The 72089-nt window shown below is 37.1% G+C and overlaps 2 protein-coding genes across 2 annotated transcripts; one reads left to right on the top strand and one right to left on the bottom strand.

The window, feature by feature from the left end:
* Positions 1-8815: 8815 nt before the first annotated feature.
* LOC121412921 (G-protein coupled receptor GRL101-like) lies at positions 8816-11962 on the top strand. Its single transcript, XM_041605682.1, has 3 exons — positions 8816-8820; positions 10795-11304; positions 11848-11962. The coding sequence occupies exons 1-3, from the start codon at positions 8816-8818 to the stop codon at positions 11960-11962; spliced, it is 630 nt and encodes a 209-aa protein (XP_041461616.1).
* A 28575-nt stretch (positions 11963-40537) lies between these two features.
* On the bottom strand, positions 40538-70412 carry LOC121413754 (aminopeptidase Ey-like). The gene is made up of 19 exons (XM_041606691.1): positions 69525-70412; positions 63700-64245; positions 62474-62762; positions 57687-57807; positions 56993-57147; positions 56392-56505; positions 55293-55427; positions 53610-53675; positions 52158-52223; positions 50923-51104; positions 48933-49027; positions 48230-48363; positions 47095-47298; positions 46048-46124; positions 45546-45656; positions 44833-45000; positions 43855-43992; positions 41488-41569; positions 40538-40849 (listed from the first exon to the last, which is right to left on the bottom strand). The coding sequence occupies exons 1-19, from the start codon at positions 69698-69700 to the stop codon at positions 40700-40702; spliced, it is 3009 nt and encodes a 1002-aa protein (XP_041462625.1). The 5' UTR covers positions 69701-70412; the 3' UTR covers positions 40538-40699.
* Between the last annotated feature and the right edge of the window lie 1677 nt (positions 70413-72089).

The following is a 72089-nucleotide window of genomic DNA, read 5'->3' as shown; positions in this document are numbered from 1 at the left end:
TAAATAATACTTTTGATTAGTTACAATGGTATGAAGCTGCCCATTTTACCTATTATTTAAAGATGGCTTTCAAAATGAGTCTAAAAAGACTTCCATCCCCTAAACATAGTCATAATTTGGTGAACAAAATCTACACTTTTGTCGTTTGAAGGCTGAAATAATAAATCAGGACAAATAAAAAGGATGGTCAGTTTTTCTTTTCGTCGTAAAAAGTCCAAAGCGACTCCTAAAATTGCTTGAAATTCTGAATTATGGAACTTTATAGGTGAACGTGTACCTTAGTTTTCAAAGTTTGTTTTTCAGATGTTTACTTATTGTGGCACCACCATCTAATTATGTCACAAATTCTTGTAAAACGTATTTTCATGAGTCTTAAGGCAACCGCACACCTTACGACTGTTCGCGATCCGATTTTGGATCAAATCGCATTTTGCTCATTTTCTGAAAATGTGAATGGAACATATAATTTTACTTGAGGTTGAAATTCATTGAGAGAATACAAATATAACCATTTTGAAAGATTGCTAGCCTTTATTTTGGAGTAACGGCCAAATTAGTTTCAAATCGTAGCCAATCGTACGACTGCTATGACGTCGTTACGACTAGATATTAAATTTGCTTTTATTCTGAGAAGAACGATAGGATAATAACAGATTTGTACGTAGGTATTCGTACGATGATTTCGCACATTACACAGTAAGATATTTCAAGGTCTCAATATCAGCAACAAATTTTACTAGGTTTTATCCCAAAATTGGGTCGCAGACAAATCGTAAGGTGAGCGGTGGCCTTTAAAATCAGAGACACCAAAATAGTGGTAGTGTCCGACTCTCAATAACCAGCGACGTGTGTAGACTCTTCACTAGTCGCTTTTTAGCTATTTTTGCGGAGAATGCCTTCGCCAGGGTGTAAACGGAAACGCGCTACCCGCCCCATCATATTTTTTTCTGTTGATACCGGTATCGTATGGTGGCCATGAAGGGACATTGCAAATAGACCAAATCGCGAATATTTACGACGAAATTCACGACGTCGCCAATTTGAATATTCACGACGAAATTCACGACGTCGTGAATTTGTTTTTGCTTGCCTGGGTGGTATGCATGTTGAAACCGATTCGTCTGCTGCTAATTCCTTCACACACAACAGGGTCTACATTCATTTAGTCTAATGCAATTATGTCCATTAACTTTTCGCCTAACAACCATATGGCCCAATAACCATTTGGTCCAGTCATCACTTCGTCTAATCACAAGTTCGTATATGACAATTTTGTCTCATAAACACTTAGTTCCATTAGACCACATGGCAATTGGACCAACTTGGTTATTAGACGAAATGGCAGATCATGTTGTTACATATAAGAATAATTTTAGAAGAATTGTAAAAGCAATTACATTCATCTATTAGTTATTTCCCTTTAAGGTTAGCCAAGAATTGTAAAGAACATTCAAGAATGTCTTTTTATTATGCAGGCCTTGCCTATTTTTAAAGGCCAAGGAGTTTTATTGTTGAATAAGGAAAAGCCAAACAATAGAATTGTATTGGTAGTGGAAATGAATAGGCTTAGGTATTTTGTTTACACTCTTGATTTCAATGAGGTCATTCAAGAGTGTTCTGGATTTTGACTGCTCCATTATAGGAGAATGTTCTTTTGGAAGGTGTTAGAACCTTCTATGGTGGTGACATTTTTTTAGAAGCTTCTAGATTAGTTGAAACTTAGTATATATAGCTGCAGTTTCTTTAAGGACATCATCACATCATATTAGATCACACCATCACATCATATGAGAGCAGGAGATCACATCACATCATATGAGATCACTTCACCAGATCAGAGCAGTTTATGCATCAATGAACTGTTTGCAGTTATTTTGAGAGAGAAATTATCAGTTCTCATCGAGATCATCAACATCATCAACCTGTTCAATGAACACGCTTCAACCCATGGATTGCTGAAATTGACTGTTAATCATCATCAACATCGTCTTCACGGACATTTCAACTCGTTGCAGTGACTCTTATTATTCATCGGACTTCAACATCAGTTTCATTATCGCCATCATTGTGAATTTTCGCCAGTCAACTGGGATTTTATCATTTGGACTATTACTTGGATATAGCATCATCACTTCGGGATTTTACATCGGACACTTCAAGAGATTTATGTAAGATCATTATTTGTTTTATTTTATGTATAATTATTTCCTGTAATAAAAAAAAGGAAAATTAAAAATCAGATTTACTTGTTATTTGTTGCAGTATCGTAACAAATAATTTTGGGGGCTTGTCCGGGAAACGAAAACCAAATTTAAATCCAATTTGAAATTAAAACCAGTTGTCGGGAAACGGAAACCAAATTTGTACAAGCCAAGGCAATTTGAAACGAAAACCAAATTTGTATAAGCCAAGTTTTTCAGGAAACGAAAGCCAATTTGAATTGGAAACATTTTTGGAAAGTTCTAGAATATACTGTACTGTGTTATTACGTGCTTGTATTTGTGTATATTCACTATGGCTACATTTGATGTTGAAGAATTTCTTGCAAAGACAGAATTGTCATATGATCATTTGAAGTCACTGAAGAAAGATGATTTGATAACAGTTTGTGATCATTTGGGTGTATCTCTAGCCCCAGGTTTAAAGAAGGCAGAGATAATTGACTTGTTAGCTAGTCACATGAAGCTTACAGAGGAGCCTGAAACTTCTATCAATATGTCAGAGGATGCTCAGATCCAACTGGCAAACATTGAATTGGAATGAAAAATGCACCAGCAACCTTCCAAAGGTTGACAAATCAAGTGATTGCCGGACTTGACAATTGTGTCGTATACATAGACGACATCCTAGTATACAGTGATACTTCGAATGATCATCTGAATCATTTGCGAGCACTGTTTGACAGGCTGGACAAAGCCAATCTAGTAGTGAATCTGATGAAGAGTGAATTTGCCAAGGCAAAGGTCACATATCTTGGTCATGTGGTTGGTCAAGGGCAAGTGCTACCAAGAGAAGCCAAGATACAAGCTATCTTAGACTTCCCAATTCCCACAACTAAGAAAGAATTGCTCAGATTCTTAGGTATGAGTGGCTTCTACAGGAAATTTGTTCCAAATTTCAGTACAGTGGTTAGTCCTCTGACAAACCTGCTGAAGGCAAAAGTGAAGTATGTTTGGTCTGACGAATGTCAAAGATCGTTTGAGAAATTAAAGGCCATTTTGGTGAATGAGCCTGTTTTGGCAGCTCCAAACTTCACAAAGCCATTCAAAGTAGCTATTGATGCATGTGATGTTGGAGTAGGAGCAGTATTGCTCCAAGAAGACGAAGAAGGCATCGAAAAACCAGTGTGCTACTTCTCTAAGAAACTCAATCGGTTTCAAAAGAAATACTCAACTATTGAAAAAGAGGCCCTGAGTCTCGTACTAGCCCTTCAGCAGTTTGAGGTGTATCTAACCAATGGAGAGATTACAGTCTATACAGATCACAATCCTCTTGTGTTTTTGGAGAAATTCAAAACAAAGAATCAAAGACTGTACAGATGGAGCCTAATGCTCCAACCATTCCCTTTGAAAATTGTACACATAAAGGGAAAGAATAATGTAATTGCTGATGCTCTATCAAGAGTATAAAAAGTGAAATTATTCATGATTTTGACCAAGTGTGTCATTTGAAGAAAACATCTTTGATGTTCATTTATTTTAACATGTTCATTAAGTACTATATCTTTGTACACGATAACTGTAAACAATTTATCAAGATGAGTTTGAACAGTTAAAAGAAAAAAAAGTAATCTTAAAGAAACCTTTACTACGGTAAAGCTTTCTTTTTCCCGGTGGGGGAGGTGTTACATATAAGAATAATTTTAGAAGAATTGTAAAAGCAATTACATTCATCTATTAGTTATTTCCCTTTAAGGATAGCCAAGAATTGTAAAGAACATTCAAGAATGTCTTTTTATTATGCAGGCCTTGCCTATTTTTAAAGGCCAAGGAGTTTTATTGTTGAATAAGGAAAAGCCAAACAATAGAATTGTATTGGTAGTGGAAATGAATAGGCTTAGGTATTTTGTTTACACTCTTGATTTCAATGAGGTCATTCAAGAGTGTTCTGGATTTTGACTGCTCCATTATAGGAGAATGTTCTTTTGGAAGGTGTTAGAACCTTCTATGGTGGTGACATTTTTTTAGAAGCTTCTAGATTAGTTGAAACTTAGTATATATAGCTGCAGTTTCTTTAAGGACATCATCACATCATATTAGATCACACCATCACATCATATGAGAGCAGGAGATCACATCACATCATATGAGATCACTTCACCAGATCAGAGCAGTTTATGCATCAATGAACTGTTTGCAGTTATTTTGAGAGAGAAATTATCAGTTCTCATCGAGATCATCAACATCATCAACCTGTTCAATGAACACGCTTCAACCCATGGATTGCTGAAATTGACTGTTAATCATCATCAACATCGTCTTCACGGACATTTCAACTCGTTGCAGTGACTCTTATTATTCATCGGACTTCAACATCAGTTTCATTATCGCCATCATTGTGAATTTTCGCCAGTCAACTGGGATTTTATCATTTGGACTATTACTTGGATATAGCATCATCACTTTGGGATTTTACATCGGACACTTCAAGAGATTTATGTAAGATCATTATTTGTTTTATTTTATGTATAATTATTTCCTGTAATAAAAAAAAGGAAAATTCAAAATCAGATCTCCGTGTTATTTGTTGCAGTATCGTAACAATGTGGATAGTGGACGAACTGATGGTAAACCAAATGATAGCAGACGAGTTGGCATTAGAACAATTGAAAATAAACCATTGAAACGACAGAACGATGTCCACTGCTATCCATATGCATAGACGGATCGTGGGGAGGGGACCGAGGGGCCTGCCCCCCCCCCCCACTGGCGGAGCAAAAAAAGGAAAAAAGACAGAAAGAAAAAAAGGAAGGAAAAGAGAGTAGAAAAAAGAATAGGAGGATACGAGTGAATAAAGTAAGATGAGGGGGAGACATGGAAATAAAAAGAATCTTTAATGTCACTATATAAAATTTTCGCTCGCGCTTCGCGCTTACATTGCCTGTTAGATGATTTTCATATCTTGTTCAATATGGAGTTTAAATATCATATTTCATCTCGAAAATCAAACTTTCATTCTTTTTGCGTGATTTACAAATTGATTTTTAAAAAGTGCTCTGTAAATATGACAGTTTTATGGTCTGAATATTAACATTTTCCGCTCGCGCTGCGCGCTCGCAAACTTCGATTTATCAGGTACCTATTATTTTCGTGTATTCCATAAAGTTTTCAAAATATCCCTTTTCAGGTCTAATTGTCAAAACGTATCAGCTAGCGCTGCACGCTCGCATTTGTATGTCTCAATAGTGATTATACAATCCCCTTTTCATGACAATGTATAGACCAATTTCACGGCCGGTTTATGTATTTGGCCCTCTATCGGCGACGCCATTGCTGCGGTGGGCAAGTGCGCTGACCGCGATTGGCTCTGTGTACAAATTCAATGAAAGATTACAGATAAGCTCTGATATTGTGTCATTAACTTCATCATAAATCAATAAAATAAAGCATGGACACCTGGGTAGACGATGTAAGACAATGGCCATATCTGACCGATGAAGGTATGATGAATTTTTGCACTTTGGCTACTTTTTCCCTTAGTTTTGTCAGTAAAAGTGAGTTGATGATGACCAAGAATCGCTGTTGGTTTTCATCAGGGAGCTCACTTCTTGTTGCTAGTAAATTGTGTTAGAGTAGCGGGAGAGTGAACGAGACATAGAGTGAGAGAGAGAGGATGAGAGAGGGGAGAGGGGGGAGAGAGTATGTGTGAGAGGAGGGGGATAGTGAGAGGGGAGAGGGGAATAGTGAGAAAGGGGGGGTAGTGAAAGAGAGAGAGGGGGGCTAGCGAGAGAGTGTGTGGGAGAGAGAGGGATAGTGTAATACAGACAAGGGGATAGTGAGAGGGAGAGAGAGAGAGAGAGGGATAGTGTGAGATAGAGAGAGAGAGGGACTGATATTTCCATCTAAGCATGATCAAATAAATCCCCCCTCCCTCCCCCACAAAAAACCCACCACCACCACATTTTATGCAGGCCTATAAGTATCCAAAAGGAGGGGACAAGGCAAGAGAATAAAACAGAGAGGAAGGAGAAAGGAGGAAGGGGAAGAGAGGGCCACTGGCGACGCATTCCTTCATCACGGCCTGGAAACCTATGCAGGGAGTACGGCTTCACACACAAACAGGCTTCATGAGTCCAAGGCGAGTGAATTTCACATTCACTTTGCTTCCAATTCTGAAGCTTTCTCCAATTGTTGTGGCAATTGAACGCAGCACAGCTGCCACCTGAACTTCTCCGATTAATGCTCATTGTGAATCTTACAAGAAATCTGCTCAATTGGTCCAAAATAAAAAAAAATCGAACGAATGTACCAAATACCCTATTGACTTGTGTACTATAAAAGTTCATGCGCCCACCGCAGCATGGCGACCAGTCTGCTGCCCTCTCACGTTGTGAAATTGGTCTATAGAAAGATTTAGGCTCGATTTTGCGCTCGCATTAATTGTTAAAAATATAATTACAAAAGTGCTTGAAATGTCCAATTTTCAGGCCATAATATCATCAGGCTTCGCGCCCTCATTAGGTATTAATGAATAAGATACTAATTTAGTAATTGAATTGTCCCTTTTGTTTCATCTCGCGCTTAGCAAGAGAAATAGGAAAACAGTCATCATTTTCATATGATGACATGTCCTAAGGATGTACCGGTCCTATTTCAAAACTCTAAGTAATTATAATGAAAAAAAAATCAGCTCTGTGCGATCCATATCCACCTTACAATTTTCTTACGAAGTGAAATATAGAGCTGAAATTGACTCTTTTTTCAGATCGGAATATCAAATAGTTTAAGCTCGCGCTTCACGCTCGCTTTGATTTTCATGATAAAAGATGTATTTAGAATGCCTAGATTCTAGGTCTAAATATGAATCACGCGCGCGCATGTTTATTCAGATATTCAACTTATTCTCGATTTAAATCATTATCCAGTTTCAGATCACAATATAAACAATTTTCTGCTCGCGCTTCGTGCTCGCTCATTAACGTAGGAATTATTCATTATTTTCAAAATTCATGCTTTTACAAAGCATGAATAGGGTGTCCCGTATTTAGGTCTAAATCTCGATTTTTTTTCCGCTCGCGCTCCGCGCTCGCATCAGTTGTTTAGTTATATAGCTCTCCTGTTCACGATTACAAAAATTGATTAAAAATTTTCCATTCTATATGTAGAAATGTCAAAGTTTTTCAGCTCGTGCTCCCATCAATTGTTTATTATATACCTATTCTGTTTAAGTTACAAAAGGTCCTTAGAATTTCCATTGATAAGGTAAAGGATCGTGGAGCGTTGTGGCCCAGTGGATTAGTCTCCGGACTTTGAAACAGAGCCATGGCGTAATTTCCTTCAGCAAGAAATTCATCCACTGTGTGCTGCACTCGACCCAGATGATGTAAATGGGTACCGGTAGGAAGCAATTCCTCAAAAATCTGTGTGCGCCTTAATCGGTTGCCTAGCTTAGCCGGGGTAATAATAATAGCAGTGCCTTTTTAAAAGCGCCATGAGCACCGAAAGGTGGACCTGTGCGCTATATAAGTAGCCACCATTATTATTATTAAAAATGAAAAAAAAGCTCACGCATCGCGCTCGCATTATTTGATTTTTAGAATATATAACGTCTTCATGACTAATTGTATAAAGTCTTTAACAGGTACCTTTTCTATCAATTTATTTCTGCTCGCGTTTTGCGTTCGTAGTAATTATTTATTTGCATACGCATCTTTTTTTAAGAAAACAAACCCTGCCCAGAATGTTCAAATTTTAGGAAAAAATGCATAAGATTTCGAAAAAAAAATTGCTCGTGCTTCGCGCTCACATTATATAAATAAGGATTATGATATTATATATTTAATTTAATTTATAAGAATAAAGCTAAGAAGACTACCCCTTTATAGAAACCAAAAAATAATCTTCGAGCGGCCGATCGGGGAATGTAAGGCTGTAAAATAATTCCGCCCCGCCCCCCCATTGGCGAAGGCTGGATCCGCCCCTGGAACACCTAACAGACGATGCGAGTGCGAGCGAAAATTTTATATAGTGACATGAAAGATTTTTTTTATTTCCATGTCGTCCCCTCATCTCATTTTTTTCACTCGTCTTCCTCCTCTTCTTTTTTCCCTCTCTTTTCCCATCCTTCTTTTTCTTTCTTCCCTTTTTTCCTTTTTTTGCTCCGCCAATGGGGGGGGGCGGGCCCCTCGATCCCCCTCCCCCTGGATCCGCCTATGCATATGGATAGCAGTGGACATCGTTCTGTCGTTTTAATGGTTTATTTTCAGTTGGTCTAATGCCAACTCGTCTGCTATCATTTGGTTTACCATCAGTTCGTCCACTATCCACATGGTCTAACTGTCATTTCGTCTAATAACCAAGTTGGTCCAATTGCCATTCATTCCATATGCCATTTGGTCTAATTGAACTAAGTGTTAATTGGGAAAAATTAAGGAAAATATAAGTTATGAGACGAAAGGGTCATAGACGAACTGGTGATTAGACGAAGTGATGACTGGACCAAATGGTTATTGGACCATATGGTTGTTAGGCGAAAAGTTAATGGACAGAATTGCATTAGATTAAATTAATGTAGACTCTGTTGTGAGTGGATGAATTAGCAGCAGACGAATTGGTTTCAACCCGCATACCGCTCAGGCAAGCAAAATAAATTCACGATGTCGTGAATTTCGTCGTCAATATTCAAATTGGCGACGAAATTGGCGACGTCGTGAATTTCGTCGTGAATATTCAAATTGACGACGAAATTCACGACAAAATTGGCGACGTCGTGAATTTCGTCGTGAATATTCGTGATTTGGTCTATTTGCGATGTCCCTTCAGGGCCACCATAGTATCGGGTCTAGAGCTGACTTCGCGATCGAATTTGATCATTATTAATATTGCAAAATGAACCAGACTTCAGTGAGTTTATGTTTGCATGAATGCATATACAAAATTGTATGAGCGTGAATATCAAGCAACCGTGTAGCCAGGATTCAATTTTGGAGGGGGCGGTGATTTGATAGCAAAAATTTATTCACATTACATTTGCAAAGCAGAGAAGAGGACACGTATGCAGGGAGGGAATAATCCTTTCACGAATTTTCAAAATTTCTCTGAAAATTATCCTGCTTTAATTTGGATATTTCTTAGATTATATAACTTCATTACGAAGAAAAATTAGCTCAAAATGTGTAAGGGATGATGCAAGCTTAAAAGGAAATGTTCCTTTTCCATGCACGGGAAGCACGGAAACCTGACTCTGTGATTTATTTTGGAAGAAAAATTATCAAGCGCTTCCTTTTTGAGTGATTAAGAAACTTCAGAAATATTAATAGCTTCAAATATTGGCGCAAAACAAGACAGGACAGCGATGTGTATAGCGATGCAGGATAAAGTTTCATCGTATATACATTTGCATATAGCACGGCGCGAATTTGAAAGTGGGAAAAGAGGGTACTTTTTCTTTAAAAACAAAGAAAAATGACTCATCTACAGTAGCGTAATGAGGCGAAAATTTCAAGGGGGCTAGATATGTCGTATCACGTAAATTTATAAGAAGCTGTGAACAAGCGAAGCGAGCAAGCAATTTTTAAAATACTTTTATAAAGAAAATCCAATTTTGTGTTAGATTTTGACAATCAATATTCGGAAATAATGTCATATTTCACCCTTTTCTCTCTTTTTATTGGTCGTGAAAAACTTTGGGAGCGGGCAAGAGCCCAACATCTGTATGCCTCTGCGTATGTTCCCCACTCACAATACTCATTAAGCTTAAGGCACGTAGGATTATCCTTACAAGTTGTGTAGTAACATATAAAAATGAGAAATTGTTTTCTTGTTTCAAAGGGGCGCTCGTCAACTCGTAAAATGGGTCCTCAGTTCTCGGATGAAAGGGGCACAGAACACGTTCGTGAGGGGCATCTTTCTTGGGTAAAAGGGGGGCACTGATTCGGGAAATGGTACTTACAAGAGGGCACTTGCTCACACATAAAACGGGTCCTCAGGTGAAAGGAGCACAGGACACATTCGAGAGGGTGCATTTTTGCTTTAAATAAATGGCACTTATACGAGAAAGGCCAAAGGGCACTTGGTAACACCTAAAACGGGTCCCACTCAGGTGAAAGGGCCACAGTACACGTTCGTGGGGGGGGGGCATTTTCCTTGCGTTAAAAGGCACTGCTTCAGTGCTTCAAAAGTGGGGACACTGTGCCCCCCCCGGGATCGCCGCCCCTGCACGAGTCCCATAGCCGGCTGGGGAAAACAGAGTAGAAACAATAGGTGTTGGAAACAAAGGGGAAAGGCATTTGCGATATTTATCCCGCGCGGAGTGCGAAAGCGTAATTTTCCATGAGACAGAAGAACGTCTCGTTTAGGTTTTTTTCAATAATTTTTTATGATAATAAAAATCAATGATAATAATAATTAATGATATTAATAGTCGTAGTAGTAGTACATGTAGTAGTAGTAGTAGTAGTACTAGCAGTGGTAGAAGTATATAGTAGTAGCAGTGGTAGTAGTAATAAAAGTAGTAGTATCATTATTTTGTAGTATCGTTATTCTTAAGTTTATTTTATTGTTCGGATTATTACGGTTATTTTCATTTTATTTTAATGAGTAACATTACTTATCAATTTTATCTTTATTTGTTCAGATATAGTTCCGATAAGAGAATATGCTGTTTACTAACGGAGATCCCAAACACAACGTGTCACAGCACAAGCGTTCCTGATCCTCTTGATACATGTGGTGCTCTGTTTCCAAACACTGTGCTTCGAGTTGCGAGCTGGCTTATTGGGCTCTCTGCTCTCGTTGGTAATTTTGCAGTTATCATCCTGCGTTTGAGGGACGGGAATTTACGGAGCACGGTTGTCCAAAATAATTTCATGATCGGCTTGGCAGTTGCCGATGGACTGATGGGATTGTACATGTTGATTATTTCTTCAGCAGACATATATTACGGTGGAATTTATTTCTTGAGCGCGCAGCAGTGGCGTGAATCTCCTATTTGTAATTTTGCTGGGTTTTTAGGGTTCGTATCAAGCGAATCATCCGTTTTTATGTTAATGCTTATTACAGTAGACAGATTGATATGTATCCTAAATCCATTTTCGCATATTAAAATCAAGAAATCTTCATCTTTCTGCCTAATCTGTGCAACATGGTTCATTGTAATTGTAACTGGAATAACCATGATGGTTTTGCAAAAACACATTGAAGGATTCTATGGCTTGTCGCATGTATGCATGGGATTGCCATTACATATCGAATCCGCAGAGAAAACCGTTAACATTAAACATACAGGATCTTTTATCCGTGGCGATTTAGATGTAAACGCCACATTCTCTTTTTCCAAATCTAGACCTGTTTGGTGGTTTTCGCTATTCATTTTTATTGTTGTTAATCTTTTATCATTTATCTTCATATTTGTGAGCTATATCATTATGTTTATTAAAATTCTGCACAGCTCCAATGCTGTGCGAAACACAGCATCTCATGAACGTGAACTCACTGTGGCGCGCCGAATGGCTGCAATCGTCTTCACTGATTTTTGTTGTTGGTTGCCAGTAATAACAATGGGCATCCTGACACAAACAGGTCTTGTGAAATTACCGTCATCAGTCTATGCTTGGACTGTCATTTTCGTTATCCCTATCAACTCCAGCCTTAATCCATTTATTTACACATTTATGATTTACATGGACAGTAAAAAGAATGTCACCAATGAGCAACAACAGCAAGCGCGTATGCTCAAACTACAACCGTTACAAAAATGTGTGAAACAGAACGAAGACATGCCTGGGGAAGGTCCACAGCGATAAGTCAAGCTGATACACTATTCATTCAAAATGTTTGATAACTATGAGGGTCCAATATTTAGCCTTTAACGATTTTGATTAACCCAGGATATTCATTATATTGGGAAGCCTATTAGCACTGTCCATTCATATAGCACAAGACAGTCATCGAACATGCATTTGGTTAATCCCCGCACCGCATTAGCTCATAAATCAATCAGACACCGTGGTTCAGATGTTTGGAATTCTCTTCCACATAATATTCGAAATTTGAAAACCTCACATTCTTTTCAATTGGCTGTAAAGCACAATCTCCTTTCAAAATTACAGAATCTGTAAAGTGCTAGCAGGTAATTTTGTTTTCTATCTTTATTTTCTTTGTAACTGAAGGTTAAGAATTTAACTTTGTTGAATTACTGTACCATATATTCATAATAATTTGAAACTTAATTGCTAAATCTCGGCAGTCTTTCACATTCTTCTCTTTCTTTCCTCTCTTCCTTATTCTTATATTTTTATTTTGTTTGCTTGGATGCAAAACAAGTTTAAAGGTGCTTCATCCAATCAAGCTTTTAGCTTATGTTGCAACACCTTTCTATGTTCATTATTTACTTGTGTTTCGTATATATTTATATATTATCTATGCATTCTTTTACATTGTAAATTGTGAACATGCATGAATTAAATAAATAAATAAGTGTCGGTTAAGAATATAACTCTCGTAAAGATTCAATGATAAATTGGGTTAAATTTGATTGAAGTGGAATATTATTCTCATATTGATATACATGTACTTCAAAATTTGTTGTGACTAGTTATCTTTTGTATTTAACTATTCTTGAGAAAATGTTGAACTTTCCCAATGAATCAGATGTTGCACTAGTAATCTATATTTCGGGGTATCATTTCTTCTAATAACGCGCGGCTCTGATTGCATTGGGTCAAATAAGCGCATTCAAATAAATAACTCTATTAAGACCTACTCTAGATCTACTCTAATATCAGTAGTTCTAAAATCATATGAGGCGTTGATTGGTCAGAGTGAATCTTTAAGTATAATCATTAATATTGATAAAGGTGTTTGAATAGAATCACAAGTCTTTTGATTCAGATTATCCCGAGATAATCTCCTGAAAATGACGGTAGTGGAAATTGGATCCATTGCAGATTATGACATGTATTAGATATACAATGTAGGCTGGAGAGTTTCCATCAATAACTTTCAAATGAAGTCGCATTCTCCACAATGCCACTAAACTCCTAGGAAAAAGATAAAAGTTTTAACAATGAAATTTAAACCAACACCAGTACGAATAACAATTAAACTTGAACAAATCGAAATGAACGTGCTTTGGCGTCTTGTCCATGACTTAATGTTGACATGGATATTCGGATATTAACATTGCGTCCATGAAACTTGAATATACAGGGCGTATCAAAATAAGTTTATGCTTAGAAAAATCCTGTAAAATTATTTATTTGTAATATCCTGAATATATTTTCACATTTTAACATTGGTACAGGTCCAATTAAGCAAATGACGATATAACTGTCGAAAAATATTTCCGCATGGGTGAGCACCACTTACTTTTGAAAAGTTAGTGAAAAATTATTTTCGCAGAACTTTGAAATAGTTATGCGAATAAAAGTAAACCTTAATCATGAAGAACCCGTTGAACTTAGTAAAATTGATTTGTGAAGATATTTTTTACCTTTTTAAACTTGTTTCCTTGCCCGAAACACTTCAAAGAGTGCATTACGCCCACCCCACTCCCCAACACACCGAGGCCATCGTAACGATATTAGCTGTGATTTACATGAAATGGCTTAGGCTCGACTTTCATTTTGTTAATCGTTGTCAAGCTTGGTAAAAGTGTGGAAAACCAAGTATTAATGAAAAATGAAATGTAAACCTACTTTAAAATGTTAAAAACTTAGTGAAAAATTGCTGAGATGTCTGATATAAACTTTTGTTCAGATTCAGTTATGTCCTCAGATACAGCTGGCAAAAAAGGGTGAAGGTTGTGCTCAATAATAAGTGTTGAAATTTCAATTTGGGTGGCAAAAATGTTACAAAACCTTGTATGTATCCATTTTATTTCAACTGACCAAAAGTGCAAGGGAAATGTATGAGAAATGTTTCGCAGGGTAAGTTTGATTTCGCCATTTCCCCTTGACACAGCGTGAAAATGAGCATTTCTGCGCAGTTTTCTGCAAGCTTTACAAAAATGGACAGTGCTCACTCAAGTGTAACATTCTGTCAAAACTTTTACTTTCATTTAACCCTATCCAGGCCGGGGTATTTTGGGAGTTCATATGGCCGGGGGGGGGGCCTCCCAGGCCCCCCCCCCCCTAAGATCTCGGACCCGTCGACCGCGCGATCGCGCCGAAAATTGGCACGCGGGTTGCCTTGGACATAATCTACAAGATTGTATAGTAATTTATTTCATGCGAATCGCTATGAAGTGATTATGCTAATTTATGCGTAATTAGTATGCGAAATCATACTTTTTCCTCTAACTCCCTAAATAAAGCTCCAAATGTACTAATTTTTGGTATAGAAACTCTTTGTGAGGTTCTTAGCAAGTATACATGAAAAAATTGCGATACCAAATCATTTTCTTATGTATTTTATTGTTTTTTGCAATTTCTTATGTATTTCATTGTTTTTTTACCTTTTGTTTTTCATTGTTTTTTCAATGAAATTTGTTGGGGACTCTTCTGTGATCAAGCATAAAATAAATACATTTAGACCAGCAAAACTAAAAATAATCATACATTTATGAATTTTGGTTGAAAACACAATTTGCATTGACTTTGTACACGAAATCACGTTTTTGAGCAATTTTCGGTCTGACATGCACTTACATAATGTTGCGTAATTTCCGAACCACATACCCGGGTGACGCAATGTTGGTCTCAAAAGTTGCGCAAGACTTGAAAGTAAAAAGTCAGCGAGCGGCGCGGCAAAAAAATTTTGCGCAGCGAAAATATTGCGCGATTCGTTGAGGGGGGGGGGCCTCCGAGGCCCCCCCCCCCGGCCTAGATAGGGTTAATAGATGAGACCCATACCCATGATTATATGTGAAAAAATGACCCACATGTTGAATATTTTTTTATTCCCATGGCTTAGTTTTTCAAAGTGTAAACTTTTTTTGATACGCACTGTATAATGTGTTACTTGCTCGAATAGTCATGATGCAAGAGATCATCCTGTGTCAATGGCACCTTGTGCACGATGTGTCATACGCTTGAAATCTGTTGTTAGGTCTATATACAGTGCGTATCAAAAAAAAGTTTGCACTTAGAAAAAGTCCTGTAAAATTATACATTTGTAAAATCCTGAGGATTTTTCCACATTTTCACATTGGTACAGATCCATTTAAGCAAATGACGCTATAACTGTCGAAAAATATTTCCGCTTGAGTGAGCACCACTTACTTTTGAAAAGTTAGTGAAAAATGATTTGCGCAGAACTTTGAAATAGTTATGCGAATAAAAGTAGACCTTAATCATGAAGAACACATGGAATTTGGCTAGTAAAATTGATTTGAAGATATATTTTACCTTTTCAACATGTTTCCTCACCCAAAACTCTTCGAAGTGTGCATTGCGCCCCATCCCACTCCCCCACCACACACCGAGGGCCATCGTGACGATATTTGCTTTACACTGAGCTGTGATTTACATGAAATGGCTCAGGCTTGATTTTCATTTTTTTAATCATTGTCAAGCTTGGGAAAAGTGTGGAGAAACAAGTATTAAATGAAAAATGAAGTGTAAACCCACTTTAAATGATAAAAACTTTGTGAAAAAATGCTGGAGACGTCTGATATAAATTTTTTTTCAGATTCAGTTATGTCCCCAGATCCAGCTGGCACAAAAAGGGTAAAGGTTGTGCTTACTAAGTATTGAAATTTCAATTTGGGTGGCAAAACTGTTACAAAATGTTTGAATGTATCCGTTTAATTTCAATTGACTAAAAGTGCAAGGGAAATGTGTGAGAAATGTTTTGCAGGGTCAGTTTGATTTCACCCTTTCTCCTAAACACAGCGTGAAAACAAGCCTTTCTGCGCAAACAGATTTCTACGAGCTTTACAAAAATGGTCAGTGCTCACTCAAGTGTAACATTCTGTCAAAACTTTTACTTTCATTGGATAGATGAGACCCAAACCCAAGATTATATGTGAAAAAATTACCCACATGTTGTATATATCTTTTGATTCCCAGAGCTTTTTCAAAGTGTAAACTTTTTTTTGATACGCACTGTAGAATAGGATGATGACAAAATCTGACAATATTTAAAAAAATTGTAAGTTTGATTTGATCAAACTCAATTCTGCTTTGATTTTTTTTTCAACATTTTCCCCCCAAAAAAAACTTTTCGTTTGAGTTAGATACTGTTGGGTTACATTAGTAAAATGACACATGATCTGCCTGTGGCGTAGATTACAATTTCCCAATTTACATAACTCAGTGCATGTGTAAGTAAAATTTATGAAATTGATATATTGATCCTAATTAATGATTAATTGATTGATTGATTGAGAAAGCATCACGTGACACACATCGTTTCTACTGTTATGTCAAGTTGTCAACCGCGTGTATTTTTTCCAAGCAAGGGTAATTTTTTCCAAGCAATCGCTTGATTAGGGAGCTGATTTACATACGTGTGCTTCAATTGAACGCTAATTAATTGAAATTAAACGGCACGTAGTGATTGATTAAATCAGCACTTAGAAGTGTTTCTCGCCCCTGGATGTGCAGAGCTGCACTACGCGCTTCACAGCTTTAGTAGATCCATCCATCATTTGTGTCATTAAAACTCTACAAATTTTTAAGATCTTCAAGAGAAAATGCAAAAAGATATTGAATGAAACTGCATGATGCACATGTTAATGACCACATGGTCATTAACATTTCCAAAGTCAAGGAATATGCCTTAATTCAAAACATTAATCTTGCGGACAGATTAATTTCAGAACTAGACCACTTTTTGCGTTTGTTTTTGATCCGTGCATCTCTCATATGGGACTATAAACATCGAGAAAACTCTTCAGAAGATTCGATATGGAGTGCAGTAGCATTAACTTGACATTTGTTCTAAAACTCGGTTTTAAAGAGCGTGAAGCTATTTAAAGCTGTAAGGAAGGGATTGTTTACCACAAAAAGCTGTTTCAAATCAAGATATGGAGAAATAATTAGACTCTTGTCTACATCTTGTGACACCAATGTTCAAGCGGGCCTTCAGAATAAGGTCTTCATAGATTATTATTATAATTAATATCATTATTATTATTATCATTGTTGATGTTATTACTATTATTAACAGTAACTTAATCAGAAGTCTATATCCGCTCTCAGTGGCGGACCGTGACCCAGAGGAGACAAAGCATTGGGGGGCACAGCATTGTTCACAAACAATACAGTGCCCCTCCAATCATTGTCTCCTCAGGGACACGGTCCGCCACTGTCCACTTTACAGCAGCTAGTCCAGATACTGCCGGCCGTTCGAGAATTTTCCCCTCTCACTGCGCTTCATCCACTGCACATTTTCCCTCCACACTGCACTTACCAACTTATCACGCGACCCTCGATTTTACCCCACTCCTGAATGTCCAGACGTAACTAACATCATGCTACACCCGAATTCAATGGAAATTACCTTCCTCCAGTTTGCCAGAGTGTTCACTCCGTGTGGGGCGTTGTAATACTACGATACTTTTTAATTGTTTAGCAATGTCTGCTTATAGGTTTCTGCCAGAAACACGAACATGTACACCATATTGAATTTAGACTTGAGAACTTGAGTAAAGACATGACCAGACACATTTTACTGGTAGGTACTTTATTTTGAATCTTATGTTAGAAAATACCTAATGATAATAATGATGATAGTAATGATAAAAGTAATAATAATAACAATAATAAGGATAATGATAAATCATAATGATACTAACATTGTACTTCACGCAACAGTCAACCCAGGGGATTTATAATTCTGTGCAGTGGATTGGATTTTTAAAAATCGTTTAGATATTGTCAATATTGTCAGATTTTTTGTCATCAATAGACTTAGTCTTGTGAGAGCTCCTGATAACAAAACAATGTGATGAAGGGGCATGGCATACTCATTTGTTTGATATCAAATTTTTCATGTTAGCACAAATATTTTATAACATATAGTAAATTTTATGTTTGGCAAGTGTCAACTTTTCTTTGAATTTCCTGGGTGTATGTAAACTTCTGGCCTCAATTATATATATATATATATATATATATATATATATATATATATAATATTTATACATAATATACCTACATATACATGCATATACATATATATTTGCTCTGACAGGTATAAATCATCCTTTTGTAAATAATATATTTGTAAATATTAATGGTATCATGTGTGGGTGTAAGTGTGCGTGTGTTAGTGTGTGTTATTCTTAATACTTGCTTACTTTGGTCAAAGGTACGTGTCAGTAGTACAATTAGCATTATTAAAAATTCAACTTAATTTGTAGCGATAGATTTAGTTCATTTTGATTTGAAGGAATATGTTTGTAAATGATTATACTTTTTTGATGTTTGATGATACGTATTTAAACATTGTAAATCATGAAAAGTAAATCATGAAAAATCCAATTTCCATCTTCAGTGATAGATTAAGTTCATTTTGATTTGAAGGAATATGTTTGTAAATATTTATGCTTTTTCATGTCAAAAGTAAATCATGAAAAAATCTACTTCATCTGTAGCGACAGATTTAGTTCATTTTGATTTGAAGCGATATGTTTGTAAATATTTATGCTTTTTCATGTTTGATGATGTGTTTTTAAGCATGGTCAAAGTATTATTATGACTAACATTATGAGAAATTCAACTTCATCTGTAGAGATAGATTCAGTTCATTTTGATTTAAAGGGATGTGATTTTAAAATTATCAGGCTTTTTCATTTTTTGATGATACGTATTTAAATATGGTCAAGGAGCGTTTTTGTAAATGATTTGGATTTAAATTTAAAGTGATTTTGAATTTATTATGGTTATAGAGATAGCATTAATATATGAAGAGATTGCTTGCAAAAGGGATTAGATCCACTTTAGACAATTCCGAGAAATCATGTTTTTTTTTAATTATTATTATTATTTGGCCATAAAAAACATACAAAAATTGTACAATGTAATTACATAAATACAATTTGAAATTGAATAATTAAATATCGATAAAGTAGAAATGAAAAGAAGAAGAAAAGGTAAAGAAACGGTTTTTCTATGGGCCAGGGCTCGCAAAAGTAAAATTCAGTACTATTGCCCAGAGGCATGCGAGCCCTCATGGAAAAACCGTTGAGAGAATATTGCACATTCAATATATAAAATTGCACATTATTAAAATTCACATAAAACACATTGACAAACATTATTCTAAAAAGTATGTAACACCAGGCAAGATACAGTAAAAGAAATAAAGACGGGTATTGGGAAGAATTTGAATACCCATGCCGGACTGATTAAGGAATGTGTGTAATGCTTAACATAATATAGCACAAAAATAACCAATAATAATTCTCCCATATTGTAATATCCTTATGCAAAACTAAATTGTCACGACTATACCACCCCACCATGTTAACGTAAAATTTGGTATCAAACAAATCTTTATATTTGTGGAATATTTTTTTCAAGAAAATAGCTTTGTGGATATAGGCCTTTCTGCAAACAAACTGAACTGAATCCAACCCCTTTTGAATAAAAAAGGGATTTATCTTTGCCATTTTTATTCACGTTAATCATGTTAATATGAGAATGTTAACGTTTTTAGGGTATCATCAGAGCGAATAAAGTCTTTACATTCAGACAAAAAAAAACTTTATGGAAAATGGATCTAACTCCTTTTGTAAATGAACTATTCAGAAAACTTTCTTTTCAAAAGGGGTTTGATCCACTTTTGACAATTCCAAGAAAATAATTTTTATCGTCCCACATTACATTATTCTTTTGCGAACGTAAATTTTCATGATACTCGACCAAGTGAACCTAAGATTGGGTATAATCGTATAGAAGAAACCTGCCCGTCTTTTCTTTTGCAAACAAACTAAAATGGATCTAATCCCTTTTGAAACAAAAGTAATTTTACTTTGCCATTTTTGTTGTCTCACCTGCGAAGCAAAGTGAGACTATAGGCGCCGCTTTTCCGACGGCGGCGGCGGCGTCAACATCAAATCTTAACCTGAGGTTAAGTTTTTGAAATGACGTCATAACTTAGAAAGTATATGGACCTAGGTAATAAAACTTGGCCATAACAAATAAGGTTAATCAAGTATTACTGAACATCCTATAAGAGTTTCATGTCACATGACCAAGGTCAAAAGTCATTTAGGGTCAATGAACTTAGACCATGTTGGAGGAATCAACATCGAAATCTTAACCTGAGGTTAAGTTTTTGAAATGTCATCATAACTTAGAAAATATATGGACCTAGTTCATGAAACTTGGACATAAGGTTAATCAAGTATCACTGAACATCCTGCATGAGTTTCACGTCACATGACCAAGGTCAAAGGTCATTTAGGGTAAATGAACTTTGGCCGAATTTGGGATATTTGTTGAATTCCCATCATAACTTTGAATGTTTATGGATCTGATTCATGAAACTTGGACATATTAGTAATCAAGCATCACTGATCATTTTGTGCAAGTTTCAGGTCTCATAATTAAGGTCATTTAGGGTCAATGAACTTTGGCCGAATCGGGGGTATCTGTTGAATTACCATCATAACTTTAAAAGTTTATTGGTCTAGTTCATTAAAGTTGGACATTAGAGTAATCATGTATCACTGAACATCCTGTGCGCGTTTCAGGTCACATGACCAAGGTCAAAGGTCAATGAACTTTGGCCGAGTTGGGTGTATCTGTTGAATTACCGTCATAACTTTGAAAGTTTATTGATCTGATTCATGAAACTTGTACATAAGAGTAATCAAGTATCACTAAACATCCTGTGCGAGTTTCAGGTCACATGATCAAGGTCAAAGGTCATGTAAGGTCAATGAACTTTGGCCATGTTAGGGGTTTTTTTTGTTGAATAACCATCATATCTCTGTAAGTTTATTGGTCTAGTTCATAAAAAGTGGACATAAGAGTAACCATGTATCACTGAACATCTTGTGCGAGTTAGAGTAGTATTCAAAGTCACCACTGCTGCTATATTGAACCGCGTGATGCAGGTGAGACGGCCAGAGGCATTCCACTTGATTACTTTTTAATTGGAATTTCAACTTTTCTTTGATATCGTCTTATGGAGCTACTAAAAATCTTTATATTGAGACAAAAAAAAATCAGATTTTATGAAAATTGATCTATCCCCTTTTGCAAATGAGCCCTTCATATGTACATATATATGTGGGGAGGGAGGGGTGTGTGTGTGTGAAGGGATTTTTTGTGTGTATTATTCGTGAAAAACAGTGTCTCCTTTGGAAGACGCTTGTACAATATCTTACCATCCTGAATAGCAGCAATTAGAAACTGGATGGTTAGAAAGATAGAACGGATGTATGTACCCTCTAAATGCAAAAGACGAATCTAGTCACTAATCAGACTCCTCTTGGAGTGATATTCGGGATCAATCCCTTTTGCATGTTTTGAGTTAAGTATACATCCTTTTAGAGTGCATTGTGACTCCTTTTAGAGTGAACTGTAGGAACAGGCACACGCAGTTCACTCCAAACGAGTCATAACGCAATTTAAAATGATGTACATTTCACTCAAAAGGGAATGGTCCCTAGTATCACTCCAAGAAGAGAGTGAATAGGGACTAGATTTGTTCCGGGAATTTGCTCTTTTAGAGTACGTGAGTCTGTGTTCGTTATTGTGGGTGTGGGCGTGTATTCGTAGAGGAGTGTACATTTAGTACCGATTATTGGCTTGTTTATGGTCAAAGATAAAACAATTTAATCCATATTATGCACGTAATGGTGACCGATTCGATTTCAAGGCATATAAGAACGTACTTGTAATTTTAAGCTTTCTTACTACTATAAATATTGATATCTTTTGCATTATCCAACAGCTATAAACTGAATGAATTAAATAATGAAATAATGATAGCATTGTTGTGAATTAATTTTGCTGTTCTCTTGATACACAGGACTTATCTTTATTATATCTGCAGTGTTTCTGCAACGTATCGTTTCACAAGGAAGGGTTGGGTGACTGTGTGTTATTTTCAATGGGTGGTTCCATTCTAACAGCCATGGTTAATCTGAACGCAAGAGATAACTCTGATCTGGCGAAGACGAGGCATTTGTGGCAGCCACAAATGCCCAGTCTTCGCCAGGTCCGACATATCTCTTGCGTTCAGCATAACAGCAAAGACAATAACTGTAGCCTCCGCCTCGATTATAGGCTATGGTTTGGTTAAAACATGGTTATTCACCATTTCTTTAAATTCTTGTTCAATAGCAAAGACTGATAAAAAAGAGTCATGAAATGGGAAGAATACGAAAATACAAAACTAGAATGAATTGTTATGGATTCGTACATTATTATATTGAAGCTTATTGAATTTTACATAATCATTGCCACGGATATATGGAACACACAATATGAAGTCGATATTGCATAGAACTGTAGTTTAAAATTCTAGTTTAGGGTATAGTTAAACCTCGCTTTCATTTTCAGAATACCAACCTTTGTGTTTACTAGCGTTGTAATTTTGCTTTGCATTATAATATACATCAATGAATATTAATGAACAATAAAGTAACGATAATTTATGCACGTGGGGCCGTTGAAGAAAGAGTTGCCTTTAAACGCAAGTAGAAATATCAAGCACAAGTCCCGAAAATGGGTGGTTCATTGGCCCGCCCCCCCCCCCCACCCCACATAGTGTTACTTAGGGTATACGCCTATATGCTCGTTCCCTCCTTTTGATAGCACTCCCTATCTCATGTCTGCCAAAATTTCTAAACCCCCGTTCATCTCAGGTAAACTCATAATAATTATAGAGGTTCCCTGATTTCGTGATGTAGGACAAAACTATGAAAACAATTATTTTTCATAGTCTGACGCACAGATTTTTATTTTTTGTCCTGCTTGTGGGAACCCTCTTTTGCTTTTAGGAAAGATTGTTTAAATTTATCAGGAGTCCAAAGAGAAAGAGAGAAAAAAAACGGGGGGCCACTTACATTGACGAGTGGATACCATGCGCGACCAAAAAAACACGTAAAAAGGATGTCTTTTTCACGATAGGGCACGTTACGTACGTAACGTGATAAGGGTGTCAAAAACACAAAAATAATGAAAAAAGGGTATCTAATTCGCTAGGAAAATTACGTGTTTAGGGTCGAATTTGAGGGGATGATAAAACAAAATTAAAATGTTTTATAAAGGATGTCCTTTTTGCCCCAACACTTCGTGTTTAGAGTCCGATTTGCGCGAGGTGTAGAAGGTGGGGTCGTACTAAACCAAATAAGGTAAAGCCGACGACCGAAGGACCCGTAACAAAACATTCCTGTACTTGTTTAGGGGTTCATTTCAGGGAATATTTGCCAAGAGTATCGTTTTGTTTCCAATACTTGTTAAGGGTAGGGTTTCACACGCCAATACTTGTTAAGGGGTGCATTTTCAGAATATAGAAATTACATGTTTAGGGTGCTTTTTGATACCCCATGGTCGCGCATGGTATCCACTCGTGAATGGAAGTGCCACCCTTTTAAGGAAACCTCCGGGTGAAAAGTCAAATACACGCCCTTTTTACAATTTACTATCTCATGTCTGCCAAAATTTCTAAACCCCCCTTCATCTCAGGTAAACTGTCATAATTATAGAGGTTTCGTGATGTAGGACAAACTATGAAAACAATTACTTTTCATAGTCTGACGCACACATTTTTATTTTTTGTCCTGCTTGTGGGAACCCTCTTGGGAAAGATTGTTTAAATTTATCAGGAGTCCAAAGAGAAAGAGAGAAAAAACACCCCTATTAAGGAAACCTCCGGGTGAAAAGTCAAATACACGCCCTTTTTACAATTTACGGGCCGGACTTGTCCCGCGAAAAAGTACCCCTTTACCAAACATTTGGGGAACTCGCATGCGGTCTCTCCGACCACGGAGTTGGGGGGGGGGGGGTCATTGGCTGAAAATCATATTGCGCAAGATTTTTCGAGTTGCGTTCGATCTCAACTCTTTCTGCAACGGTCCTCTGGTCTTGACTCTTGGAAATTAAGTTTATTTGTGTAATGACAATTATGGATCACCACTCCATTTAAAGTGTGCATTTGTAAATATTTTGTGCCTATTTCTTATTTTAAAAAAATGGTTGGTGAAAGTGTACATTGATTTCTATTTATTATGAATATTGATTTGCTTTGGTCAGAGATAGCATTAGTAAAAAATGAAACATTTATAAGTTTGGTTATATATTTGATTGAATAAATGAGCGCTGCATCAAGGCAATTCTCACTGCGACGAAGGAGAATGACCATGACGAAGATGGTCCCTGATGTGGCGCAGTGAAATCGTTGACACAACTTCACCGATGCTGTGCAATCTGCATGATATCTGGAGATCCATTTTCATTTACATCGAATTTGAACTTAACCGAACGTTGCGACGGTATCGTCTGCACGGTACTGATGACGCTTCTCAGGACCTATTAACAGTTCCAGCATATATGTATCAGACACAGAGAGAACCCCATTCATGTTTGCTACACTCCCATTGCGCGCACACCACGCAGTATTCACATCTAAATGGGCGTAGATACAGGAATCTGCGAGGGCATAGCGGGAACGTAACGCGAACTGTTCGGTGCTGTGCGAATCAGTTATATGCAACAAATTATTAACGATTTAAGTGGCAATACCCCCAAGGGTAACATGACTCCAGCACAAAGACGTGACACGGCCTTGGCATGGATGATCCACATGGCGAAATTGTTTCTTCGAACCAATGATGTTGGCACTTCGTCTTATAGAGACGAGGCATCAAGAAAGTCGCACCAAATGGCCTGTGACAATCGTCTGCGTTCGCGGAGCGGACACGGAGCGGGAGTGGCCGCACCCTTTTGAAAAATCCGGGATTTTTTAAAAGGGTGGGTTATGGGAGGGGAATCAAATCAACTCGAGAGCTTTTCATGAAAGGCCGTGTGTAGTAATTTTCTGAACAAGTCGTTGCATTGGAAATTATTTATCAAATAAAAACCAATATAATATCAAAAGAATAGAAAAGAATAGAATAGAAAAGATGAGAGCTTCTTGATTTTGAATAAAATTGCATAATTAATGAACGATTGAATTAAGAGATATAACGTGTTTTCTGAATAAAATTTTCGAAACCAGTACTTTGCAGAAAATATTGTCTTATGCGGCCTTTATCCCGGGGGAGTTTGGAAGTAGCGCAAACTTGATATTTCGACAAATGAGAACACTTCTGTGCAACATCCTTCTAAAATTCATCTTCCATTCGTGACGATCGAAATGTATGTATTTTTCTCATCATGAGCCGGTCCATACGGCGTCGAAACCGTTCCCATTACGTCGATTTAGCTGCGTCTGAGCAGTTTGTGAGATGGTATATCTACCTCTGTTTGGACGTAGCGGGGGACGTAGTTATAACTTGATATGTGCATTGACCGCGTAGTAAATACGAATGGGGCTCTTGCTGTGCCCGTATGTTCGTTTCATCTATGTTACGTTGATGGAGCTGTTATGAGGCCCAATGAAAGTCCGTGTCAACTATGGTTACTGCGTCATTTATACACATTCTTTTCAGACTGGACAATTCTACTTTGACTTTTTCTATGCAGCAGAAAATGGGTCTCCAATGATGATGCACGCAATGACGACTCGCATGCGCGCTGTAAGCTGCAGAAGTGGCCATTGTATCATGGCAATTAATTTCGCAGTGAGAACTGTCTTGAGAAAGTCGTGGGATAGTCGGGGTTTGAGGACATTTAGAAAATTTTAGACGTTTTGAACACGTTTTGTGAATGTTTTTACCGTTACTTGTTTGATGTGGTATTGTAAATAGCTTTAATATATATATTAATGAAATTGTGAACTGAATGAAGTACATGTAGCAGACAAGTGTTCATCAGCTAGCACTTTTAAAAATTCATTATTTTGTATTCTTGATACAAGGCCAGCTTTTACCGTACACGCTGCACCGGCTCGCGGTGCACACTGCGATATTGCTCCGCCAAAATAGTAGGATCAGAACCGCAAGTCGGTGAAGACATGGAAATTTTTTCTCCGTGTAAACACAAAGTTATATCTGCCCCGGCAATTAGCGGGGGTTTCATGTCGTAAATTTCATCCACTGGTCTGTGTTTTTGCCCCACGAGCCGAGTCTGATCCGCGAGCTGGGACAGCGTGTAAACGCGACGCAGATAACCCGCGAAATTTTTTTCCCACCGCAGTTCCAGACACCAAGTCTTCATGATTTGAATTTTCATGACCTGCGTCTTCGGAATTAGAGGACTTCTTATAATAGAGGAAAATTATCGAGATTCGGCAATTTCGTGCGGCTCTCCGCAAACCTGTACTTCATTGACTTGTACACACTGCGATAGATTATGTAAACTATGACGAAAATAAAACGATGGGACTATTTTATCGGAAAGGCGAGAATTGATCAGAATACGCGAACCTGTGCGATATTGGTAAGGAATCAGATCGTCCGAAAATGCCTTTCATTACTCAAATACAATATGCTAAACTGAAATTATATATTGATTTTGTTTCGAGGTAATAGAGAATTGTTTGAATTGTTTTGACGCCATGTTGTGCTGGGATCTGGGAGCCTCTTTTCCTCGCCGCAATAGTGCAAGTCCACGCGCATGAGTAGTTATATTCCGAAGACGCAAGTCATGAATATTCATATCATGTAGACTTGGGTTCCTAACTGCGGTGGGAAAAACGGTAAAAATGATAGTCTGGGGCCCGTTTGAAAAAGTCTTACGACTGTCATAGCATTTACCATAGTTGTAACTCGATGAAAAGGGCCTCGGAGTGTATATCCTTTAGGTGGTAGTGGTATAGTTAAAGGTCAAGTCCACCTCAGAAAAATGTTGATTTGAATCAATAGAGAAAAATCAGACAAGCACAATGCTGAAAATTTCATCAAAATCGGATATAAAATAAGAAAGTTATGACATTTCAAAGTTTCCCCTTTTTTCGACAAAATAGTTATATGAACGAGCCAGTTACATCCAAATGAGAGAGTCGATGATGTCACCCACTCACTATTTCTTTTGTTTTTTATTGTTTGAATAAACAATATTTCAATTTTTACAAATTTGACAGTTCGGACCTCCTTGCCTGAAGCACAAAATGTTAAAATAATGGAATTCCACATGTTCAGGAAGGAATGAAACTTCATTTCAAATGACAATAACGAGAAAATCAAAATATTTCATATAATAAAATACAAAAGAAATAGTGAGTGAGTGATGTCATCAACTCTCTCATTTGGATGTAACTGGCTCGTTCATATAACAATTTTGTTGAAAATAAGCGAAACTTTAAAATGCTATAACTTTCTTATTTTACATCCGATTTTGATGAAATTTTCAGTGTTATGCTTCTTGAATTTTTCTCTTTTTATTCAAATCAAGTTTTTGTTGGGGTGGACTTGTCCTTTAAGCATTCGTTTAACTAGAATAGTTGGTCTATCATTTTCAGAAGTTTATATCATTACACAATGGACTGAGTTTAATATTTAGTTTGTAACAATAAATCAATGTTCATCATTCAAATCGTCGTAAAATCTTTATACATAAAGGGTTTTTTACGTTTAAGGGTTTTTCAAGTCTTGATATTGACTACGTATGACATTGTTAAAATGGTATTTTATGGAATTTGATTTCGTGATATGAATGATATCATTGTTATATAAGAAATAGGATTGGGTGATTAAACGGCTTGGCATACGTACGTCAATATAATATGGCTAAATGGGACATTACTCTATAACGGGTAAGGCAATTGAGACCCGTTTAGAAATGGAGCGACTGGCCGGGAAACAAAATTTCGCAAAAAGTCCGCAACCAGTTAATGAGAGGTGTCGGTTGAGGCAATAGCTGCAGATTCATTGACTTCTAAAATCTTTTAATATTAGCTCAACTTTTTTCTGGCTGGCATTGGCAGACATAGATACAGCATCATGACCTCAGAATATAAGACATCGCATTCAGAGGTCATGATATGACAAAATGATTTTAATTTCCTGAGTTTGTTTATGCAACTTGGGATATTACCTGGTGGGTGTTTCATAAAGCTGTTCGTAAGTTAAGAGCGACTTTAAGAACGACTGGTGAACCTTTCTAATTAATCACCAATGAACATATCGTTTACCACAAGAAAGGGTCACCAGTCGTTCTTAAAGTCGCTCTTAACTTACGAACAGCTTTATGAAACGGCCCCTGTTCAGATACATTTTTCTCTCAATTTGCGAATATTGTAGAATATTGCTTAGCCCTGTAGTATTATCTGAACGGGTCTCGACGTGATCAATATTGAATAACATATATGCAGGGCCTGCTTGGAGATCAGGGGGCGTTTCATGAAAGGACTTGTCAGTCGTTTTATCCGACAAGTCCCATTTTATCCGACGGTTACCATAGGAAAAGCGCCTCTCAGCCAATCAAAATCATGGAAAGATGTCAGATCTGACAACTTGTCGGATGAAAATATTGATGAAACGCTCCCCAGCTTACAGCTGAAGTGGATACCCTGGGTGTATATGAGTTATTACCATTATTACTATTAATGTCTCTTATTGCATTGTTGGTTGTATGGGTTATAATACAATAACTTATGTGGTGAGCATGGATTACAATATGTGGAATATTTGGAATAAACTTTTCTTCATTATTTCTATCATTCAAAGAGATTGCTTCATTAATCATTCCATTTACCTCGTAAAAACAGTAAAATGGCGAGAGAGATAAGGTACAATTTGTTTGCCTACATACGTAAAGTGGGTTAAATTCGTTTGTTGTATTCAAGACGCGGCCGCTTTCTATAACACATCAATTCCTTTGGAAATGCAAGTCAAATCACAACGGAGAGCTGAGAGGCTTTTTGTGGAAAGTTGGTGGACTGGAATTGCAGATCATCTAAAGATTTGCACCAGACAAACAATTGCAAATATGTCATCGTCCATTGTCACCAGAGGGTACTGCTGTCCCAGCTTGAACAATCTTGAATAATGGTTACAATGGGATTGATGTCGGATTCAAGTACACTGCAAATACTCTGGTGTTGATTTAACACCAGCCTGGAATCTATTATGTCCACACCAGAGAAGTGTTAAACAACACCAGTTTGGTTTTAGTCTAACACCAGACAGGTGTTTTGTACAACACCAAATTGTATTAAAACACCATTGGATTGATTCCATACTGGTGTTGTTTCAATGGTGCCGGGTAAAAATGGCAGAGGTAAAAATGGCAAAGGTAAAAATGGCAGAGGTAAAAATGGCAGAGGTAAAAATGGCAGAGGTATAAATGGCAAAGGTAAAAATGGCAGAGGTAAAAATGGCAGAGGTAAAAATGGCAGAGGTAAAAATGGCAAAGGTAAAAATGGCAGAGGTAAAAATGGCAGAGGCAAAAATGACAGAGGTAAAGATCATGACATGCTAGATCAGCAAGGACAAAAATAGAGCCTTTCCAGTTAATATCAGTCATAATTATTGACCTTGAATGGACTCCTATCGACAAAATAAGTATTATGAACTGATGAGATTTTTTTTTATTTTTTTCATCACTTTAGGTCTATACTTTATATCGTTGATATTATTAAACATTTTCATGCCAAAATAATTTCCATAGTGAGTGAAAGGATTTATCTCGGCCAGTTCGTATAGTAGAACAGCACTCAATCACACATACCAAACGAATTGAAATGTAAACACCAATGTGCGCTATCATTAACATACTGAAATAGACGAGTTCGAGATTTCTTTGAACCACTTGCATAACTTTGATAACAGAAAAATAGCAAAACGTTCTGTAATAAAAGTAATTTTACATATTTCAACATCATAACCGATCCGAATAAATATTGATGTGATACGTATTTTAGTTTAATGTAAATTATGTAATAATAACAACTAGTGCTCATTTTTCAGAGTAATACCTCATTGCAGCTAGTCCAAGTGGATGTCAGGTTCCTTAACTAGTTTCTATGGTAACGGGTACCGCATGACTTTTGAAATGTGTAGCGAATCAGGGATTTAAATTTCTAGGTATTTCTTAGTACCATTCTATCGACCTGTTTTAAAGGGGAAATTCACCCTGACAAATGGTTTACTGTAACAAGTGGAATGCCTCTGGCCGTCTCACCTGCATCACGCGGTTCAATATACAGTGCCGGCCGCGGGAAACGTCACAGTGCCCCCTAGGGCGGACGCGGTAGCCCGTAGCGGGCATTTGAGGGGAGCGGACGCGGGAAGACGCCCGCGTCCGCTCCTCTAGAAAATGAGTGCCCTAGGGAACCGCCTGCGTCTATCCCAGGGGCACTGTGACGTTTCCCGCGGCCGGCACTGCAACACTAAAACTTTTCGAAAACTATCTTTCAAATCGGAAGCAAAAGGTAATAAGAGGCTGATAAAAGAAATAGAAAACTGGGAGCCCGGACTGAGAGAAGGGGAAAGGGGAGAAAGAGAATAGAGGGGGGGGGGGGTGAAGAAGAGAAAGAGGGAAAAGGTAAAATGGAGAAGGGGGAAATTAAAACAAGAAGAAGAACCTAGAGAGAAAGAAAACAGAGGTGATAAAAAAAACCGAAGGTGAGATAGAAAGAAAAGAGGGAAGGTGGAAGGCAAATAAAAGAAAGAAGGATAAAGAGAAGGAATAAGGGGTGAGAAATTAAAAAGGAAGGGAAAATTGAGAAAGATGAAATAGCGGGGATAAAAGTTACTGATGGCGAGAAAGAGAGAGGGAAAGGGACTAAGAAAAGAAACAAGGAAAAGTAAAAGGAAATGATACGACTATTCTTATCAAAATACTGGAACCCCTCTCTAATTTTCATCATTTTTTATCCCCTTCCTGATTTACCTTTATCTATCTCAACCACTAGCTCTCATCTTTTCCCGATGTTTATCTGTGGACATCATTTTCATATGCACCTCTCATCATCAAATTTATTTTCATTTATCGTTTAGTTCTTTCTCAATCCCTCTCTAAAACTACTCTTTCTCTCTTACCAACATATAATGCGATGTTAAATTAAGCTACTTATACATTTCTATAGAATACAAGAAACTGTTGTTTCGCAATATAACGGAGAGGGTATTACAAAAGAAGGGGAAGGGAAAGCAATAGAAAATAAAGCGGAGAAACAAATCAAGGAGTGAAAGGGGGCACAGAAAAGGAAGGGGGGAGGGAACAGAAGGGATAAAGGAAAGGGAAAAAATATATAGAGGGGCGGCAGAAGGAGGGAAAAAGAGAAAAATATGAAGGGGAGCAAGAAGGAAAGAGTGAATAAATGGGGGAGGGGGGTAAAAGGAGAGGAAAGGGAGAGAAAGAGAAAATATAGCGGGGGATATCGAGCGTGATGATTAAAGGGATTATAGAGGTGAACCCGGACGGGCTTTTATTCTTCAACTTGGCTCGACTAACTCCTTTGTTCCCCGAAAAGAAGTTAGGTTTGATAGTTAGCGTTTGCGTGAGCACCCGCTAAAATTCTTAATAAAAGAAAAGAAGGGTTTGTATAGCTCCATTCTTGCTTTGTTGGCAAGTGATAATTAAGTCGTTAAGTACCCATTCCATACAACACGTCATAGTAGCTTTCAAAAACATACTTTTGCTTGGGTTTAAGCATTTAAGCTAAATGCGTTAGGAAAGTTTTTAATAGTTACATATATGCAAATAGTTTTGTTGTTCTGCTCTGGAGCACATTGAGCATCTAATCAAGATGGAAAGTGCGATTTACAAATCTCATGTATTATTATTTTTATCTTCCATATAACACTGAATTATGTATTGTACCAAGCTGTGGTTTGGTTTTGTGATTTCGTTTTATCATTTCCAATTCATATAACAAAATATATTCGAAGGATAATATTGTTTTACTGAAATGAAATAATTGAAACAATGTCTAGACCCTAAATGATATCCAACTAATCTATCAATATAAAACCGCAGTTCGTAAAAATGATAGGTTAATCTTTACTTCGAAGATCATCATATAAGTGTATCAAGGATATTAATATTCGTTTTAAACCCATCTATAACTTTTTATAAAATTGCGCTTAATAAATGCGTTGGACAAGTAATCTTTACTTTGATTAAGTTAATTATTATTATCTTCCCAATCCGAATATCTACCGATGTAACTAACACCGCAATCGAGAGCAGATAATGTAATCAGATGTTTTAGCAAAAAGACAAACTTGTTAAATCTGCAACATTGGGGTAAATTTATACTTTTTACAGGGTGGGGGTTTTAAAGACCCGATTTGAACCGAATTGAAAAGAATATCCTTATTCATTGTTGTTGACGCATCAGATAATTAATACCCCCCCCCCCTATTTCTAAGAACATCCTGTCATAAATTGGGAAGCGGATGTGATCAAAGGAGAGGGGTCGGCGTGGACGGGGAGCAAGACTCTCCCAGACTGCACAATAACAAAAGAACCAAATAAAAAAAAATCGATGAGCACAACCAGTTTTGCTGGGGTTCGCTTTTTGCGCGTCTACTTTTTATGATGTGAGAAAGAACAATTGTCCCCGATATGAGAGGGTTTTTTTGCTCTCCCCCCTTCCGGCCCCCTATATACCCCGCTTATTATGATAAAGGTTTATAAAATATCAATACCGAAATGAGATAAAATGAAAATAAGTGGGGCTCTTGCCTTCCGTGCATGATGTGATGTCGAAAGAACACACCAACGTCGGATCGTAATCGACAACCCCCTTTAAAGAAATCAAAGAAAGATCGTGGCACAAAAAGGAGGCGGTGAAATATCATGAGTCGACCTCGCGCATGACCGATGTCATAAACACGTCGTAACGTTGTATCGTAATCAACGATCATTGTGACTATTCCAGCGAAAGGAAATGATAAATGAGCACTGAAAAAATGTCAAGACTCGGGGAAGGCCTTCGTCCGAGAGTATATGCATGTATCTATATGTCGAAAAGTTTAGATTCATTGCGATAATAGCTTCGACGTTCCAGCCGGGGTGACCGGATTTCACAAAATTAAATACGGGACAATCGGCAAAGCACTACATAGGATCGACCGAGCCAGGCCCCCCCCCAAAAAAAAGGCCACACAATGTTAGACTTGTTAACAAAATATATCAAGAAAGGGAAGGGAGGGCTAGTGGAAGAAAGAAGGAAGCAAGAAATGAATTGAGAGGAAAGAAAGAAAAAATTAAGGAAAATTAAAAGGAAAAAGTATGATTAAAACGTTGAAAGAAAAAATAAAGGACAGATAACGGTTTCTGTCATTACTTGAAATGAATAAAGAAAGAAATAATTAAAATAAAGGAAGGGAAGATGAATGAATGTGTGAAAGAAAAAATATATTGAGAGAAAAGAGAAAAGTAAGAAAAAAGAGAAAGAAAGAAGGGAAGAACGAAAGAAAAATAATTCCTTCATTATTTGAAAGAAACAGACAGAAGAAAAATGGAAAGGAAACAGGGGAGGAAAGAAGGGAAAGAAATAATAAGGGAAAATAATTAAAAGGGAAACAGAAATTAAAGAATAAAAGAAAAGAAAACAAATAACATCTTAAATCAAAAATTCAACCTACAATAGATCCCGATCACGCTAGTTTAAAAACATAATGGTCTATCACAAGATAATCGAAGTACACGTAAACATAGTGCAATGTACGTAACCGTAACCTAGGATTTCCGAGGGTAAGTGCGGGCACGGCCAATATTATATAGCACGCGGGAAACCGCGGGCCCGTCTAAACGCCCTAGTCTGCTCCCCTTGAATACCCTCGGTTAGACGCGAAAGCCCCCTAGGCTGTTTGCGTGCTCGGGCGTGACGTTTCCCGCGGCCGGCACTGTACTTGCAGCAGTGCTGACTTTGAATACTACTCTAACTCGCACAAGATGTTCAGTGATACATGGTTACTCTTATGTCCACTTTTTATGAACTAGACCAATAACTTACAGAGATATGATGGTTATTCAACAAAAAACCCCAACATGGCCAAAGTTCATTGACCTTACATGACCTTTGACCTTGATCATGTGACCTGAAACTCGCACAGGATGTTTAGTGATACTTGATTACTCTTATGTACAAGTTTCATGAATCAGATCCATAAACTTTCAAAGTTTTGATGGTAATTCAACTGATACACCCAATTCGGCCAAAGTTCATTGACCTTTGACCTTGGTCATGTGACATGAAACGCGCACAGGATGTTCAGTGATATTTGATTACTCATATGTCCAAGTTTAATGAAGTAGACTAATAAACTTTCAAAGTTATGATGGTAATTCAACAGATACCCCCGATTCGGCCAAAGTTCATTGACCCTAAATGACCTTTGACCTTAATCATGAGACCTGAAACTTGCACAAAATGTTCAGTGATGCTTGATTACTATTATGTCCAAGTTTCATGAATCAGATCCATAAACTTTCAAAGTTATGATGGGAATTCAACAGATATCCCCAATTCGGCCACAGTTCATTGACCCTAAATGACCTTTGACCTTGGTCATGTGACGTGAAACTCATGCAGGATGTTCAGTGATACTTGATTAACCTTATGTCCAAGTTTCATGAACTAGGTCCATATATTTTCTAAGTTATGATGACATTTCAAAAACTTAACCTCAGGTTAAGATTTCGATGTTGATTCCTCCAACATGGTCTAAGTTCATTGACCCTAAATGACCTTTGACCTTGGTCATGTGACATGAAACTTTAATAGGATGTTCAGTAATACTTGATTAACCTTATGGCCAAGTTTCATGAACTAGGTCCATATACTTTCTAAGTTATGATGTCATTTCAAAAACTTAACCTCAGGTTAAGATTTGATGTTGACGCCGCCGCCGCCGCCGTCGCCGCCGCCGTCGGAAAAGCGGCGCCTATAGTCTCACTCTGCTTCGCAGGTGAGACAAAAATAGCAGAAAAAATATTTTGGTGAAGGTTTGCAGTAAACCCATCAAAGATTAAGAAAGTTAGGCTATTAGAAGCTTGAGTTTTTTATCTGTGACGTCATATACCAGTAACTAACCCGTATTTTATGCACCAAAATGTATACTTATCAATTTCTTAATCAGTGGTTCATGGTTGCTAAAAAGATCTTTCAGGAGCGGATGCAAATTATTTTATGTTAATATACTTAAGGTACAGTTAAAACCATTTTAATTTTTTTTTAGAAAATGACATTTCATTGATATTTTTATTACACCATATATGGGGAAAACTGCTCGCAGATGACGTCCCCATTAACATCTATAATTTAGTAGCTTTTTAAATCTTTGATGGATTCCCTAAAACCCTCACCAATATCATTTTAATAAACCTTATGTCAGTGTGAATTTCCCTTGTAATGGATTAAGTACAATATTTGGGATTCAAAGTGTTCTTAAATTTGAATATTAGAAGAACGATTTGGCATGAGAAGGTCGTGTATGTAAGTCCAGGAAAAAAGGAAATACCAACTCAAGTGTTATCCTTTTTACCTCTGCCATTTTTACCTCTGCCATTTTTACCTTTGCCATTTTTACCTCTGCCATTTTTACCTCTGCCATTTTTACCTCTGCCATTTTTACCTCTGCCATTTTTACCTCTGCCATTTTTACCTCTGCCATTTTTACCTCTGCCATTTTTATCTTTGCCATTTTTACCTTTGCCATTTTTACCTCTGCCATTTTTACCTCTGCCATTTTTACCTTTGCCATTTTTACCTCTGCCATTTTTACCTCTGCCATTTTTACACCGAGCCGTTTCAATACTTCCATGGTGCGGGCATATATAGATTCCGTGCTGGTGTTATATCAACACCGGAGTTTTTGCAGTGTAGTTTTAATGATATCAAGACACCGCCCCTCCTCCCTCCCCATTCTCAAGATCGTGTTCCTCTCTATACCTACATGATCTCTACTACACACAAACGCCATTCACTCTCACATACATGTAACGTTGATATGGTTTGATACTTGTTTGATATTCCTTTATTACTTAAACCAACTTTTTGTTTAATAGGATGGACCTGCCCTTTGATATTCACATGGTCTACGTACTCTATTTATCAGATAGTCTTATATACCACAAGGGCTACACACATTTAGTCTACTATCAAGTTTGGCTTACACTACACCTGGACCCCGTTTCACAAAGCATAGCGATTGATGTAAGACTTATTTCTATGATTGGTTACATTGATAATTGTGTATGATGAATCGTAAAAATCAGCTCCACGATCGATCGCTAGGCTTCGTGTTACGGGGCACTGGTCTGATGCCCATTTCATCTAATTCTCATTTAAGTTACTTCCCAGTTGATCTAATTTCATCTTTGTTTCCAGATTGTTTTTTTTTTTCGTCAATGATAACCTGGTTCATAAACGGTTGATCTGTTTCTGTTTATGGTAACTCGTAGGAACTCGACAGAGGAGCTTTTGCTGGTAAAAGCCAAGCTGGTAGATAACCAATTACCAAGGAAACGTACGTCTATTTTAATCAGGTATAATAATGGCAGACCTTATAGACGACAGATATTACTCTCGGGTCTTTTTATCAAAGTGGAGACAAGGGCAGAATATGGATTCGAACTGACATCCTTGAGATTATATGGGTCCAATGATACAACCACTGGACCACACGACCCGTGTGGTCTGATCACAGCATGTCAGACCAAGTGGATGTTAGATAAAATGTGAATAGTCTGATTGTATTTTAGGCAAAATGTTAAAATGGGGTAAAATGAAATAGGACCAATGCATAGCAAACCAGGGGCCTGTTGCAGACAGAGTTTCGTTTAAACGCAAGTCAAAATATCAAGCGCAAGTCCCGAATACGGGTGCTTCATTGGCTGAAAATCAAGTTGCGAAAGATTTTTTGAGTTGCGTTTGATTGCAACTCTTCCTGCAACAGGCCCCAGGTAGTTGAAGATGGAGTATAGGATTAGAGAAAGTGGGACGAGTAGACGAAACTAGACAGGTACAGACCAACTGACAATACCCCGTCCATAATTATATAGGCCTATTGCCTACCTAGAGTTTGAATATAACATTTTCTCTCCCCGACGGAGTTATGCGCGCTTCGGGCAAAATATAAATCCCTTGGGAAAAATATAGCTTCGGAGGGGAGTTGAAATGTTGTGTATTAAGACGATAGACCAGGCAATATCTGTTATATTATATAGTCTATGTGGAATCGCCATCGGAAATTGCATTCATCATCTGGCTCAAACCCGAAATTCTTGCTACAGCTCTGATCCATCTACGTCATAATAGATTTTTTTTAATACATCAAGCGCGTTCTTCATGCAATCGACGCGTCAAGATATAACAAATGCGATCCTCGCAGCTATAGTCACGTGATGGCGTATTGACCTATCACTGATTCGAATCTACATAACCTGTGTAAAATATACAATTATAAAAACAAACAACTCATTCTGATTACAACAATTTAGAGTTTAGCCATTGCGCGTTTCTTAAATAAATGTATACATTTTGTCAAATGCATTCTTATAAGAAGCTAAACAATCATATACCGTAGTTTTTAATGATAAAACAGTAGTTTCCATTGCTCATCAGATACAGACCTCTTCATACGAAATCATTCAGAGGCAAAAAATTTTTTTAAAAAGAATGCAAACCCCCCCCCCCCGTCTTCCTTAGTAAAAAAAAGTGTATGTCACTCCCAAACACATTATCAACCCCCTTAAATACACACCTCTACACACACAGCCTCGCCTATCCAAGCATACAACTCAATAACCAACAGTTACGTTATGATCTCATGCAAAGTATGTATAATTCATTTATCAATTTTTAGTACTCGCATAAAATTTTCATGAAAATATATATAGCAACCTCTTCATGAATTTCAAGCTTTCATATTCATACATTTGAAAAGGATTATCAGTCGTAAGCAAATTATACATTTCATTCAGAAACTAAGGACGGAATAATGAAGATATTTACACAAAACAATACAAATATACCTTTGATATGAGCCGACGTTGATTTGTGGCAGATCGCTTGATGGTAATAGACTTTGATACAGATGACTTTTATCTGCACATGCTCCGAATTTTTGTTTGATGGCTGAGATTACAACCCTCTGATTCAAGGTGTAAGTTAAACCACTCGACCACGATCGACACTCTCTGAGCATTGCTTTTAAACTCTGGAAATTTCAAGCAATTACGCAATGTCGGGGATTTCCCATGGGTTCAGCGTATGATTTTCGGAGTTGCGTTTGACGTCAAACTTGCCTGCCCATCATGTCATAATGATTTCAATACGAATCCCTTTCCAGGAGCGGATCACCCAACATAAATTTATTACACAGCTGACTGGTTTGGGAAATAATATTTTGGTGATGCTTGTGGAGCGTTGTGGCCCAGTGAATTCGTCTCCGGACTTTGAAACAGAGGGTCGTGGGTTCGAATCCCAGCCATGGTATTTCCTTAATTCGGCATGAAATTTATCGTGCTGTACTCGACCCAGGTATGGTGAATGGGTACCCGGTAGGATTTATTCCTTGAATACTTTAGCGCCTGATATGGCGGCTCAGCTGCTGCCGGGGTAATAATATGATATCAGGTATCAAAGCGCAGTTGAGTATGCATATAGTATATTATCATTATACACTTAAATCAATAGACTACACAAGAAACTATCCTGACATATTTTTCAACTGAAGCTGTATATTTTAAAATGTCATGGTGCACAACGCAATCTAAACAAAAATAAATGTAATTTGGAAAAGAGTGATTTTGATCAAAAATCTGGATTGCAGGCATAAATAGTAACAGTACAACCAAGACTAAAAGAACTCTCCTTGTCTACATCAAATAACGCGTGCTTTATTGAGATGCATTACACAAGATACATTTATTTTAATGACATCCATATTCTTCAAGATATTTACATGGACATATAAAAACAGATAACATTCATGTCATCAAGTACCTATAGAGGACGGTTGGAAGGATAATACATTTGATCATTACATTTATACAAACAATGGCAAGTGTTTAGTGGTAATTTGGATCGGATTGCAAGATAAACATTAGATGTCACACAAGTTCTCCGAATTCGGGGAAGACTTTTGACTCTCTACCATCCTTTTTGTTATGATACAGCGTTCCATCAGTTTCATTCCCACGCAAACGACACAAAGAATCTCGAAATGTTTAGTCCCTTCAATGATATCCCCAGGGTGACCAGACGTCCCGTATTTCCCTGGATTGTCCCGTATTTTGCTTCTTTGTCCCGGCGTCCCGACAAACCCTCCCCGGGACGCCTAATTGTCCCGTATTTCAGAATATTGAACAAAATGTATTTAAAAGTGACGAATTTTCAAAATAACCAACAGATGACGAAGCTGAGACAACAATAAAATCGAAATAAACTTTTGCAAGTTCTGCGGTAATTTTCTTGCTAACCCAGTACATCGCAAACGAACTGGCCTCCTGCCACTGTGTGGCAAGCTGTACTAGCTATAGGCATGTAGGATCGGAGCAGATTCTCTTCACCAAACATGCCAAAATAATCACAAAATCGGCGGGAAATTTGTATAATTATATTATGGGTTCTCAGATTCCTCTTTCTTTCTTTTCTATCATTCTTTCTTCATCCTTCTATATCCTTCCTGCTTACCCGTTTTTTGTTCCATCTATCTTTCTTTCCTATTTGTAAATTTCCTGATCCTTTCTCTCTGACTCTCTGTGTTCATTTTCCTTTCTTTCCTCCTTTTATTACCCGTCTTCTTTATCAAATTTCCCTTTTTTATTTCCTTCATTCTTTCTTTAAACTTTTTCTTCTCCCCCCCCTCCCTCTCCTTGTTCTTTCAATTCTTTCTCTTCTTCCATTATGTTATCACTCCCTCCTTACTTCATTCTTCCTCCCTCTTTCCTCCTTTCTTTCATTCTTTATTTTATTTTTCCTTCTAATTCTTTCCCTTACTCTTTCTCTCCCCCTCCCTGAATTTCTTCCTTCCTTCCCTCCTCCCTTACTGTTTTCCTTCTTTCTTTGTTTCTTTCTTTCAAAGAATGAAGGAAACATTTTTCTTTCCTTCATTCTTTCTTTCCTCCTCCTTTTTCTTACTTTTTTTTCTTTCTCTCCTTTATTTTGTCTTTAACACATGTATTTTTCTTCAATTCCTTTATTTCTTTATTCAATTCAAAGAATGACGGAAACTTTTTTTCTCTCTTTTATTCCTTCTTTCATCCTTTTATTCTAATTTTCTTTATATTTTTATATTTTCCCTCATTTTCCCCTTAATTTTTTCTTTCTTTCTTCTCAATTCATCTCTTTTCTTTCGTCTTTTCTTTCTCTCCTTTATTTTTTCCTTCACGGCCTCGATCCCTTCCAATTCTTTATAATTGTTCACAGGTGTAACATTGTGTAGCCTTCTTTGTTGATTTTTTTGTCGATTGTCCCGTATTTCATTTTGTGAAATCTGGTCACCCTGGATATCCCTACGGGAACTTCCCATGACGGACCGAAGCCAGATCAACATCTAAAAAGATCTGAAATGCCTGCCACAAAGAAACGAAAAAGCAAGTGCACATTGGTGTTGGTGAAACAACTCCCAAGACTCAACCTTCATTTTCCTGTTGAAGCCATGCATGCACTTTCTCCCGATAGCGTCGTACCCATCTGATGTTAGCTTTGGTCTGCTGTACGGCCTGGACAAACGCTCTGGCACCCGTTCCCTGGTCAGGATGCTGCAATATAAAGTCCTCAAGCTGAAAAAATAAATTCAGTATACAGATTGTTTAATCATAGGTAGAAAGGAGAAGGCAATAATTGACAAGCAACATGGACTGCCAGGGATTAGTTTCCATTGAAATTTCTATCTAATTGCATTTGGATGCGGTTTCCAAGACCGTAAGGGAATATATCGTCAGCTTTTGCACAGGTTTATTTTTCCGTTGCACATGAATTTCAGTCAAAATTGGAAAACAAAGAGGAAGAGCTAATTGGACTATCTACCCCTCCCCCAGAAAAAGTGACTAAACAATAATCATGATAATATGGCCTAACAATGATAGTAATAATACTAATAATTTTGGTGATAATAATAGTGATAATAATAACAATAATAATTATAATAATTATAATTGTAATAGACATAATTTTTCAAAGATGCGTTCGGGATATGAGCAGAATTCGGCTTTGCAGAGCCGAGTTATACATTGGTAAAATCAAATGGAATTTAGCACGCAGTATTTTCAAATGCTGAACATTTATCAGCATTTGAAAAAATAATAAAGTTTTTAAAAACAGAATTGCTTTTAGATTTTCTACTTTTAAATAAATGGTTTGATTTTAAAGAGGCCAAACCCTGAAGTGAACTCCGAAAATGAAGTAAGAAAAGAATTACCTCTCTGAGTTGTAACTCCGTGTTGAAATAGGCAGTGACCTTTTTGATAAGATCGGCAAAATGAAATAAAGTACTGCCGTAGCTGTAAATAATAAAAGAAATAAACCATTATTCTTCACCCTCGAACGCAAAATGCGATAGAAATATTTTTTCATATATTCACTTGATAGTTATACTTTTCCCAATTATTCACGTCCCTTATTTAATTCAATTCCTTATTTTTTACTCCTATTATTTTTTGTTCTTTACATGTTTCTTTTCACTCATTTATTCTCGCCATGCGCCGTCAATAAGGGAACCGCAGTCGTTTCGGCTCCCTTGGATCTCCTGCATGTGACCATGTGGTTACGAAAAAGGTGCAGATGAGTTATTTGTGCCTTCCCAAGGGCACTGAAAGGTGGCCCTTTTGGCCACGCAATGTGCCTCTTCGTTGTGCAATGTGTTCTCTTAATATCTTTAACGCGTGCCAGAGACCAAAAAACCCACACAGAATAAACAATAACACAAAAGAAAAATCACCATCAGTGACGAATGTGGAGATATTTCAAATCAGGTTTCAATTCACTCAGTCGGGGGACAAGTAAAATATCATTATTTGTGTTTCATTACATTTCAGAAAATCAAACATTTTTGGCTACCACCTTACGCTTGCATTTTGTGAGATACATGTATCAAATCCTTGATTCACTACAAAAAGTCATTAACAAGTCCCTTTTTACGTTATTTTGCAAAAAAAATAGAATAGATATATCCTACATCATGTACATATACAGAGTGAGTCACAAAACATGTCCCATCAATTCGAAATTGTCTTGTATAAAGTATGAGCATTTAATGGGTATGCATGTGTGTGGAGAGCGAATGTTTTTAGTATCTTGATATATTCACATCTACCTTAGATTACATCAAGTGCGGCAGAATGTATTTTTGTGGGGGGGGCACTTAGTAAAAATAGGTCAAGGTGCAAACAGTTATTTTCACCATTAGATTACGTTCCTGCCTGAAGCATAGATATATCCTGATATATTTATTCCCCCATCTCATTTTGGTACCATTTCCATACGGATCTTTGCAAGCATGACTGACTTCGAGGCAGTCTCCAGAAGGTCGTAAAATCTCAGTTGCGCCAATTCACTGGGTGAAGAATCAAATAAAGTGTGGAAAATGGTAACTTGTGCCCACGAAAATGAAACCTAACCATCATTCGTTACAGACACAACCACCCCTACCACCACACATTTTGTGAAGGGTCCAAAACAAGTAACTGCTTCCCAAATCAGGCAAGCAAATTTAGAAGTTAATTCATGAGACAGTTGGCCACTGGTAATCAACGAAAGACATAACCAATGAGATAAGGAGATGAGGAATTGTAAACACTACTTCATGAGGGATTACGAAGTTTTATTTTTTAACAAGCGTGTGTGAGGGTGAAGGTGGGTGTTTTTGTGGGTATGTGTGTCCGAGAAAGGTGACGTGTTAATGTGGAGGTGTGAATGTGTGTATGTAGGTGTCTTTTTGTGTGCACACAATTTCAGTTTTCTCACTTTGTTTGATTCTTCTCCCAGCAACTTGGCGCAACTGAGATTTTACGACCTTCTAGAGATTGCCTCGTAGTCAGTCGTGGATGCCAAATTCCGTATGAGCATGGTATCAAAAGGGCCAGGGGGGATAACTCTATCAGGACATAATCTATAAATCTATGATCTATGCTTCAGGCAGGGACGTAATCTGATGGTGAAAATATCTGTTTGCACCTATTTTGACTAAGTGCCCTTTCTTGCCGCATCTGATGTAATCTGAGGTAGATGTGAATACATCAAGATACAAAAAAAAATTCGCCCTCTCGAAAAGAACACCCCACACACACACTTTTGCGATGCGCATGCCGTTTCATAGATGATAGTTGTAATTGAAACTGGCATACTTTTAGCCGAACAGACTCTTAACAGTTGAAGGAATTGGAAGCTAATATCCAGCCGATAATGGAAAACAGAGAGAGCCTGATGCTATTGATGATGGTAATAATGATGACAAAGATGTGAATGGTGATGAAAAATTGATGATGAAACTACATTTATGCTTTAGGTGATGATTATAAGGAATTAATAGGAAGACGACGAATGTGACGGCAATGATGGCTACAATGATGATGATGTTGATTGGTGATGTTATGGTGATGATGTTGATGATGATGATGATGTTGTTGATGATGTTGATTATGATGATGATGATGATGATATGGTTATGATGGGGATGACTACGATGAGGGTGATGATGTTGATGATGATGATGATGTCGATTATGATGATGATGATGATGACCATGGTAGGATAGAATTCATGAGGTGATGGTGATGAAAATACTTACGTTTTTCTAAAGAAATCCCAATTATTCTGGAAAAAGCGCCAAGCTAGATCGTATCCTATCGGGTTTTTTGCTACATACTCTAAAACAGAGTCGGCATCCTGGGATCTAATCACTCCATCAGTTATCATCCCTAGATATCTGTAAATAAATGAGTGCAAACGGGTTTGTTTGAGTCAATATGTTAAAATGCACGAGATTCCTGGAGGGTGTTTCAAAGGGCAGTTCGTAAAGATATGGACAACTTCACGCTCGACTGGAACGTGTTCTTAGTTAAGTACATAGGGATATATCTTTTAACACAAGAAATGGTAATAATCCCTGTGTAAAACTCATTTGTAACTCACAATGAGCTTAATACAATGCGCTCCTTGCCGAAAATCATAAAAAGCAATGGAGGAATGCAAACTCAAACATCGTCATACAGTAATAACGAGCTATAGAAATGTAACAGATAGCAATGGAAGTTTAATACAATATGATAGAATTATAAGAACAACGGGCCAATCAATACAAAATAGATTATCTTCATATTGTGATTTTTTTCATCTCTGTGTCAATTATCAAGTCGGCATGCCTGGTTTTCTTTTGCATAAACTTCACACATATCCCTGGCTATTTAGCAGTGTCATTTGATTTGATTAGATTTGATTTATTCATTTCCAATAAAAACGTATATACAAGTGTAATCATTTTTTTATCAGCATATTAACATGATAAGCAAATGACATAATGAATAACATATGCACACATACATTCTTATATTCTAATTGAAATATGATTTTACGTGATAAATTTCTTCTTTGTTTTTTAATTATTGAAACATATAGCAGAAAAAAATATATATATACACATATATCGACATAATACATTTTAAATTTCACATAGGAAATCACAGAATGTATTAATCGTCGACGTATCCGTCTTTCTGCCACCAAGGAGTTGACGCATGATCACGTGATGAAGTGGTAAAGAACGTACTTGCTGAGTATCCAGGGCTGTTTGGCACACGCCAGGGATTGCAGTAGTAAGGCTCGTTCACTGGCAACGAGGGTTGATTCATACTTATCGAACGCAAAGGACCACTCTGTCTCCCCACCCATTGCGATTGCAGTACAATACACGTGCTTCTTCTGATCTGGTGGAATACTGTGATTTTTAATAGAGCCGTAATGAATTTGGTATTCTTAAATTCTAATTTCCAACAATAGTTCAATAAATAAAGTCATAAATCGCAGACTTAAATCACTACAGAGTAAAAATTAATGTTAGCATGTTGTCACTTGAACAAATTGTTAAACGTACTTTAGAAATTGTTTAAATTGTTTTGAAATTATCTAAACTGTCTACAAAAAATAAAACACTTGAAACAACTTGTCATACATCCCTCATAATAGTTTGGATCAGGAGTACAAGTGCTTCCTCATTGTGAATGAAGACTTAAATACCCCCAAAAATAATAATGATAAATAGTATTTCCCGTCCCCCTTCTTGGTTCAAACTTTGAAAAAAATAGTACAAGATCATTGGTCCCCCTTAACCCCCCCCCCCCCGGAATGAGGGGATCCTTATAAATCATATTTATCTGAATTGCATTTCGTCAGAAGTTTAAAGACAGGACATGCACGCTTACGATGTCATATTTTGTCCATTCCTTAAAAGATACTCATGAAATAATGAAATGTTCAACTTACGTATTATACGAGTCATTCCTCATCCAACTTGCAAACATGGATGTTGCTCTCGTGATGCAATCACGGTTGCCATAGTTACAAGCTTCCTGTTCAGCGACAACACGAGCTAATCTGTACATGATTACATATAATTTTCATTGAGCTCTATAAATGGATTAATAACTATTTCAACATTAAGACCTGAAAATAGTATCAATCAAAATAACAACTATAAATAAAAATATAGTATCCGGGAAGCCAGATAAACATGATGAAGGTAATTTTAAGGCCAATTAGAAGGCCAGTTATAAGATTCCGTGAATGTTAGTTGATACAAATAACTGATTTTATTGGGGATTTGATATTAGTGGAAAACAGCTCCATTTTGAGCGATAACATGATTATATGAAGAATAAATTTCCAACTTTTATTTGTGGTAATGCAATTCATGTTGTGGCTTAAAGAGGTCCGAATAGAAATCCTGTTATTCGACAGTGAAAAACATTACTGATGGTTTTCTTACTGTTGAAGATGATTGCTTTCCGAGTTATATAATCCAGCATCCCTGTAGAAAGGTTCAACAAGCCTTGACATGTATCTCTAATATGAAAAGGTAGACAAGAAAGACAATAATGACACCAATAAAATCTTTAATAAATATACATATTTACATATAATGTGATTTAACTCAGCATTCGCAAATTTCAGAGCTAGAAAAAACAGTCTCTCAACTGCCCTTTAGTGAAACAACTCTTCCATAATTTACAGCAGTTTTACACCAAGAATTCTTGACTATAAAAGCAACAGAATGAACAAAACTCATTCGATGATTACACCCATTAGAATATTATAGGTCATTCCAATGTCGCATATATATTTTGGAGTCGCATATATAAAATAGCAAAGACAAGTGGCATATTGGCGACGGGACTTTTGCCATTTTCGAATAGGAGTCGCGTTTATGAGACTGGGAAATTAAAACTCGAAACTCGGCAAAACTTGAACTGTCACGTTTATCCGATTATGCATTCGATTCAATTTTTTCATTTCATTATTGAAAAGAAAGAACTGGTAAAACAGGGAATGTATTCATTCTGCATAATTATTCAAATGAGCAAAACGCCACTTGAAATCAAACTTGGGACCCGTCTCATAAAACTTTGTATGACAACAAATTTGCAAAAATAGTTAAAAGCTACTGAATTCCTTTAATCTGATTGGCTGAGAGTAAATTTGCTAAACATAAATTGTGTTGTCAAAACAATTCTTTGTGAATCGGGACCCAGTTCACAATTTTCTACTCTATAACAGTGAAGGAATTTTACTATTTGTTGAACAATGGATACAGAAATGAAATAAACTAATGAATTCAATTAAAGAAAAATTCTTTCTTATCTTCATTTCTTTCTCTTTTCTTTTATTTTTCCTGCTTTCATTGCCGTTGTTTCTGTTCTACGTTTTCCTCTTTTTCTTTCTTTTCCGCCCTTCATTAGCTCTTTTCTCTCTTTTATTTGGGGGGTGCAAATAGGTGTCCTCATTCCCCTGATCCTCTTATGGTCAAGCGACTCACCTGGAAAGCCCCAAAGGCTGAAGCTCTAGACAGCATGAGATTGATGTACCCGAGGACCTTGGTTGCGGTCAACCAGGGGACGTACTCCCTCTCATCGGATAGATAGCGGGTGAGGTTGAGGGCTATGGTATAATCCAAGTCACCAGCTCTCGCTAGATTCAGGGCGTCGCCGATAAGTTCTGCACGATTTGATATAGGTATCGCCTGTATGTCAATAGGAGCAGAATTCATTCAAATCAGGTATTAATAATATGCCTTATAACGCTTAATACAAATGTAAGCGCTGCATAGTATAATCACGGCTTGAGTACGCTACCCTGATTGGACGCTCGAGCATTCAAGTAATTCCTTCCTAGTTGGTACCCATCATTTACTACACCTTTGCCAAAGGATGCGAGTTTTGAACCCTAGACCTTGTGGTTCAAACTCCGGACACTTATCCACTGACCCAGCATTATCATTTCATATTAGATCTATGTCACCCTCAATTAGTATAATAGTATAAGATGGTTTTGGAGTATACTAAGTATACTCCAAAACCATCTTATACCATTATACCAAGTCTTGGATGACGACTTTGTCGTAAAGTTGATGAATTTTCATTTGAAGTAGATATTATCAAGTAAATGTCATGAGTATGGAGATTGCTCGGTAATACGTCATGTTTATCGATGCATATGAAAAATACTGTCGCGAAACTGAGAAAATTGACAATTTTGCGGCCAATTTTGGTGAATCACTTTTAGCATGTTTAGCAGATCTCGCCTGTCCCGCAATTGCCAATGTGCCATAATTCTTTCTTCACCAGGATTAAGTTCGTGCAGTGCAGTGCATATTCACAGTGATAATGAAGATCTGTCCGAATCAAACACACACTTGACGTTCACAACCAGTGCCCCTGGGAACGATGTTTTCATCGATGTGCTGGCTAGCTGGTATCCTTCATCCCCGAATGCAGATTTTATGTCAAGAAAAATTGACAAACAAAAAAGAGCAACCCACACCCTGCTTCCCCAGCGCCATGTTCACAAATCACATTCTATTGAGCTCTGCAGAAAGTTCCCTGTCAAGAGCGTTGATGGCGATTATGAAAATGTCTTAGTAAGCATGAGAAATGTGAAGCATGCATCCCTACCTCACGATTCGATAGAAGCTGTGATATCAGCAACTGCCAGTTATGCTCATCATAGTTAACCCGGTAATATCCATAGGCGTTGATATTTACTAAAAGCCACTCATCTGCCGAGGATCCCAAGATAGGCGTTGTAACTGAATAAAAACCAAGAAAATGATGAACAAAGGGACATAACCAGGATGAAGAGCTACAATACTAACGAGTATGGTGACCCAGTGATCATTTTCAATGAGCACCTTGTCACCTTTTTTTCTCTAATTATTACCGTCGAATTAGCTGGCCAGTTAGAATCAAGTATGGCAGTAGGCCTATGTGGTTAACTGTCTGACTGTAGTGGCATGGACGCTTCTAGGTAATGCCCAAGCATTATCACGAAGCCGCATGCTTTAAGGAGGGTGCATGGTTCGAGGAGAAACGACAGGTAAAGAAGAGGCAGGTAAAGGAGGAGGTCGAGTAGGAGGATTTTTATGAGGATTGAAGATGACGTGAATCTGGCAAAGTGGATCGAGGGGGTTTTGCTGCGAGTGTGATGGGGAATCCGCCCCCCCCCCCCCCCCCCCCCCCTTCATGGGGACAGAAACAAAACCGGACTTAAAACTTTGGATTTGTGATGATGATGATGATGATGATGATGATGATGAACGTGAGATGAGACACAGATTCTTTTGTTGTTGTTGTTGTTAATATATGATTATGATCTTACCACCAGATGAGTTTGGGGTTAGCCACTGAAGAGGAGGACTGTCGAAGTTCGCCTCTCCCTTAGTCGTATACCTAATCGGTATGTACCATGTATAGCTGGAAGAAATGGTCAGATTGTTAGAGGATGAACTGAAAACGGGTATTGATGCATTGATGGATAATAACATTGTAGGTTTACCAATTATATTCTAAGGCTAGATTTCCAATTCGTGTCTGATTTTCGGTTCGCGGGTGTTTGATAAAGCTGTTTACACAAGACTTTTAATCATTTCTTGTGCTTTCTTTTCGTACAAACAGCTTTACGAAACACCTATACCAAGAGGTGACATCTCCTCGCCTATACCCAGAAATATAAAGATTCTCTTTGGAAAGATATGACATAAATTATATGATGAAATCTCTGAAGACTCATTGGGTCATTTCAAGATCCCAACTACTGTTGAGTCAACACAACCTGAGGCCACAACGTTGAACTTAACATGAAAAAAATCTGTTAATGTTACGTCACCTGATTGAAATCACTTTTATACAAACGGCAATCCATTTTTTTTATAACATAAACATAAAACATGCAGGAAGAAGAAATCAATCTTTGACAACCAATGCCTATAACCCTGGACCAGACGGGAAGAGCTTCTCGTATGTAGGATAGGGGTCGGGTGTCCGGGCACTTTAAAATTTTAAGACTTCAATAGTTGTAATCATCTTCTATTTTGTTCTCTATAATAATGCTTAACATTTTGTATTAAAATTGATTAAACGCTTGTTAATATTTCCAAATGGCTGTTTAAAACTGCTTTTCCGGTCGCACAACTGGTCTTGATGCTATAATATGCCATTTTATCCCTATATCAGTGGATCACGGTGTCCCAAGTCTCCTCCCAAATGGAAGGAGACGAACGTGTTCGATATCTTGACGTTATTTTTCAGTCTACATGAAAATTTTGGTGAAGTCTTTAGCAAGAGTTCATATTTTGGTGAGATTAATTTAGCGAGGAAAAATCTGAATAATTTCCGTAGGAAATTCATGAACGAAGACAGAAAGTGTGTCCCCTTTTAGATTGTTCTTTGGGTCTGATGTTGCCATCAAAAAAATGATGAAAAGTGGCCACGTAACTTGACATTAACCTTATTAATAGGTCGCTTGACTGCATTGATTTAAATAAAATGCAAGTAGGATAGAAATTCATTTAGAACGCACATAAGCGGTTATCTTGAATGAGGGCCGACATTTAAGTAGATTTTAACAAAATCATGGATTGCTCTGGATTTTCTCAAAAATTAAGCATAAATAGCAAAAATAAATGTGAATATTTGTGCTTTGTACTGTATTGCCTCAAATTGTTTCCAATTGAATAATAAAATATATAGATCGTAAAAGTTACTGAAAAAGCTTTTTTTCGGACAAACAATCCGTCCGGGTATACATCAACCGGGTATAGGCCTACATATAGTCCATGTAGGCCTGTACCCGGTTGTTATATGCAGACGTATTACACCGTTGCATACTTTAGGCACCTCATACCGATAGTCTGCACCGCGTCTTTAATGAATCCCACTAGAGCGGCTATCTTGCATTCCCCATGGTTTATCTATGATGAAACCGGGCATGGTGGCTCAGCGGTAGAGCGTCCGCCTCATGAACGGGAGGTCTTGGGTTCAATCCTCAGCCGAGTCATACCAAAGACTTATAAAAATGGGACCTTCTGCCTTCTTGCTAGGCGCTCAGCATTTAGATTGGAGAAGGGTAATAATAACATGTTATGTTATGCAGGGCCCGCTGGTATAGCAGTTTCCTAACTGAAGTGGCTACCCTTGGTAAATAAAACATTATTATTAGTACTAGTATTAAATGTGAGGATTTGAGATGAAATGTGGCGGCTCGGACTACAGATAAGATGCCTTATTGGCATAAAGGATGCATTCAATAAACGTGCAACAAATTAACACGATTTTTCTGTTTTAGAAAAGAATTGGAGTAGATGTTATACCCAAGATCATCGTATTGTGTTGTAGTATTCGCTTCCGGGTCAATGAGGAAACGACTCTGTTTGGCTGAGAAGGCCGGATTAACTAATGAATAATCACGAGTGACGTAGACAGTAGGATAACCCATCTGTAATGTCCAAGTATCCATGACCTCCTTGACATCAATCGTCGACCCATTTAAGGCCTAAATGAGAAAAATATGATTAAGGTTGCGATTATTTATGACGGGGTAGTAAAATCCCATAAAATGCCAAATACATCTTACTAGCTCCCCAAATAATAAATTTTGTATACAATTCAAAAGACTACTCGCAACATTCAAATCTCTTCATGGACATGCTTTAAATATCTCTCTGAATTAATCAAGGCATACATTCCCAGTAGGTCCCTTCGTTCTGCAAATCAAAATTTCCCAACGGTCCAGAAAAGCAAAAATTAAACATACTGGTGATAGATGAAAGGTCCTTGCATAAAACTTTTTACCTGAGAAAACTCAGGATGTTTTTACCAGAGTTTTTGCCCTGTGTTAAAGTCAATGGCAGAAATCAGACTAACCTTAGTTTTCAGTTTTTACCAGAGTTTTCTCAGGTAAAAATTTTTATGCGACAGGCCCCAGCTTTCATTAATTGTATTCCAAATATCACATCGTTTGCATCAGATTTAAAGGCGTATCTCATGAAGAAAGAATATTCAACATAGTCCCATTTACAGTCCTTGATACTTTGATTTTTTTTTCGAATTCACTTTTGTTTGTATATTTCTTTATGTTCTACAATGTACAGCGCTTTGATATGGATTTCATGAAAAGCTTTATATAATAATTATTTAATATTATTATTATTATTATATTAAAGTTGTCTATATTCATTATTCATTTACTTGTGAATTGTATTTTCCTGAGTTACCCTTTTTGTGTCATTGAAAATCAGCAGTTTGAATCCGAAATATGGTAAAGACCTACAACAAAGCATTCTAGTGAAGGGATATAATTATGTGTGAGAGGGGGAAAATCCCAACAACAGTCGCTAGCGAGGGAGCAAAAAAAAAACATTTTCTAAATATGAAAATCGAATTTTAGGACATGATTTGAACACACTAACCAGTCCATATTTTACCCTTTTCCTTTCGTTTCCTTGCATATTATTCTCTCTTTTCTCGGTCAAGGAACTTTTTCTGGGGGGCGGTACTCCCACCAAGACATCTATATATAGTGTTTGGAAATAAAGGGTATACTTACATCTGTGAAACAATTCCACAGATCAGTGTTAACTGCATTACCGTACTGATATCTCTCAACATAGAGCTGCAAAAAATCACATGAATATTTGAAACGCCATCAAAGACGATAAAAAGGCAAACATATCTCTAAAACGTATATCCCTTTGGACTTATTGGAAACACATATTACATTACATTTCCTATTACAAAGAAATTATCGGTTAGTATCTCCATTATGGCCTTCATATATATATATATATACTATAACCCATAGTTCTATTTGTTTAGAAAGTAAAGGTATATTAATGATAAAATATTATTTAAAGGGTGTATTTCCCCGGGTAAGTCACATACACTATATTTGCATTATTGTACAGTAGTCTTGGTACACATATACCGGTAGTTTTTTGTTTTGTATAAAACAACTGATAGTCTCTATTTTCCATTTTGGCGTGAATTACAATGAATTTCGTTAAAAATTGAAAATAGAATTTCAGATATTGAAAGTGCACCTTAGTCTATGAGGCATCAACTTTTGTAAAATATTATATTTTTTAAGCTGACGACTTTCATCATCCTACTGGGTAACTTTAATAAGACTGATTTTTTTTCAATGATCTGGGGCCCGTTGCAGAAAGAGTTGCAATCAATCGCAACTCTAAAAATCATGCGCAACTCGATTTTCAACCAATCAACAGCGCGCATTTGGGACTTGCGATTGATTTTTTGACTTGCGTTTAAACGCAACTCTTTCTGCAACGGACCCCAGTTCTATATAGAAAATCAAGCTTAGCCCATAGAGGTCCGTGGCTGTAAATGATGCTCTTGAAATTTACTGTTGTGTTCTGCCTTTTAAAGGAGAGTGAAACATTTGGAACAAGATAGCTTGTGTGAAAACAGAAAAATCAAAGAAAGGGATCAACGAAAGATTGAGAAAAAATTAGACAATTAATGAGAACGTTACGAACATTTGAATATTGCGATCACTAATGCTATGGAGATCCTCTCTTTGGCAATGTGACAAAGATGTGTGATGTCACTTGTGAACAACTCTCCCCATTACTTAAGTATATATTTCACTTAAACTGCCTCTTTTGTCACATGTATCAGTAGATCATGTGTTTTACTATAGTCTGAGGGCATGTAATACAGATAAAAAATAATACTTCTTGGATAAAGATTTTGCATCACCTAAGAAAAAGCAAAAGGAGACATTTTGGGGTATTTTATAGTCCATCAAATGGAAAGTTGTTCACATGTGACATCACACATCCTTGTCGCATTGCCAATGGGAGGATCTCCATAGCATTAGTGATCGCGATATTCAAATGCTCATAACTTTCTGATTATTTGTCTAATTTTCCTAAAACTTTCTTTGATCTTATTCTTTGATTTTTCTCTTTCCACACAAGCCCACTTGTTCCAAAGGTTTCATTCTCCTTTAAATCAAAAGCTGATAAATTATACACACCTGCAACCCTCTCCTAAATGTTTCTTCGCCAAGGAAATCGTGTATCATCCTAATGATAGAAGCTGCCTGTTGGATTAAACAAACTAATTGGTTACTACAACCCATATTAGACATGACAGCAAAACCGAATGAGGGAGGATGACGTTGGTTACTATTCTAGTATCATGTATTGTTGATATCATGGCTCTTTGAAAAAGAGGGAATATAATGTACATGATTATATAAAGATCCGATAGACTTCTTGATTTATTGATTCACAATTATCTGTATAAAATGCTTTTTAGACAATCACAAGTTCCTAGAGTTTGAATTACTTATCACATGGACTAATGGAGTAAACTCCATTTTGTTACACTATTATTCCGCTCTTATTGCCGTTTGACCTAGCTACACGAAACTATATTACCGACTTAAATTGAACCTAAGTCTCACGCAACGTCTCATTGGTCAACGCATACAAGTACATGAATGACCGTCGGTAATGCATTCTGTGACCCTGTTGCAGAAAGAAGTGCAATCGAACGCAAGTAAGATTTAAAAAAAAGCAATAACTCGCTTTTAAATCAAATAAATGCGCACATGGGGGATTTGCGATAGATTTGTTTTAAAGTTGCATTTAACAGAACTCTTTCCGCAGCAGACCCTGGAGAAACACCTACACGAAGGCTATACAACCTGGGACCCGTTTCACAAAGGACTTGCAACTGCTGTAACTTTGCCATAATGGCAACTAACATGGTAACAGGGCTCAGCAGCCAATCAAAATCAAGGTTACCATAGTAGATGTCATAATGGCATGCAAAGCTACAACAGTTGCAAGTCCTTATGAACATGATGAAACGGGCTCTTGGTATGCAATTAATATCTTTTTGTCCATGACAAGCTAGGGGCTCTGTCAGTAGTAGATGGACACCCCGGTCGAACCTGGATCACTTTGAAAGAAATAAGTCATCACGTTTTCATCATCTTAAACTCAAAGTACCCCAAACCAATTTGTTTTCACGTAGGCCTACCTCTCTAAATAATTGCTCACAATGTTACTTTCTTGATATGGAGAAAATGTTAGGCCTGATGCTGATACCCTTTCTACCATGTTCACTGTACGCGTGTACACTCTAAAAAATGAAGTGCTAATTCAGCTCTTAAAGAGCTTGTATAGTGACTGCACTTCGGAGTGCTCATTTTTCTCGTTCAAATTTGAACTAGACAAATCAGCACTCCGAAGTGCAGTCACTATATACACGCTCTTTAAGAGCTAAATTAGCACTTCATTTTTAGAGTGTATATTGCCCGGCGTGTAAACAATTTTACTTGCTTTTATTTACGAGCATAGTCTCAACTTTATAATTAAAATGCCTGCCCCCCCCCCGATTATTGTTAGAGCGTTAACGCGAGAGCATAAAGATTAAAGAGTTTTCGCAACAGCTACAAAGACGCTTTCTTGAACGTAGAGAATCTATTGTCAAATGCCATCTTGAATCGTAAAAAAACAGTTTCGTCGGTGACTCTGGACTGCAAACGACCTATTTGCGATATTTCGTCAGCTCTCGAATGTCGGACGAAACTGTTGTTCCGATTCGCCGACACTCGACAAAGACTTAATTGTGATTTGACTTGCATTTTCATTGCGTTTGCTGCGTTTGAGGGTTCATTCTGCGTCGCTGAGTGAAAACTCGCTATTACCTTATCATAGACGATCACATCGTATTGTTGGTTAATGTCGTCTGCAGTGAAGACGTCCACGATGATAGGGCGGGAAGAAGGAGAGGCGTCTTCCTGGAGGGATTTGAACATCTCTTTCGCAGTGAACTGATCTGTCTGTACCAAGAATTATATTTCCAGTGGTATAATTGAATGGAAATTAAACGGACCAACTCTGATGACATTCGAACAAAGAAATTTGTCAAAGACAGGTGCGTAGATTAGATATCGTAATTTAAATCCGTCTTTTTAAAGAGATGTGGAATGACTTTCAATTGAACGATTTGATTATGATTTTGCTATGTGAAAGCTAAATCTCAGTTACTTGTGTGTAGGTGTGGTTGTGTGTCTACATGGAGTTTCACCGATGGTCGATTTTTCATCAAGGGATGTTGGTATGGCACAGGGAGAACTTTCTCTGTCTGTCACTCTCTTCACCGTGTTCACATACATATTACAAAGTAATCAGCAAAAACAAAATGCAAAAAATAACACAACCAAGATGTACATATCGTACAGTACCTGCCTCGAGATTCAATGTAACATCTTTCTTTAAAGAAAATATTTCTTCCCGATGGATTGTATTTTGGGCGAAGTGCACAGCGCTGAGGGTAAATATTTTCCAGAGTAACATATTGACATATATAATATGAAAGATAAAACCTATAACCGACACACATGTTCCACGAACTTCCAGCAGAAACGGCGGAACCGTTGGTCGGCGGGGGCTTCACCACCCCATCCCCTTCCATAGACATACACACTCTTTCACCAAGTGTGTAGAAAAGCTTGAAATGGCTAACTTATTGTGATTTATTATGTGTGTTGAGCCGCCCCAACGTATTTTTAAAAGGTTATCGCAGCCTGTTCTATAATCATTTCTCTTCCTAAATAGACCGCCCCACGATAATTTTTCTTAGCCTTTTAAATCCCCCAAGTCGCGGTAACTCCCTGTTATTTATTCATTCATTCATTTATCTATCTATTCATTTATTCAATTATTTATTCATTTATTTATTACACATGTTGCACATGTTTGAAAAGAGTGTAACTTACATATTTAAAAATGACCGTAACTTACCATACCCCAGTCTGGCTGAACTACGTCGCAGCCGATATTCCCGGCGTAGGTTGCAAAGCCTTCTTTCAACCAGAGGTCGTTCCACCACTCGAATGAAACCAAGTTACCAAACCACTGTAAAATCAAAGCACAACACAATAATTGTTGTCAAGTCAAAAGCTCAACTCAGGGTCTCGGGAATCCCCAGTATACAATAATACTACTTACTTTACTAACTTTACTGTTCCTATACATGTCTCTAGTCATGCTAGTCGAGCACCCTTACAATGGTGTTTTGCACTAATCGTATGTGGATTATATATATATATATATATATATATATATATACTGTGTATGTGTAAAGTAAGCTCGTCTGCTTTGCTCAATCGCTTGAATTACAGGTAATGTAGGCCCATCTTGAACATTAAACAAGTCCTTAAGTATTATCATCTACCAAATAGGTAAAATTAAGAATATGTGTAGAGGAGAAAGGATCTGGCCTGAGTTGCCTATATGGCAATATTATCCGAAATTGTGACTTTGAAGTTTTACAATTATTATTATTTATTGTGACTTTTCTGGAAAATTATAGGGAATTTTACTGCTCAAAGTTCTGACTAACCTGATGAGCTAGCTCGTGAGCCATGACGTAGGTGATATGCTGAAGGTCGGATCGAGATGACGTACCAGGTGTGTATAGAAGATAATATTCACGAAACGTCAGGAGGCCCCAATTTTCCATGGCACCAACACCATAGTCGGGGATGGCAACAGTATCTTCGAGAGACAAGTAGAATATCAATTAAATCAGATATAATTTTGCTAGATCAATGGAAAAGAAAAAATGAAAATCATACGGACAAATCAAAATGTTACATATACAATGATCATTTTAGAAAAATTCCTGTGGTACAATTCCTATTCGCTCATCATTTTCCGTAAGAATATTTGTCTTCGCACTATAATTTTTACATTTCATTGTTCTTCAATGAATGCTAATTTGAAATAATCGAGTAGTATAATTAAGCATTTCTTGAACAGACAAGCTCTTAATGATTTCGAACCACAGAAATAACTGATATTTGATGCTAAAAATATTTAACGTTCGAGAGAGTAGTATGGCAAGGATTATTTTACCACTATTTACGGTGGTCATCATCGTAATGCGCACTGGCGTACAGAGGGGGGGGGGGGGCTTGGAACCACAAAAACTTTCCTAACCAAGATAAAAAGGGGGAAGAAAACGACGGGAAAAGGAATGAGATGTGATATCGTTTTCAGAATATTATTTCAAAAAAAAATCGAAATATTCATACCCATTTTTGGAAGCGGATATTCGGTACTGAAGTAGAAATTATAGTAATCCAATATATTGCCTCCTTTATCTAAAGCATAGTGCACGGAAGACATCGCTTCTTTTCTTGCCCAGATAGTAAACTGTATAAGGGAAGAGAATTAACAGGATTTTATATATCAGGTTATCATTGATTATATATATTATTGATATATGTATACACACGCCTCACACACACACCCTCATATTATATATATATATATATATATATATATATGTATGTATATGTGTGTGTGTAATATAGTGAAAAAGATTGGGATAGAGAATATTGGTAGGCGAAGCTTAAATCAAGTTTCCCACAGCTATCATCACTTTCTTTGAAAATGATCCTTCCAAAGGGAGGACAACTGTCTGAAACTTTCACCGTATTTTTCTAAAAAACAAAAATGAAAACATAATAATTCAAAGAAATGAAAATGGGGGACGAAAAAAGTAAGAGAGAGAAAATTATGGATAAAACAAATCTAGATAATAAAGTAAAAGACAGAAAACGAAGACAGAAATTTGAAAAACAAGGGAACAGAGAAGAAAGAGACGTTTGGGTGCATGGTTAGATGGTGTCGTTAATTTGAGAGCATGTTTTGTTTTCCTAGCTATACTACTTCTCTTGATATTTCTTTTAATATAATCTTCTATGGCTTTACTTGATCTCCAAAATATATTTTGGTCATTCCTGGATTTCTTATTTCCGTTGCAGAATAATCTGCAGGTGCATTCGACCTATTGTTTTTTAGAAGCAGTACACATTGTTTTAGTGCGCAATAATGATGAAATTTACCATTGAATTTTGCAAATTATCTTGTTCGGTCGCTTTCATATATTCATATAGCTATGACCATGATGGCACAGAATCCATGCACGGCAATACTCAATGGTAGGTTATGAGAAATAATAATTACAATAATTATATTACTATACATAATATATATAATAATAATGAATAATAAAATGAAATGCAAACTAAGATAAGAACTTCAACAATTTCTGAAAAAAAATTCTGACGAGCAAAAATTAATATATTAAATTCGGTCAGGGACACTTTGCCACCCTCCAGGTACCCGACTGCCTTTTTTCAAATGACAAGTTCACGCCAACAAAATGTTGATTTCAATAAAAAGAAAAAATCCAAGAAGCATAATGCCAAAAATTTCATCAAAATCGGATGTGAAATAAGAAAGTTGTGATATTTTGAAGTTTTGCTTTTATTTCACAAAACAGTTATATGCGCTTCCTGGTTGTTATACAATTTTTTTTTTGTATTTTGCTATATGAAATATGAAATATTCTAATTTTCTCCTCATTTTCCTGGGAAGCAAAGTCTTTGTTCCTCCCTGAACATGACGAATTACAGTTGTTTAACATCTTATGGTTCAGACAAGTTGGTTCTTATTGTCACATCGCTAAAAAATGAAATATTGTATAATTCAAACGATAAGAAACAAAAGAAATAGTGAGTGAGGGACATCATTGACTCTGATTTACCATGTTTACATATCACTGAGTTGTGTATGTAAGCATAAGCGAAACTTTGAAATGTCATAACTTCCTTATTTATCATCCGATTTTATTCTATTTATTCAAATCAACATTTCTGGAGTGGACTTGACCTTTAAGTACGGAATGATCTACCAGCGATTCATCCAACATCTCTCCCCCACCCCTCTCTTTCTCTTTCTCTCTTTCTTTCTTTCTCTCGCTCCCTTACTTTCCTTCCATTCCTGTTTTTACTATCCCTCTCATAAAGTTCATCATGCTAGTTTCTCAGAGAGTTCAGACATTCAAAAGGTCAGAGAGAATTATTCTGCCACACCATCTGTGATTGTTATTTCGGCTATTTTGTTTTCTCAAACCATCTAAAAATAGATCTTTGGAGACTATGGTACACCATTTCATTCCTATTAAAAAATACCTCAGTGTCAAAACATTTACCTTTTCCACAATTTTCATATTTGTTGAATTTATAGCAACAATTACTACTTCGAATTCAAATTATTTAGTCCTTTTTAACTGTGTGATATAATTTTTTTTCCCTTATCATTTTTAAGCTCTTTTCATTCTTGACCTTTTTATCAACTTCATTTATATTACTTCATGTAAACAAATCAATCAGTTATCAATCGTAAACGTCGATACAAATAGTGTAGAATGTAAAGATGTAATTCTAAGCTTGTGTAGATAAACCATAGAGTTAAATACGTACTCTATGAGATAAACTCGCAATGCGGACACCTCGACTGAGTGAGTATACTCGTGTGTTCACATACGAATATAATTACTGAAACATAGTGAGATATGTTTTCGTACTTGACCAAGGATTGTACATGTATAGTGTGAGATTTCTATAAGAATTTCTTGATAGACGGTGCAGAGTTATTCCAGATGATTACAGAATGGTGTCATTTTACATGTACACACACACACACACCCAAACCCAACCCTCATCCAAACGCGCACACACACATTTCTAAAGAGAGTGAAATTTCGTTGTACAGCAGACACCAGGGGCCCGTTGCAGAAAGAGTTGTAATCAATCGCAACTCTAAAAATCATGCGCAACTTGATTTTCAACCAATCAACAGCGCGCATTTGGGACTTGCGATGGATTTTTGGTTTGCGTTTAAACGCAACTCATTTTGCAACGGGCCCCAGGAACCACGCCGAGGGACATTTTGGATGAAAGGCGAAACGATGACTATTGATGCCATGGCCGCGACGTACGCGCGTATTTTACTTCATGGCATGAATGGTCCAATATATATATATATATGTGTATATATATATATATATATACAACAAAATAACAAAATATGCTGAAGATAATGCTTTCATTGCCAATATAGTCTTTACTCGAATTTTCGACGGTCCTCCGTCTTCTTCAGGAGTACAATGTGTGGTATCAATCAGAGAGCGCATCCTCAGACAGATGTTGTTATCATGACTGGCTGAGGATGCGCACCCTTCACAGAAACAAATATAGTAACGCTTGTTTGTAATTATCTAATTGTTACGTAACAGTAAATATTGCGCAATAACATTTCTTGTTACGTAACATCAAGAAATTTAAGAGATGAGATGAGAACGAAGATCAAATTGGTTCGGAGAAAATGGCTCTCCCGAAAAGTATTTACGAATAGGTATTATTGAGCAAGAAGAGAAATTCCTGTGTGATACGATAACAAACATCGCGGCGCTTGTCAAAGTATTTTTTTCAAAACTAACGAAACTAACGAAAGAATGAATATCCGCTTAGGAATCCCCGTTTATCCCAGAGTCGAGTAAAGAATAAAAACTATATTGGCAATGAAAGCATTAACTTCAGCATATTTTGTTTTATATATATATATATATATATATATATATATATATATACCTTACAGAAGTGAAACTTTAGGATATATATATATATATATATATATATATGACACCATTCTGTAATCATATATATATATATATATATATATATATATATAAAATCAAGGGAGCGAGGCGCACGAGCTGATTACAAAGGCGTTAATGGGATTAAGGATGAGGTGCACATCTTTGCTGGAAGGGCTTTTGTGAAAATTTACAGTAAAAGATAGGTAGGCTATTGTAGTCCACCCCCCCCCCCACCTCTCTCTCTCTCCTCTGCGTAAGACCCTTCATGATATCAATTCTCTTTATTCTTTATTATCTTAACGTGGTGAAATAATCGCTCGTATCTCTGACTTACTCCCCAAGCAATAAGAGGAAAATGTCAAACAAATCGCTATTGACAGAATGGGAATTCGGATAAGCACACAAACATGCATACATCCTTATATTTTTCGTGAAACGAATGCGAAACAACACATGCAAAATTGGCGATAAAACACAAACACAAGATTTTGGAATAATTTCATTGACAAGCTTAAGGTGATATCGTACCAACGGAGAGTCTTCAATTTCTGTGGTCAATCAATAGGACAAAAAGACGTCTCTTCGACCCCGCCCCAAATATCTATATATATGTGTGGGGGGTGTATATCAACCTCCAGGAGTTTAATCGGAGACATCAGATTCTCCAGGCCAGACGCTGTGATATTCGTGAGGTCGAGGGTTCGAATCCCTCAGGGCCTGGCTGTCTAGATGATATTTTTTTCTCGACAGTCGTTTCTCATACAGCGGTTGCATTTTCGTGCACAATGGAGAGGATGATTAGCATATGCATTTCTCTCTTTACAATTATTAATGAAGCAACTTTCATGATTTTTTTTCTACATCTACCTTTGATATCGCAATTTAATTTCTAGGCATGAATGTGGTTTTAAAAGAGGTACACATTATTTGATATAATTATATTAAAGGCCTTAAATATTATTCGATACAGAGCATCGATCAAGTTACATTAAAAATGGAATGTGTTGCCGTCGGTGGTGGGCAGAAAGGGTGATCGCATGGCCCCCTTTGAGTTTGAAATCATTAAAAAAAAAACAAGGGAAAAGTGGAGAAAGGAGGGAGAGAAGGAAACAAATAAGAAAGAACAGTATAAGAGTGATCTGGGTCGTGCCAATCTATAATACTCCTTATAATTAAATTGAGAAAACATTACGTCACCGTTTGGCTTCTCGCTCCCATACCCCTTCACTCCCAACGCAACCCCCCCCCCCCCCCCCCATAACCAAAATATCCTAGTGCTGGTTGAGGTATAAAAAAGAGAATGAAATTAATATGCCATTGAATGGAAGAGGGAGTGAACATTTTTGATTAAGATTAAAATTATGAGGTAACCTCTATGTTGCCGGCTGTCACACCAGTTTCTTTTTCGAAGTCGCAGACGACGTAACAGATGGTGTAGCTGGACATCGGTTTCGTTCTCTGGAAGGTGGACATCAGCCAAGGTCTCTCACCATCTTCGACAGTCACATTCTCCACTTCCATCACAGGCATGTTGCTAATGGCCACGTAGTCGGGTTGGTGAACGATGGCGATGTCGTATGTTGCCTTCATTGCCGGTTCGTCGAAGCAAGGGAAGGCCATGCGGGCGTTGGTGGGCGCGAAAAATGTTGTGGCAAGGTATCTAGCAACGGACGATATCAGATACATTTAAATATTATCAGGCGAGTGATCGATGAAGGTGTTCGTGAGTTACTTTACGAACGACTGGTGATCCTTTCTTGTGGTAAATTAGATTTTCATTGATGTTGATTTTCATCATTCGTTTTTAAAGTCGCTCTCATCTTACGAATGGCTTTATAAAACACTTACCAGGACCCTGTTGCATGAAAGAAAACTGGCAATATTTGCCATAGTTTTTATGCCAAAAGTTTTATGCAACCGGCCCAAGGCCTATCAGTCATGGCGTAAGTTACTCTGGGTTATTCATAATAAAAGCTCTTTGTAATGTTACCAGTCGTACCTATAGAAAGTCGTTCGTAATTTCCGAACAGCATTACGGAACACCTACCCGATCTTCGAAAGATGTAGATCGAAGAAACATCATCTCACTTGACATGTTCAAAAATCACCTGAAAACATACTTATAAAATTATAAATGTTACTTTTGTATGCCCCTATAAAGGCATAAAAAGTAACATTTATAATTGCATATAACAGCCCTTTATATCTTCTGGAAAATGCGCTACATAAATCATATTTTAATTATTACTTAATACTAGTTTCGATATACATTCATGTGGGGGTATCCCACTCGTGCAAGAAAACACAAGAGTGTAAGTGCATGGTCGGTGCTTGTGCTTTTATTGCAAAAAATCTATTCAAAAAAGTTTAAGTACAAGTATGGGTAAATAAAGTTCTTATGTTATCAAGGAAGTAAGAGAAAGTTCTTGCAAAATATCTCCCCTGAATATTTTGCAGAGGTAAAAAACCGACACAAAATTTTGAAAATGGCTAAAATACCTAATTTGGGAGGTAAATGAAAAAGGGAGACTAATTATATTACCTCAGTTGCTGTGTATCAGTCAACTCGATCAGAATGATAGAGGAGTATTCATTACCTGGTTTCTCCCGTTACCGTCTTGTAGGAACTCCTGAAGAGTCCGACAAGCCCCTGGTCTACCAGCTCTGCACCGAAACCAATCTTGAAGAGATATTCCTCCCCTTGGACCAACCAACCATCCAACTCCACCACGAGGTACTGATTTCCTAGGTATGTCCAGGGTTCTTTCGATAATCTCGGAAGAACACTACCTCCGTTCCTCGACAACATTTCAAGCGATGCAGAACCCGGGATCAGGTCCAGCTGTTTCGAATGCATGATAATGATGTTGGTGTTCCTCAAACACCGTATCGACACCGTCACTGTCCCATTAAACCACTGCCGGTGGTCGATGTCGATTTGGATGTCGAGTTCGTAGTGAATCGGTTTGAGGTCGCCGGGGAGGCGCGGTTCCTCCCACGGCGCCAACGGTGCCTGGCTCGTGGAGATAGGTGGGGGTCTACTCGTTGGCGTTAGATGGGTTGTCCTTTCATATATATCCTTGGTTGGTTCCTGAGTAGGTTGGTGATGAGTTGCATATGGAGGGTATGTCACTCCAGTGTACCTATAATACCACAATCAAGTTAGGTTGAATATGTAAATAGAATATACAATATGTCAATAATAATAATAGCAGGGCCCGCTGGGAGAACAGTTTTCGGAACTGAAGTGGCTACCCTGGGTAAATATGCCGTTATTATTATTATTATTATTATTAAACGTTGTCTTGAAAGAACATCAAACAGCATGGACCTGGCCTCGGAGGATTATATTATATTGTTACTGGGGTTCTTTGACAATGCTCAGCACCCCCAGTAACAATAGAATAATCCAACGCGGACAGAGGCCTGCCAAACAGTCCCTTAGACATTTCAAAAGATGTACCTTGTGGGATAAACGATTTACCAATGCAGAAAAAAATTACCTGTGTAACTCTGAATTATTCATAATATTATTGACTTGCTTTTCGCAATTAATGCAGAGATCTTTTTCGAGTCTGGCGTTTTTAAAGTCCTTCGAAACCTTGGTAAATATTAGTGCTCGTTGGATTTTTTCAGCTAGCTCTCGTTAAAATTAGCAACCGGTAATGTTTTCATTTATATTTTTAAAAAAAATAGGTAATGTTCTTATTTCTATTTGAAAAATTTGAGCATTACATTACAACTTTATTTAGTCATACATTTAGTCATACAGGGCCGCAGAACGGTTTTCAAAGTGACCATGCAAAAAATGAAAATGGTCATTTTTACGTTTTTGTAAAAAAAAAAAAAAAAAAGTGTGGGGGGGGTTGAAGCCCACCCCCAAGCCCCCCGCTACAGCATCCCCTGACAAAGTACCCCGAATTTTCATTAGATTGCCTATGCTAGAGAATGGGTTGGTACACAACAAAAATACGTCGATATTTTGTTTTATCGGATATCCGATCAACATAAGCATAATTATTGACAGTGGCGTAGACAGGTCCTTAGACCTGGGGGGGATGATCCCTAGCTGGGAATATATTTATATATACATATATATATATATATATATATATACATGTATATATATATATATATATATAATTAATATATAAATATAAAGAATGAAGGAGATAACGTACTCGATAAAAACAAAATATCATGGGCCAAAGCAGACGAGTTAAAGATAACAAAATAACGCGATCTGCCTCATGGATTATCTCGTGTGTCTTTTAATCACTTTGCTTTCAGCAATAAACAGGGCATCCAGTAATAAACAAACTTCCTTGCACATTTTTCGTGGCAGTAATCTTTTGTTTGATTAATGACAATGAGTAAAGATGATCATAAGAAAAATGTCATTTGTCGGATGTCTAGTTATCATCTTGGTCATGACAGTCCTGCTAAACATGATCTAGAATAACTAGTATTCCTTATTTTACTAGTATAGTAGTATACTCTTTTAAAAGTAGCGATATTGTTAATGATCAAACGAATGAATCAACAACTAAAGGAATAAACAAATAAACAGCCAAATAACTAAAAAAAATATCAATTACAATTATAGTAATAGGGGTAAAATAAAAAAAAGCTCAACATTATATTTCTTATCCACGTGCAGATATGCGGACACTAAAATGATAAGCACACTCTGTTTAAAATTACCATGATTACAAAGGCTTGATTGAATTAAGTACGGAAATGAAATAAACCTCACCGGGTTGTCGGAAGTAAACTGTATAGATAGAAACTTGTTATAATTTCGATTCATTTCTTATTATGTACCTTGTTATGATGATTATGATAAAAACATAGGTAAGGAAATGTAACAGTTTATAACCTTCAAACCTAGAAGACTGCGCACGTACAGAAATCACTGGTATAAGTAATTCCAAAATACATTGCGCCTCGACTTACTTCTTCTTGAAACTGGAAGACGTTTATTTTCACCCAATATAGTTATGCAAAACAGTCCTTAACAGTAAAGGATTATAATGCCCAACATGAAGGAAAAAGAGGCATACTAATGCTTCATATGGCAGTATCAGGTAACACGCTCGAAAGGAACATACTTGCTAAGTTCCTATTCTCTTGAACGATTCAATAATCAGTACATGTATAAGTACAAAAGTATGAACGCTTAAGTGCTTAATGACTAGGAAATGTACTTGGTGAAACTCTGAATAACGATCCTTAAATGTATATGACGACGCAAGACAGTTGTTATTACTTAAAACTTGCAAGTTGTAAATGCATATAAGATGATTGACTCTGAATAAAAGTCCAATTTTGATCATGTTTGTCATTGCTGTACGTTATGATTATTACTGCTATTATTATTGATTGATTTTAACTAGCATTCATTGCTTTATTACTGTATAGTTTTGCTTCTTCCCCCACAGAAACCTGGGGGGATGATTGTACACACCATCCCCCCCACCTAAAGTCATATAAGGTCTGATATCCATTTTGTAAGATGCGGGTCGTTTTTTGTCTCGCCTGCGTAGCGGAGCGAGACATAGGTATCACTATTTCCGGTGTCGGCGGCGTCGTCGTCAACAATTGTGTTGTACACCCAATAACTTTCTATAGCTTCGAGGTGGGATCACCAAATTCATACCAAAGGTCCATCTCCTGAAGGCACTGGTCAAGTTTGAATATGAGTCGAATTTGAATAAGGTCAAAGGTCAATGAACTTTTCATGACTGGCACTGTGCTGTGTTGTACACCCAATAACTTTCTATAGCTTCGAGGTGGGATCACCAAATTCATACCAGAGGTCCATCTCCTGAAGGCACAGGTCAAGTTCGAATATGAGTCGAATTTGAATAAGGTTAAAGGTCAAAGGTCAATGAACTTTCCATGGCTGGCACTGTGCTGTGTTGTACACCCAATAACTCTCTACAGCTTCGAGGTAGGATTGCCAAATTCATACAAGAGGTCCATCTTTTCAAGGTGCAGGTCAAGTTCGAATGTGAGTTGAATTTGATTAAGGTCAAAGGTCAATGAACATTTTACTTCAGAACTCAGTACTCTCTATACTTGAACCAGATTTTGTATTTTCCTTGTTTATTCTTTAAAAGCTGTTGTTGTTATTTATTTAATGAGCTATAGTTCTTGGCACCATTTATAATATTCACACAAATTTGCCAAAGGTACAATAGAAAAGCTGTCAAAGTTTCTTAAATGTTACCCTTCAGATTTGCTGTATGTGCATGTTCTGGTAATACTGTAGATTATACAAAACAAAGTGAGAAAAGTTATTCCTCTGCCACCATCTAACATAATTATAAAAAGATTGGCATTTTATTACAGTGTGAATATTATGAAGTGTGAACCGCGTCTACGCCGTGGTGCCGGGCAACATCATGTTGCACTCATTATTATGAATTACATTCTTTTTCACTAACATTCATTTCCTTACTTCCATGGAAATCACTATAGCTTCATAGTATTAACAGCATTCTTAGTGTTATCTCATTTCCTAGGGATAAAGTAGGCTTATAGCATTATTGCATATGTAAACTGTCAGAACCACAATTCACCCCCTAAACTGCTGACAGCCTCGGAAGTCATATAGCATAGTTTTGACATACATTCTCTTCATGACTGCAATATGCAGGCGAGACAACGCTTGGCGTTTGCCTTGTTTATAATCAACCTAGTGGGTAATTTATCATAAGAATCTAGTCATAGTTAACAAAGAGAATCGCAAGCCATAATAGAAGAGGGTCGCTAGTTATAAAATGGAAAATCCTTCATTAATCATAAGGATAGCTATTCACGAACGCATCACAGTTTCACCAGTCATGAGAGAAGAAGAGGGTCGCTATTCATAATAAAAAGAGGATCACTAGTCATAATAGAAGAGGGTCGCTATTCATATAAAAAGGGGGTCACTAATGCTCGGAGAAGATATGATGCTTGCCTGTAAAACAAACATAGGGTCTTGTGTTTTGGGGTCGATTCTGGGCAACTGACTGAAATCTGCATGACGTTTCAATATATGGATTAACGTTATAAAAATAAAGTCTTGTGTTAATAATCCTGAACTTCAATTTGTGGGGGAGGGGGGGTATTTTCCATATTTATGGGAAGAACACACCAGACAATTATAAAAGAAAAACAAATTCGTGCAGACACTGTGAAGATATCGGTGACTGAAAAATCAAAAAATTTCTACGCTGGGGATTCTAATGATACCAGCATGGATCCTACCATCGACCCTCTTCTATTAAAATAGCGATCCTCCTATTGGCGACCCTTGTACCATTCTCTTTGTCATGACTATACCCTCATGCCGGCCCTCATCGACGATTGGCGGCCCTTATGAATAGCGACTATCATGACTAGCGGTCCTTATAACATACTACGCGCAATTAGAACGACTACACACCCCCAAGAACAGAAGACACCCCCATGACAAGATAGTATAAGTCCCATAAGTTCATCTAAATAAATGTGTCATCAAGTGTTTTTAGGTTCAAAGTCGAGATCGAGTAAGACTTCATGCATCAAACATGTCAAATTCTTCTTCTCCTCCTCCTCCTTCTTCACCATCATCATCTTCTTTTTCTTCCTTCTTTTCTTTTATTTCATTTTATTCCTCTCTCCCCTCTCGCGCTTTCTCTCTTTCTGGATTTGGTTCCCATAGACGGCATGTTGTACATATTTGGTACAAGTGACAATGGGCTTTATAACGTCCAACCCACTTTCATGTATTTTGTCTTTTATCTTTTTTAGAGCATTTTTTGTAACTGTCAAGGTCAAGAATTTATTTCTATTTCTTTACATGATTGCATATTTATTTTTATGACGGAAATAAACCAAACAAAGTAAGAAACTGTGAATTGCCATGCATATACTGGTGTAAATCGATTTTATACGACCGCCTCCTCCCCTCTGTAGTCGCTTGATTACGTTGGTAATTTTGAAGCAACATCGGGATTTGAGGTACTAATAATGAAAAGGCTTCGTAAATGGAGGGAATGGCGGTGTATGATTAGAAATTAATGACTTATTGCAGTAACTACTGTCATTTCACATACTGGAAAACTCGGATCTAGGGGCTGCATGGAAATCCCTGGGGTCGACTTTGAAAAAAAATCAATACGAATATCCTTAATGATAAATACACCATTTTCGTACAGATGCGGCTGGGGCACTCATAGTTGTACACTCCGCGCTAAAATGAGTAAGTAGCCTACGTTAATGAATAGATAAATAAATAGATAAAAAAAAATTAATGGAAAAGGGAAAATTTGGGAAAGAAAGGCAATGAATGTGTGAAGTGTAAAATGTGAAGCTATTTTCTGAATGTTATCATGATTATATTATTTTTTTCAAACAAATATACCTGTATAATCACAAGTGTTTGGCCTACCTCGTATGACATGCCTTCTTTTCCGCGAGCAATCCACACAGCAATCCCACAATGACGATGGCGAGGACGAAGAGAACCACGACCACGATCGCCTTCGACTTCGACAAATATCGCTTCCCCGAACGAATCTGCTCGTCTGGTAAACGCTCGTTTTCAAGGAAGTCAAATTTAAGCATTTTTTTTCAATCGTCGGTCGCTCTCACAGGTGAATATAGGCCTACGTTTAAATGATTTAAAGCTCCAGAGAAGGTGAGGGGGTGTGCACGCCGATGGATCAAGAGTCGGTAAATACAATAGGATTAAATTGATCAAGGTCCCTTTCGAATTGATCTAATAAAAGGCTGATAATGGAAGCTGAGGATTCTCACTGCATGGCTGCCCATCCAGTGCAGGTTTATAGATTCACCTACATCCATACCACCGGTGTACCACAACACCTAACAGTTGACCGTTCATACCTCGCGGGAATTAGATATGAAATATATCGCAGATTTTCTCGCTTTCGTTTTCGTAATGAGATTCACTTCGCTCAAGCACGATGATAATATTCGCATCTTTTTCCACTCTCTGAATCCCTTCCCTGAATTCCCGCGTTTTGTAAGTGTGTGCGTGTGTGTGCCCGCATTTGCCATTTACCGTAAACGATGTGTGTGTGTATACGTATGCGAGTGTCATCGTCGGCATCAACGTCACAGTAATGACGTATGATGTAGTCAGACCCTCCGTCTGCCAAGTGCCTGAGTGATATATCTTCTCATTTCTGATCCCCCTTTCGACTCATCCGTAAGTTTGTTGCTCCGCTCATCACCCCCTGTACACATATTAAAGCTTGATGATGCAGACACACTGATGAAGTTGGGAAGTTATTCCGGGAAGATGAATCCTTTCAAGAAAATTTTGTTGTGAAGGAGCAAGGTCTACGAACTCAATGAAAGCTTAATTGAAAAAAACACAATAGTTGGACAAAATATTGAATCAAATCTATACAGTATAGGAACTTGCATTCGATTGTTTGGAAAGTAAGAACCGCATAATTATATTCATAATATTTTACACACCATTTGTTTTAACTTATTCGCTTTTGCTCTTTGCTTATTTTTTTCGAAACGATTTAAAGGAATTTACTTGTGAACAAAAAAAGGCGATCTACATTATTCTACTCAGGAGTACGTGTGCATTCTCTCATGGACATTGCTAGTAGGTCCATGATTCTCTCAGGTAATCGATGCACTCTAAAAACAAATCAGTCAAAAATGACTAGTTAATAGGGTCAGTCATATTTTACTAGAACAGAGTTATTTCTGACTAGAATATATGTCAGAAATGTGACTATCAGTGATTGCCATATCAGTTGCTCCCAGCTGACTACTGCATGGTCTAGTCAATTTGACTGATCTGTTTTAAGAGTGTGTGCAAGGCATTAAATCTGAACTTCAACACTTAATGCAGTATCCATCTGACCTCATTACTGCAAACATAAATACCTAATGAAGGCAAAGCAAAAAAAGACACGAGGACTGATGGTAAATTAATGAGTTCAAATGTTTGTGGTCTTCGAAAAAAAAACTATCTGATGGCATATCTCCAATTTTTATATTATATGTTTATGCGAATCTAGGGCAGATGATATTTCTGAATCACTTATTCCTAACGGATTTAAATTTATTAGTAAAGAAAATAAAGATAACACACTACATAAAGCACATGGAATAGGAATTTTAACCAGGAAGAGTCTTTTCGACTTTGTAACTGCATTTTATCAGAAACAGTGCTGTGGCTAAAAATAGACAAAAGAGCATATATATATGGATATTCTTTCATACTTGGAGCAGTGTGCATTTCACCAGAAACCCCCCCCAAAAAAAAAATCAAGAGTCAATGTTTGATGACTTATCATCTGATCTTGTTATGTTCAACAACACCTATGACTTACCGATCTGTTTGTTAGGAGATTTCAATGCAAGAACAGGTAATGTGCGTGAAGTAATTGAAAATGGAATTCATGAATATAAGTTCCATCATTTGATTGATGAAATATTACATACTAGTGATTAATAAATGTTAAACACGTATCAAGAAAGAAAAAACAAAGATAAAACAATTAACAATCACTGAAATCGTCTTGTGGAGCTCTGTAAAAGTTTCCGCTTGAATATTGTTAATGGAAGAATAGGCATAGATAAGGATGGAGATTTCACGCGTGCTAATGCAAGCACCATTGATTGCTGCATTTCATCACCTTCCTTATTCTGCAATTATTTATGGTGGATACGTTCGATTCTTTTGTCAGATAAACATAATGCCATTATTCTTACCGTGTAAGAAAATGCATACCGAATGAAAAGCTTATCTGAACATAATGCACCACCAACACAAACGATAAGAATAAAATGGGATCCTGAATCTGTCACAGACTTTACAAAAAACATAGATGATGAGTGCGTTGGTATATTGCATGATAGTAAAGATATAGAAAAATGGGGGTTTTACGCAACATTCAATTGATGAAATTGGTAATCGTCTTTAAAAATTGTATTATGACGTAGCAGAAAAGAGTGGTATGAT

The sequence above is a fragment of the Lytechinus variegatus genome, chromosome 4 (genome assembly GCF_018143015.1).
Source record: "Lytechinus variegatus isolate NC3 chromosome 4, Lvar_3.0, whole genome shotgun sequence".
In the NCBI taxonomy this organism is placed as follows: domain Eukaryota; kingdom Metazoa; phylum Echinodermata; class Echinoidea; order Temnopleuroida; family Toxopneustidae; genus Lytechinus; species Lytechinus variegatus.
This window is presented reverse-complemented; position numbering and strand designations above follow the sequence as displayed.

Bases quoted from the DNA above. Each gene is read 5' to 3' on its own strand.
- LOC121412921 (XM_041605682.1), top strand. The intron at 11,305-11,847 runs GTTCATTGTAAT...TTACATGGACAG, and splicing joins TGCCTAATCTGTGCAACATG to TAAAAAGAATGTCACCAATG.
- LOC121413754 (XM_041606691.1), bottom strand. From the start codon at position 69,700: ATGCTTAAATTTGACTTCCTTGAAAACGAGCGTTTACCAGACGAGCAG. The intron at 53,676-55,292 runs GTAATAGCGAGT...TTAATCCAACAG, and splicing joins ATGTGATCGTCTATGATAAG to GCAGCTTCTATCATTAGGAT. The intron at 41,570-43,854 runs GTAAGTATTTTC...TATTATTTACAG, and splicing joins TGGGATTTCTTTAGAAAAAC to CTACGGCAGTACTTTATTTC.